Below are 72089 nucleotides of genomic sequence, written 5' to 3' on the forward strand. Positions count from 1 at the left end.
ATCGAGACTTTCCATACCTAGGACACTCCCGCAAATCCTGGTACTCGTTTCGATACAAAACACAATCATTTTGACATGCATGTATCTTCTCATATTCCATACCTAATGGACACAACAATTTGTTTGCCTCGTAGGTAGAGTTGGGCATTTCATTCCCTTCAGGTAGCAATTCTTGTAAAAAAGTGAACAACTCACTTAGACTTTTATCTGTCCAACTATGCTTCGATTTCATATTGAACAATGTGAGGATTCCAAAAAGTTTAGTGAAATTCTTACACACCGGATACATAGGTTTTTCCGCTAAAGTTGAAATACTATCATACATATGTGGATGATCGGTTCTTTCATCCTCCAAATTGTGCAACATCTCATCTACTCTATCATTTTCATCATCTACCATATCATTTTCATCATCTACCCTATCAACCTCATTATCACCATCTCCTTCAATCTCAACCTCAACCTTCATCAACATGCAAATCATCACACAAGCTAGTGGAGCTCATACCCACATCATAAAACTCTCCATGCCATGTCCACCTAGTATAGTTACTCTTAAACCCACGACGAATCAAATGATCTTTAATTTGATCCATATCACGATACCCCCTTGAGTTATTGCAATCACAACAAGGACACAAGACTAACTTTGACCCATTCTCCGATTGATGTTCTAACGCAACTCTGATAAAGTCATTAACCCCTTGTAGAAATGTCGCCGAAATTCGATTACCATACATCCAGTTTCGATCCATATTCATACACTAGAGATACCAAACAAGAATACAATCGATCACATCATTCAAAGTAGTTTATCAAATGCAGTCATGACCATTTAGGTCCTTATCACTCTAACCTAACCCATCCTTGAGTTTCTCATCTCACTAGTGAATGAACATTTGGTTTTCAATTCTAAGAAAAATCCGGCAGCACTTCCCTACAGTTCTCCAAGTACACGATGAAGATCGTAGTTAAACTATCAACATATGTACCCAGAGAACGCTTAGGGAAATGAGCCAGATCTTTCTTAGTTACAAAAACCAAACATTCATTCACATCCTAAGTGATATAAGAAACTCAAAGACAGTCCCAAACCGGGGACTATTCAAGACTTACTCCTAATGAGTAAGCCTCGAACGGGTATCTAGGCAAATGATGCACATTGCAATAAAAACAACACAAACCAATGCATTCCTTAGATTTCCCTCCCCACCCCATTAAGGTATTCATATAGGTTTGGTTATGATTTAACATATATTTTTCCAATCACATAATAACCAAACAGTTCACATATATACATTCCTAATCATATAACCAAACAATAATTATTAATTAAATTAACGTAAATCAGAAAATACATACGTCTGCTTTCAAGGAGCAGCGAAGACAAGCACTCTGACGTGAGGCTGGAGAAAAGTCAAACCGCAACTAATTTCATATAATGTAAATGAGTGGCAAGGTGAGAGAATGCATGATTATTAATGTAGATTATTACATAAAAATTTCAAAAACAACACAAAAAATACATACATTGACGGCGAGAATGTGGGAGAGCACCGGCGAGTCGACTCTCCCGGCGTGAATGAAAAGCACCGGCGACGTGAAGTGAGGGCCGACAAGAAACTTAGACCGAGATACGTGAAGGGAGACCAGTGGCAAGATTGAGAGAGAGAGAACCGGTGCAGCGAGTCGCACCGGCGGCGAGAATGTGAGCGAGGGTGCGCCGGCGAAGAGGGCACCGGCGAGAGTAAGGACCGAGAATGAGAGAGAGGGGGAGATAGAGAGAGAGAGAGAGAGAGAGAGAGAGAGAGAGAGAGAGAGAGAGAGAGAGAGAGAGAGAGAGTCGCACCAGAAGAGGAAGTCGCCGGCGAGATTGAGGGTGCGCCGACGAGATTGTGAGCGAGGGTGCGCCGGCGAGAGTGTGAGCGCCGGTTTGTTTGAGTGTGAACAAGGGTGTCGCAGGAGAGAGAGAGAGAGAGAGTAGAGCAACAGTTGTATTGAATTAGGGATCGAAAAAAAAATGCCGTTGGGAAATTTACAAAAAGGTGGGAAGTAATTTGCGTCGGACAGGTCAGAGGGTCCAACGCAAATTACCTTTGTGCGTCGCACCTATCCCCTAGTGCGATGCACATTGGCCTCACTTTCTCCCCACTACGACGCAGCAATATGCGTCGCACCATAGCAGCATGCGACGCAAAAAGGTAATATGCGTCGCAAATACTGAGGGTGCGACACATCTTGCTCGTATCCTGATATGGTGTTTGATGTTTTGCGTCGTACTCCGTTTGTCATGCGACGCAAATTGGTTTTTTGCGTCAGTTCTGTGTCAGTGCGACGCACATGAGGAGTCGCAAATCGTCGTTTTTCTACTAGTGAATATATTAAAATAATATTTAAAAAATATTATTTTAATCTATTGCTGTGGTTCCTTCTGAAAACCGCAGCAATAGGGTCATTAGGGTTTAATAAAATAGGCGTCGTTCGTCCTCATTCCTCACTTTGACTTCAATTTTCAAACACTTCCACCCTCTCTAAATCTCCTTCATCCTCCTCTCTCTCCTCACCATCTCTTCACCTAACAACAACCGGCGGTTCGTTCAAATGCACCAACACTCGTTCGTTCAAATCCACCAACACCAACACCAACACTCGTTCATTCAAATCCACCAACACTCGGCGCAACAAATCCACCGGCGGTTTCTTCGTTCGTTCATTCACCGTATCGTCGGATTTTCACTTCGAATCCGGTTCGTTCGTCGCCGGTAGTAGAATCGTTCCTTTTATCTTCGATTCCCCTCGTTGTCTTCTTCGTTTGGCGAGGATGAATCGTTTTCTTCGGTTAGCTTCAGATCTGGTGGTTGATGCAAAGGACTGACGAAGGAGATCTGTTCTTCGTTTTTTTAGTTTTTGTTTTTCCTTTTTTTTTTAGTTTCTGTTTTTTGCGAGGATAAATCTACACGCACTCTTTCTTCGCCGGAAATTATGACCTATTGTTCATATTTTTTTTTTGTTTTCTTCCTAACTTTGTTACGTTTTGTTTTTGGTTATCGTACTGATGTTTGTTAGATTGGTGATATTTGTTTTGGATTTTTATTATTTTTATTTTTAGAATAATATGGCTATGGATTTTGGTCTAGGAATGGCAGTTTTGGATTTTTATTTTTAGTTCAATTTGTGAGTTGTGACTATGGAGGTTCATGTTCTAATTTCTAAAGTTATTTTCAATTTCATGTGCAGACTTTTAATCTTTATGGTCATGATGTTGTAATTATTAGTTTTAAGAACTTGTTTTTGGATTGTTGCGGTATATCTTGATTTTTTGTAGCTTTTATTATTTTTTTACATTTTTACCTTTTAAATTGGATGATACAATGCCCAAAAAAAAAAAATTTTTTTTGCTTTTATGTAGACCTATTGCTGCGGTTTTGGGTAGGAACCGCAACAATATCTTTTATTTTTTTTTATAAAAAAATAGCATATTGCTGCGGTTTTGGGTAGGAACCGCAGCAATATAATTATTACCTATTGCTGCCCCTTAATTGTTGCGCCCCCAAAATCGCGGCAATTGGCCACTTTTTAACCGCAGCAAATAGCATTTATTCTACTAGTGTAAAAGGGCCTCGAACATGAAAGTGTATTATCCCCTTGGTAGAGGTTGGGAACCTTCAAGCCTACCACTTATGCTCGTACAAAGGGAATCATCCTCACTACTACCCTTCATCAAACAAACTACCTAACTATCGAGTAGATCATCTAAGTAACTCCTGATGGCCAGGGGTCGAGCAATGGTGACCGAGTGTGGGGGGGTCGCCCCATAAGAAAGCACAAAATATCGTCGTTCGAGCACGGTAGGGCATCGAGCACCTGAGATGGGTTAGGACAGTCGAATGTCGTGGACACCACAGGGACCCCGTTTATTAAAACCCCATCGAACAGTGATTCAAGTGGGGGAGGAGGGGTCCCCGAGCTAGATGGTGAGCCCCCGGTATCCATTAACATGGGGCTCCATCTAGAAGGGTCCATTTGATGATAAATAAAGAAGCGAAAAAAGGAGGTCGTCCCTTGATTAGATAGCTCTCCAGATTCTCCCCGATTCGAAGAATGGCTATCAACCTCCGCGGCTCTCGAAATAATGTACGTGAAGAAAAGGCAAGTCTCAAAAAAATCAGAATATGCAATGAGACAAAACGAAGTACTTTCTTCCCCTTAGATTGACTGCCTGAAAAGGACGGTCAAAAATCCGACGGGCTCAAAAGGCTCTCGAAAATCATTTAAACTGGGCCTCGCGGCAGGCCCAAATTCACCAGCTGTCTAGACTAGTCCCCCCAAGGTCCCTAAGTTTGACTGAATTCAGCTGAGCCCAGGAACGAGGCGCAGCAGCGCCACTGGAAAGACCGCCTTCGCCGGAGCGTGTTCCCTCTGCTCACCGGTCAACCCGCGTCGACCCATTAGACTGGTTGGGCTCGGCTAAAAACCAAAAACCTATAGCTAGGCACTTCACCCAGATCGAGTAAAGGATAACCCAGGGTCACTACCACCAATGAGGCCGATGCCCGTTAAGTGCTACGGCGTCACAACCCCTCGAGTCGCTTTTGTCTCTTTAGCCCCTGAGTAACCTCGAGTGAGGTCCCACTACAAAAAAATGCCCTATATTTGCTACGGATTTTTGCTACAGGTCTTATTTTTGTAGCAAACTTTGCTACGGAACATTAGTCAATAGCAGATTATGCTACCAATATACTTTATCCGTAGTTAAGTTTGCTGTAAATTAATGCAATTTTTAAAATGGCATTCAACTAAATTTTTTTGAGCATTTTACAACATTTTGTTTGGCGATCTAGACGAAAAAGTCTCGCACATCCAAAACATCTAACCTTAAAAAAGCGTAGTTTAATTTTATTTTTTTTGAAAAATTTAAAGCATCAATAGGCGACACATAAGTACTAACAAAATTTTTTTTTTAAGCAAATCCCTACCTTTTTCATAGAAAAGAGCAGTATTGCGTCTCTCATAACACAAAGAAAAAAGGCACCCCTCATTTCTCTCATTCTTTCGTCTCATCTTTCCCCTTCTTCTCTCATATCACCACAATTTCAGGCATTAGTTTCTCAAAAACATAGTTATAACAGAAATCTAAAGTAATTAACTAAACCTCACTTGCGAAAATCAGAAAAAGCGGCTATTGATTTGAGGTAATTTCGAGTTAGGGTTTCAAATTGTGGAAAATTGAAGAGACAAGTTTGATTCGTCTTCAACGAATCACATTGACGAAGGTATGTCTGCTGTCTAATTTTTCAAATTTGTGACTTAATTTCATTTTTACTGGAGATTTTAGTGGTATTTTAATTGTCAATTTCGCAAGATGAGTTGAGGTTTTTGGTCTTCCATGTCGCCGCTCTTATTTACGAAATTGATCCTGTTATATACGAAATTTATTTTCGGAGTTCATCTTTTGTGGAGTCAACAAGTTATTATGCTGTTATATACAAAATTGATGATAAAATTGTTGCTGTTATACACGAATTTTTGGAGTTGCTTTAGGCTCTGTTTGGGAATTCACTTCAGGTAGCTTAAATAACTAGGTGCTGAAATATAAAGGTAGATTAAATGAATAGAAGTGTTTGAGACAGAACTGAAATATAATTTCAGTCCCAGAAAAAAGCGCTGAAAGTGAAACACTACTCAATGTAGCGTCAGGATTTAAGGCCCTGAAATTCTTTCTCTTTTTCATTTTTTCTTTTTCTCTATATATATATACACACACAACACACACATTTGATGATCTAAGAACCATGAAATTCGACAAGCAAATTACGTATGGTATTAGCACCACAAACCACACCATTAAAGTTGTGAATCCGACAACTTGCAGATGGCGATGGCGAATAATTGAACAGAGGAGAGAGAATTTGGTGTTTGGGCTGCCATTTTTAAGGAATTTATTCTGGGGGTTTTAGTTTAGCATTGGGTTTAATAGTTTAATTTTCCATGATAAAATTGCTAACCTTCAAGCCGTCATACTTTAATATCCCTGTTTTTAAGAATGTTTATTTAGAAGTTAAATATAATTATTAATTTAATTATGTTTCGAAATTCTTATATTATTTGAGTTGTGGAATGTGATTTTTATTTATCGTCTACTTGTAATGTATTTATTTATTTAATTATATGAGATTATTTAATTATTATTATTTTGTATTTTGTGTTTGTGTAATTAGTTGAGCGGTATTTGGTCAAATAGGGAGTCATAATCGGTTTACCTTTAATTTCTTTTTTTGCCTTATGTCGGTTTGTTTGGATGAAACCAAAACCTCAACTCTTCCTTCACTATCCTCGTGTCTCTTAGAAAATTCCAAACCCCAATTGATGAAAACCCAGGAACCCCAGAGACCCCGTGAAACTCTCTCGCTCACCTTCGCTTGCTATTCGTTGGCGTTTCTTCCAGGCTTGCCGGAGTTTCCCCCACCCCCCTTGCTACTCGCCGGAGCCTCGTTGCCTGCCTCCGCTACAGCTCCCTGCTTTCTCTCTCTTCTTTCGTTTTTCCATGATAATATCTTCATGATGATCATGTCTTTAGAAAGAATAAAAGTTGTTTTTTTAAAGATACGGAAGAAAGATCAATTCCCATTCAAAGATTGATCGGTGAACATGTTTGGGAGCGCGTGTCATCGATTCCAAAAACGAGAGAAATAGGACATTGTTGAAGACACCAAGGATATGTAGGTGAGCACCATTGGACTAAGCAAAGCTGTTTTTGGCATCTTCCAGAATGGCGTAAACTCTTGATATGCCATAATTTAGTTGTCATGCACATTGAGAAGAATTTTTTTGACAACTTGTTTCACACAATTATGGATGTCAAGGGGAAAGCAAAAGATGATGCTAACGCGAGGAAAGATTTGAAACTTTATTTCAAGTGACGAAAATTAGAAGTTCAACCGGTAGTTGATAAAGGATCCGTGAAATCTATACTTTGTCCATAGGCCCCTCATGAAGCTTGCGGCTTATTACCCCCTTGGTAACGTAGAGCGAGGTCCATAGGCCCCTCGAGTTGCTTGGGGCTCATTAGCCCCTTGGCCACCTCGAGCGAGGTCCATAGGCCCATCGAGTTGCTTGGGGCTCATTACCCCCTTGATAACCTCGAGCGAGGTTCATCTTTCCCTCGAGTTGCTTGGGGCTCATTATTCCTGTGGCCACCTCGAGCGAGGTCCATAGGCCCCTCGAGTTTCTTGGGGATCATTGGCTCCTAGGTTACCTCAAGCGAAGTCCATAGGCCCCTCGAGTTGCTTAGGGCTCACTAGCCCCTTGGCCACCTCAAGCGAGGTCCATAGGCCCCTCGAGTTGCTTGGGGCTCATTATCCCTTAGGTAACCTCGAGCGAGGTCCCTAGGCCCCTCGACTTGCTTGGGGCTCACTATCCCTTAGGTAACCTCGAGCGCAATCCATAGACCCTTCGAGTTGCTTGGGGCCCATTGGCCCCTTGGTAACCTCGAGCGAGGTCCAAAAGCCCCTCGAGTTACATGGGTCCCATTTCCCTCTTGGCAACCTTAAGCGAAGTTCATAGGCCCCTCGAGTTACTTGGGGCTCATTAGCCCCTTGGCCACCTCGAGCAAGCTTCATAGGCCCCTCGAGGTGCTTGGGGCTCATTGGCCCTAGGTAGCCTCAAGCGAGGTTCATAGGCCCCTCGAGTTGTTTGCAGCTCATTCTCTCCTAATTAACCTCGAGAGAGGTCCATAGGCCCCTCGAGGCGCTTAGGGCTCATTGGCCCCTATGTTACCTCGAGTGAGGTCCATAAGCTCCTCGAGATTCCCTTGGTTACCTCGAGCGGGGGCCATAGGTCCCTCGAGTTGCCCAAGACTGAGCATTCCCTTGAGTTGCTTGGGGCCCCTCATCCCTCAAGTAACCTCAATAAAAATTTCAGCTTTCCCTAACTCATTCCGAACTCGATCGAGGTCCCATTCTCTCGAGGCCCGACGTCCCTCGAGATGAATAAGTCATCATACCCCTAAGGGGATTTTAGTCATTTCCGCAAAACTCACGGCATTAGGAGAGCCTTCTTCTATATATTTTGCATGGGGCCAATGTTTAGGCCCAATAAGTCCTCAATGGGTCCCACATGATCTCAGGCCCTAGGCCAGCTTGGCAAGCCCTCAGCGGGTCCCACCCGTTTCGAATCTCAATCGCGCTCGACTCTACTCAGTATCACCCGTATTCCTATATCTTTGCAACGTCAAAAGCTAGAATGCACAAAAATTAGTAAGTTTAATTTATCATACTAATACTTATACTCATTGGCATGTGCCAGATCTCCTTACATGAGAGCATTTTAGCTCCAATGATCCATATTTATGTCAGTACAAGACCACTTAAATAAAAGAATGTAAGCAAATAGTTGAATCTCCTGAATTGATGTTATATTATATGGAGTATTAATTAAATATGGTATCGAATCCTTCACCAATTACCAATCAAATAACCAATAATAATCTTTTTCCCTTCTTTCTTCCAACTTCCCACTTCCAAGTGATACAAATAGTGGGGGCAAATATTGAAAATAATATTCGAATCTTATGGACTTATATAGTAGTTCGTACTTTCTTAAGAACAAGCACAAACCATGGTTCGAATTGCGGAGGAAATACGACGTGGTGTAGAAAAGGAGAATGAAGGAAAAATGGTGTACATCTGCCTGGGTCGAGGAGGACCCGCCCGGGTCAGGCATCGAAGTTTGCTAGAATAAATATTCTTTAGGATACTACTGTAAATATTTGGATTGTAAATATTTTCGGAATGATCTTGTAAACATAATCTGGGACTATATATATACAAGAGTAATAAAAGAGACCTCCTCAAGGGAGATTATACAAATTCTCACATGGTATCACCGCCCAAATTTTTTTTTTTACGTTTTTCCGGGTCCTTTCTTTTCCCTGCCACATTTCACTTGTTCCATTAACTCCTTCCTTCTCCATCAATATGATTGTTTATGTCGATTTTGTACCAAGTACGCAAAAGGAAAAGGGAACCAACAACGAGATCTATATACTATAGCAATCAATATTAACGAATAAATGAAATACGTAAAGGAAATAAAGCAATAAAAAGGCAAACGAAGTGTTGACGCGGAAAACCCGAATGACGGGAAAAACCGCGAGTGATACTCTTGAGCACTAATCCACTAGTAGGCCAACGCCATCAATTACAATGGTAATGCCTTCTTCCCTTTGTAACAATGAATAATAATGAGAAAGGAGAAAAATGGTCTAGTGAATGAGAGCGTTTATGTGAGCTAGAGAGAGAATATTAGTTAATGGTCACTCCTCCCCCTAAAATAAACTACATCTCTCTTATTTATACTTGACCGAAAGAAAATCCCGATTGTTATTGTAGTGCTTCCTTCAAAATAGGGGCCAACTCTATCTCCTCAATTGCCTCCTTATTTCTCTCTTAATTTGTTAAAGATTGAGTCAACTCCTCCCACCATATGTTCTCTTGTGATAACTGATTCTTTGCACTTGAAATCCAACACGTAAATTCTAGGGCCCAACAATGACGAAAGATGGTGATCATCCAACGCCTACCCTTTCACAATCTCCTGACTTTCATCTTGCTTTAACAGTGACCAACATCAAGAATGTTGTTCCTCTTATGCTTGATATGGAGAAGATCCAATACTCTAATTAAGTCGAATTTTTCGAGAATCACTGTTGTGCTTATGATGTCCTGGATCATATTGATCCTGAAACTCCCCGTCCAAAGGAGGTCCCTAAGCATCTATGGAAACGCCTAGATGTTGTGGTTAAACAATGGATCTATGGGACAATTTTGCTCGATCTTGTTCAAAACATTTTATCCCGCGGCTCTACGGCTCAACAATCATGGAATAAACTCAAAAACATTTTTCAAAACAACAAACACGAACTGTGTAGTTGATAACCAATTCACACCTATTCATCTATCTCATTACCCCAATATCACTGCCTATTGCCAACAAATTAAAATTTTGGTTGTTTCGGGTAACCAATTCACATCTATTCATCTATCTCATTACCCCAATATCATAGAGAGGAGGGTGGGTTAGGGTTTGGAGTAGGGTTAGAATTAGGTGAGAAGTAGGGATTAGTGGTTAATGATGGCAATATTGTAAATAACATTCACGACAACTTAACGTCCGTTAGAAAAAGGGCATTTGGTGAACGTTTTCGGAAACTTAGGGGTATATGGTGCATTTTTGAAACTTTGAGGGTATATGGTGAATGTTTTAATTTGTTAGAGTACTTGGTGAAAAACCCAATAAAATTGACTAGATAATGTTCATGTTCGTTGGCTATACTAGGGCGAAGCCATGATTTAAAAGTTAAGGGGTAAACTGTCCAAGAATGTTAAAAGGCATATACATTCGAGTTTTTTTGTGGGGATATACCAGGGTAATAGGGCTTTTTGTGGGGATATACCTCACTTAATTTTTTTGTGGGGATATACCAACCTAAATTCATGTTTTGTTAAAAGATACCAAAAACACTATTTCCGACGAGAAAGTCAAATTTGCAACCTTTGACTTGGAAGAAACTCGCGATTGAGCCGCAAATTAATGGTGAGGAAGTTGGAGGAAAATGAATGTAATAGGAGCAATTGAATAGCACATACTATACAAAGAGTAATTAAGCAAATCAATGGCCGAAAATTTGACTTTCTCGCCAGAAATAGTGTTTTTGGTACCTTTTAACAAAATTTAAATTTAGGTTGGTATATCCCCACAAAAATAAAATTAGTGAGGTATATCCCCACAAAATGCTCTAGTACCCTGGTATATCCCCACAAAAAACACTATACATTCTCTACTACTAAAAAAAGTCGTCGAACATTTAATCAAGACCATCTTTACTTTTTAATCACAGTGCCCGCTGCAAATTTTCTAATATAGGAGGTAGCATATATATATCCAAAAAATACTTTAAAACTAATCCTTTCAATCGAATTATGCATGGGAGTATTAATTGCTTTATAGCATAATTAAAGAACAATCAAAAAATAACACTAATGCAAATAACGCAACATCATAAAATCATCATATATGAGTGATCAAACTGTTAATTACATATATAACCTTTTAACTCAATCTATATGTTTGCAAACACTTCATTGTAAATTACATTTGTCGTACTTGTACGCTCTCTGTGTTCTTTATCAAAAGGAAGGATCTTCTGACCTTTTTTACTCGTAACTCTAGAAACGACAACGTAAAATTGGTCATGGCTAAAAACAGGTCTCGAGAGATACATGCCTACATGAGACGAAGATTGTCCTTGACTTTTATTTATAGTCATAGCAAAATAATCCATTAAAGGAAATTGACGTCTCTGAAATCTTATAGGAAACTTGATGGAGTCCGACGGCATCAATGTCATTCTTGGGATAAAAACTTTTGCTCCCACATTACTTCCGGAAATAACAGTAGCTTTAGTAACACGATAACCTAAATGTATAAAATATTTTTTGTAATTTAGGACCCATGCATAATATACAAGAGTATTTATTGTTTTATAATATATTTGATGGAATCACATAATAACAATGACACAAATTACAAAAAATCATAAAATCATAATGTAAGAGTGGTGAGGAACACAAATTAGAAATATAAATGTCTAAATTAATTTATATGTTTGCAAACACTCCCTTGTAAATTAAACATTTGTTGTACTTGTATCCACATCGCGTTTTTGTTTATAAAACGGAAGGATCTTGAGACCTTTTTTGCTTGTAACTCTGAAAACAGCAACATATATTGTCCATGGCTGAAAACAGGTCTCGGAAGATACAAACTTACATGAGACAGAGATTGTCCTTGACTTTTATTTATAGTCATAGCAAGATAAACTATTAAAGAAAATTGTCGTCTCTAAAATCTAATAGTAAATTTGGTGGAGTCAAACGAGGTTAGTGTCTTTCTGGGGACAAATATTTTTTTCTCTAACATTACATTGCTTCTGCAAATAACAGTAGCTTTCGGAAGTACATATTTTTTTGTTCAACGAGTACAATATTTTGGCGATTACATTATCTTTCTTTATCTTAATCACATGAAACCCTCTTATATTTCTCTCTATCGCTCTCCTTTCCTTTATTCCCATGATGATTCATTTTTTTCGAACAAAGTACATATTTATTAATAACTTTTATCTTTACAATGTAATGAACTTTGTAAAAAAAAAAAAAAATTTTTTTAACATTTAGATTAGGTTTTTTTAAAAAATTCAGCAATTTGTTGCTAATGTATTTTCTTGTTAAGCCAATCACACATGTTATTTTGCTAAATCATACCCAATTCTAACACAAAATGGTAAGAATTACCCCCTTTATCTCTAAATGTTATCTTCACTGCTCACACCCATCATCTAATCCCTTGAATTTCCGCATCCATTAAAAAAGAAAAACATCCAACAAATTCTTAATCCCAATTATTGTTCCTCGAATTTATGTTAAAAAATACCAATTTTTGACAGTTTAGGTAAACCAAACAACCTTCTCTATCTTATTAGATGTTAGTGAATTTCGAAGTGCAATCCCCTAACTTTCATGTAGCTTTTCTTTATTTTATTTGGTATTCGAGATGGCAATGGAAGTGAAGGTGATTCGAGAGATGGACGGAAACAATTGAGACCAAGTTTGAAAAGATTTCTTGCTTGTCAATTCTTCATGTACAACACCAAAGATTTACAAGATTCGATTCATTTTGCCCTATATGTTTTGTTACCCAGGTTATTACTTCTGTAAAAATTTCATTATACTTTGTTTTCGATTGTTTTTTTTTACTATTTTTTTTGGCATTTGTTTATTTTTGCATCTGTTTTTTTTCAATCAAATTTCGATGATGAACCAATTCCTTAAAATATAAACATAGATGCTATTTGTCACCTGTATTTATATGGTGTTTTTTTTTCTTTTTTCTCCCTACTCTACTTCTTCTTCCTCTATGAACACTATCACCTAGCCACTGTTATCCCCATCCACCCTACCCACACCTTGCAGGCCCCACCCAATACCCCCCACCCCTAAAAAATGAGTAAATTTTTACTTTATTATTGCAATATTGTATATCATACTCCCTCCGTTTCCTAAAGATCTTCCCACTTACTGTTCCTACAGATACCAAGGAAAATAAAGTTGTGTGGGGCATGGTATGAGTAAAGTAGGAGAGAGAAAGGGGTTAAGATAAATAAACAAATAAAAAGGGGTTAAAGTAGGAGAGAGAAAGGGAGTAAAATTGAATTAATAATGTAATGGTGGACCATATGATAGTGACATGAGAGGGTAAATAGGGAAATTTGTTTTGCCAAATAAGGAATAAAGCAAAAGAGGGAAGATCTTTTGGAAACACCCTTAAACGGAAAGAGGGAAGATCTTTAGGAAACGGAGGGAGTATCATTTAAAACCATCAGCACCAATATCAACCAATTTCCTGAACATTATACTATGTTCTACGTACAACAAAAACTAAATAAAAAGGTGAATAGATGTATTGAGCATCAAAATTTCAATTATAAATAAATTTGTCTAGATAATAACATATATTTAACATTCATAAGTGAATCCTTGTATGAAGTGCATTTGACATTGTCAATGATTGATAGAGGTTAATCATGCCGTACCTATATATCGACTTCACCTTTTGATGTGTAAAATTTGTCATTAATATACCTTTTTCTATAGAAATTGGAATTTTCACATATACATATAAAATAATAAAGTGAGAAGGTGAAAATCTGAAACTGAAAAGGTGGGGAGAGAAACTAAAAAGTGAGATAAAGAAACTAAAAAATGGGTTAAAATACTAAAAACTGGATGAGATGGGTGGAAAAAGAGAAAGTAGTTGGGACATGTTACCAAGAATAGAAAATGCAACAATGTTAGATTAAAAATAAACATATGAAAAAGAAACATGTTACCAAGAATAGAAAGTGTGTAGAATAAAAAGAAATGGGGGAGTATTACTACAGTTTATACTATAATCTAAACATTTTTTATTTAAGAAAAATCAACATATCAGGTTTGGATTTATGATTGTTTAAACTTATATGATATGATTAATAGGATTGCGTAACTGTTTCAATAATCTAATCAATCGATTTCTTTGCATTTGGAAATAAACCTACCTTTTTAAAATTTATTAGTCATTATTAGACCTTAATCGAATTTATTTGAACAAATCTAGATTTATTATACCTTATTTTATGAGTATGTCGAACTTTTTTTTTTCTTCTTTTTGCTGAGGTAACTTTGTCTAAACTTACCCAGACTTATTAATTTCTATTAGAATTTATGTGAACTTATATGAATTTGACTGAATTTATTGAACTTTTTTTTTTTTTGTTTTTCAATAAAGACTGAAAAAATGTGAATATCATTCAATGCTTTTTGTACATAGGTACATGGTCAGTACTTGATTACCATCACACGTGGTGATTACTTAATCTCACATAGTCACATTTGATTATATTTCACCAAAAACATATTTTCTTTTATTTATTTTTTAAAAAACACTAATATTCCTTTTTATGACCTTGGTGTTCCAGTTTAACCCTCCACTTCTCCTTTTCAAAGACTCACATGATCACTAAAAAGAGGCCCCTTCATAAAATCCAAACTTTTCTGATGTTCTTTTTTGACTCGTGAAAACTACACGAAAAGTTATTTGTTTTATAAATTGACGATTTTAAGAAGTTTCTCCAAGAATCATGGTGGTGAGCCTCAATTGGTGATTTAAAATTTTATAATCATGTATTAAATTATTTTAAAACTTACTTATGACCCGTGTGTTTAATTGTTGGTGTAGTTAATATCATGGCGGATCACGTGACCCACCTTTATTAAAAAAAAAGTTGATTGAAATAGTCTTTACTCTGATCAGTCTACTACTTCCTTTAAAAAAAAAGGCCCAGATAAAATCATAATTCGCACCAACACTAATACTCAACCATATACCAACTTTCGCTCCCACTTATGGTAGTGTCATTCACCCTCCTTCTTGCCTTCTTGAATCATATTTAGCCACCCACTTGCCCTTGCCACTTAGCCATTGATTTTAATTTTCTCAATATATTTGAGCTTTAATACTATTTAAGATATGTTTAGTTACATCTAATGGTTTTTTTTCATGTTTGATGATATCTTTATGTAAAGTCATATATATCATTTAGATCGTAATCTATATTATACTACTAAAAGTTATACAAAAAATCTATTTTTTTTAGTTGTCCCTTCTATATTATGGCAAATAGACAATATCATTTACTTCTTAATAAATTATCGTTCTTATAAAGAAAAAAAAAAGATAAGATGGATATCTAATGGTTGTTTTTCATCCCCTTGAATTTGATACCTTTGTAGAGTTTATTCATGGAATGTAATTAGGAGACAATGAAGCAACATAACATGAAATAATAACACAAAAAATTTCTAAATTGGACCAATGAAGCAATAAAATATGAAGGATTCACCAAATACCGTATAGACTTACAGAGTTGTAATAGCTAAATCAATGCCTCTTTTAGTGTAATAGCTTGAATTTTAAGCAAGTTTGATCAAAGGCTAGTTATATTTTATTAGCTTGATAATGTGAAAATATTTATCTTTCTTACATGTTATGAGAAATATGATTCTCTTAAATATAGATATTACTAATACCATATTAGTTTGCAATCATAACCTTGTAATTATCTACTAAATGAGTTTTTTCTAAATTATCTTAATTGTGTTTCGGGTTTTAATGAGCCACTATTCAAGAATATATGCTTATTAGATCATATTATTTTATTACATAATTTCATTAATGCCCAAACCCATTCCTATTTTCCTTCACCAAATTTGACCATTTATTCTTTTGGACAGAGAAGCTGTCAAACAATGGTACTTCATGAGTTGTCGAAAGTTCTAAGTTTAAATCATCCATTATTTCCTAAATAAATTTAGCTATGTAACATTTACGTTAATTACCTGAATCGTCTATCGATAGTGGTTGATCCAAAAACTAACTTTACCCAAAGGTGGCTTAACATTAAACATTTATTATGACATAAATATTTTTAAAAAGAAATATTCAATATAGCTCATAAAAGTTTCATTTAACAATTGAGAATATTAGTTAGCAATTCGAAACCATATCAATATATATAACTCTAAGTCCCTAACCCTCCTAAAAAGTACATAATTGTATATATTATGCTATAAGCATACAATCCAACCTTAATATAAAGAAGTGCAAAATTTATATATTGAACCAATTATATTCTAAAAATACTAATATTACTCCTTCTATTGCATAGTAAAGTGTTCATTATAATTTTCTTTAAAGACAAACCTTATAGATCTTACAACACAACCAATAATATATGCAAAATGTATATTTATTAAAAAAAAGATTGTGTTGCAATTAATTCATTAAATGAATGAGCTTTAATTTCTAAGTTTTTGTTATAGTCTAAATATATTTAAATCCAAAAACCACGTGAATGAAATTGAAGTTTTATTATATTGTCAATTAAAATGGTATTACCTTAATAATCACCAAGTTTCAAATTGTTTTTATTATTATTTGAAGTAACGCATCACAACTTTGTTAGGATTGACAATATTCCTGGCGAGCCTTACATTATAGAAGTATATTATATTTTCCAATTCTTTTTCTATTGCAACAATTACTATATTAGGTAGTTTCACATATGTTGCAACATTTCCACTTTTGGTATAAAACACAACTCTAGTTGACATTATTACCCTTACTTTATCTTACTAAAACCATCACTAAATACTCACCAACGCAAAATATATTGTTAAGAATGATAATTTTTCTTTGTTACGTGTTTATTTCTCTCTAATACTCTTGAAATATACTTTCCCTTAAATGATGTTATATAGATATTCATAAAAGGGAATGAAATAATATGGGCATTAAATGTTCCTTTGTCTAACTATACTTTTACTTCTCAAAAAAATTACACTATATACAATATACTTTTTCATCTATTTTCTTTGTCCTATTATTAACTTTCACCCAATAATTTACATGGCAATTTTCATGTAGCAAGTTACACCCTTCCACTATAGTCACCAATTGTGCTATTAGCCCCATAAGTTTCAATTTGAGTTTGACCCCCAATGTTTTTTTTTCAATAACTTATACTCACCCCCATCATATTTTAAAAAGGCCTAAAGATAAAAAAAAAAAAAAGAACAAACATTTTGTTTTTTATCATATATTGTATTTCATTTATGATTTAACTATACTTTTACCCACAAAAGTAATGCATATTTACATTTCCATTTTAAAATTACGCATAGTTATCCCATTCAACTATACTTTTTTTTAGAAGATTACGAGATAATAATATTTTCTTGTAATGCATAATTGTAAGACGTTTGTCCATAATAAGGAATATAACTTGAAAAAGCTTTAATATGCCAACACCCTATAAAAAACAGTAATAAAATGTTATATGTACATAAGATTTTTTTTTTTTGAATTTGTATAAGTTCAAAATTATCATTATTTGCTTGTTCTTTTCAACTTATTTTGCTTATATAATCTTATTTGAACTTAACTGAATCTATCTAAGAACTTATCTGAACTTATTACATCTTGTTAATCCTTATTAGACCATATAAGAACTTATTTAAAATATATTTTGTAATTAATAACATATCAGTGCAATAACATATGAACCTATTAACATATATCTTAGACCCATGGTTTTTTTTTGCTAAGTAATTAAATTGTATTCCACCAAAAAAACAAACAGTTACAATCAAACTTATCTAGTGAAGGGCAAACCAACTAGGTTGGACTCCCCCTCCCAAGACAAGAGACCATTCACTGTACAATCAGATCCACCTCCTACACCTTACAGTGTACAAAACCATCTCTTATCATTCCTAGACAACTTCCTAGGTAACACAAGGAAAATTCTTCTTCTCACAGTTTCTTTTATCCACTTAACCAAATGTTGAATTGTAAGAACCTTCAAATTCCACTTACTATCATTTCTTGCCATCCAAATAGCATATACCACCCCTGCAATTGCTGCATTATAAGCTTCTCTCTGAAATTTGATTTTACCACTGTCAGCTGCCCTTCTGATGCTTCTGTTCAGATCCATGTCAACTGTGATGCAATCCATCCAATGATTAATATGTGCCAGGATTTGTTTACTGTAGTAGCAATGGAACAGCAAGTGCTCCTGTGTTTCAGGCTCTAGCCCACATAATAAACAATCTGTGTTGATGTTATGGTCATAAACTGCAATTCTAGTAGCAGTATGCAGCCTACCCTTCATAACTAGCCAGTTAATAAATCTGAACTTAGGTACACTCAACCTGTTCCAGACATATCTATCCCACCCAATATGGTCACCTTGTTCTGTTAATCTTTTTAACACCACCTGAGTACAGTATTGAGGTAAACTCTTAAACTCATTCCCACTGTACACCAACTTCAATTGATCTTTAACCCCACAAATGCGCTTCCAATACCAGCTGCAGCTGCTTTTAGGTGAGTAATCCCACCATTCTTCCTCCTTTATGTACATAGAGTGAACCCATCTCACCCAAACATTATCCTTCTTTGTTTCTATGGCCCACACTTGCTTCCCCAGGCTCACCAAATTCCATTTTTTCACATCTCTAAAACCCAGCCCTCCTATATTTTTACTTTTGCATAACTCATTCCAAGCAACATAACCACCTTTTGAGCAAAAGTAGTTACCTGACCAAAGGAAAGATCTACAAACCTTTTCAATGTCCTGCATTACTTTACTAGGCAAGATGAAGATTTGAGCCCAGTACCCATGTATGCTCATTAATACAGAATTAACAAGCTGCATCCTCCCTGAGTATGACAAATTTCTGGTACTCCAAATCCGGATTTTAGATGTCATCTTCTCCACCAAATTCTCACATTGAGCTGCTGAAATTTTTCTTGAAGATATAGGCACCCCCAAATATCTAAAAGGGAGAGATTCTCTTCTAATTCTAGAGACATTCTGTATTATGTTCACTTCCCCTTCATCCATACCACAACAATACATTGATGATTTGGCCCATGGTATGACATATGTTTGGTATTTAATCAAAGATGAAAGATCTTCTATTTATCATAGTAGCAATGATGACTCCCAAAATATATCAATAGTATCATGTGAACTGTAGCATTAACTGTGGGTGTGTAGCAAGACTTCGGAGGAGGAAATCATGCCCTTTTAAAGATACTATTTTTTTTAAAATAACATACCCATCTATCAACAACAACATCTACAAACTAAACAATGTATCTCCACTATTGTTCTTATACATGAAATATAATACCATTATTACCTTGTATGGAGAAAGAGGACATAAATCTAAAACTAAAACGTGGACATGAAACACTGCAATCAGAATTATGGGGGAAAATATAATATTTATCTTTCGAAGAATGCATGACATTTATATATAACTTTTATAGGGATACAAAATTACCTACACAATAGCATAATACCTATGTAAACTTGAATCACAGAAATGTCTTTAAGCTCTCTCTCTCAACCCCATATATATATATATATATATATAATATATATATATATAAATATAATATATATAATTATTAATATATATATAGCATATAAACTTGTAGCAGTAGATTAGTCAATCCCTAATTAAGAGTCGTTATAGTTAATAAATAATGTGACAATAATATTTATTTAATTCATATTATATGAAATATTAGTAATATATACTAACTGTATTGAATATAGTAATTACATAAGAACAATCAATTTTAATAAATATGAAAGAAAAAATAAAAGGGGAATTAAAAGATGAAAAAAAGAGAGTTGAAAAGGGCAAGAAATAAAAAGGAAAAAGATTATTAGAAAATAAAAAAAAAATGTGGAAACAAAAACTACAGTACTCCATAGTTAGCACTTAGCAGACAAAGAGAAAAAAGAGAGAAAAAAGAAAAAAAAAAAGAAAATTGTAAAATGAAGAAAAGAAACCCCCACCCAAATTCCCAAAACACATTAGATCTAATATTCTATGGTACAGTTCTCTTTCTTTGTCTTCGCTGCAACATTGCTTGGCTCACCACCGCAGCATCTAATCATCATCATCATCAGCGCCATCATCATCATCCATCATCGTCGATCATCATCCATCTTGACCATCTGATTATTTTCGAAATTAATTCCTTTTGCTGTTAAATTTTCTCTATTCCTCTATTTCACATAACTAAAACGTACCATAGAATTAACTTCAGCAAATCGCAGTCGTTCACCATCATTAATTTTATACATTGTGTTTGTGGATGTTGCACGACCATCCACTGGTTGTTTTCAACGCTTAGGTGAGTTGTCACTACTACTGTGTCTATGTTCCTATCTCAATCATATTTATTTTTTGGGTATTTTGTCTTGAGGTGAATCCATCTCAATATCGACTAAATTATGCAAACCATTCATGTTTATTTATAGTTGAAAAATTACTCATGACAAAATATTCGATTGATCAAGAACACATAATGTTAACATATATATGAGATTTACAAATCACAATCCGTGATTTATGGTATTCCTTGCCAAATCATATCGCAAAATCAATCTAAAATATTATTCAAAAAATTACCCGCCGTAATGTATGACATTTATTTTCAATTTGGGAAAACTTACCCTTGCAAAGGAAGTTAATGATCAATTAGCCCATACGTTTTTTAGATTAAAAAATTTAAATCACGCCATTTTAGTGTCAATTATATACAATTCATTATTAATTATTGATATTTATTTCCATATTGATATAATATTGACATATCTCAAAAGTGAATTTACTAACAAAAAATTAAAAGATGGCAAAATGTGAAATGTAACCTAAATTAAGTAACATATTCATGTGAAAAGATTTTTTTTTAAGAGGAATATAAGTTTTTTTTAAATCCAAAAAAAGTTAGATAGAAGATGACTTCGCGATTTAGGGTTTCTAGCTCTGACTCGCTAATATGGAAGGTTGAAGATGAAGAGAGGTTGAAGGTGATGGAAGGTTGACGATGAAGGGAGGTTGAAGGTTGAAGATGAAGGAAGATTATTTTGCAATAGTAGTTTGAACAAAAAAAATGATTTTGAAAAAGAATTAAAAGTTTATTAAATTTAATAAATTATATATTCGAAAAACATATTGAGATTATAATTATTCTTAAAATTATAAAAAAGAGGATTACTTTTATATATTTTGAATAAAAGAAAATATAAAATAAAATATTTTTTGTTGCTCACATTCATTCTTAAAGGTGATAAATATTTGGATGACCGTTGTAAAATTTTCCATTTTGATATGTATCAATGTATCATATTATCATTTAATGACGAGATTTTTCTCATTTATTCTTGCTAGATTATAATTTATGAATAATAAAAAAAAAATTATGATTAAATATTTTCTAGTTTTAGTTATATTTTTGCTCGTCTAATGAGGTTAATAAGCTTAAATGATAAAATAATTTGTTTAGAATATAATTTATATATTGTAGAAAGTTTATTATGCATATAGACAGTGCGTAAATATAGAATTTAAGCTATATCATAATAGCAAAGAACCATGGAAAACATTTTCCGAAAAATTATTCAATCCCTATTCCATAAAACATATTAATTTAATAATTCTATTGTCCTTAGAAGATTGAACTCCTAATGGATTACATCAAGCTCATTCTCCAAAAATTTCTTTTCAATTGATTCTCTCACATTTACAGAGAGAAGAATCGCTCAACTGAGCTTGCTTTAGTAGAACACCTTGTGTAGACCCACGAAGACATCAATCTTTTTATAGGCGCTAGTTTTTCTTTCTCGACAAATTATATTGCAATCTTGAGAGAAGACTATTTTAATTCTATTTGTTCATCTCTCCTTCCAAAAAAGTAAATAAATAAAATCAAATATGTAACTTTTATTAGGGTAAGCCAGTCAACATGCACTAAGGTCAGGAGGGGAATTAAGCATGCTTCTAAGGAGGGGTGATAGACCCTGAACAAGAGTTGGACATTTTTGCCCAATATCATGAGTTGCATCAAATCAAATTAGGAGTTGTTAAACAAAACCCACGTTTTATTAAATATCGCCCACTTTTATAAGCAAACTTCAAAAATTAACCTTAATTAATCGTGTGAAATTCAATAAAGTTGAGAATCGTTTGGAAAAAAAACTTTCTAACTGAATGGAACTGGTTCGGTTCGTTTGAATCATTTTTTAAAAAACGGTTCCACTATTTTTTAGATAGAATTAAGTGGACCGTTCAGAAAAAGAAATCAATCCTTTGTACGTTATTACCATCCTATTTAAAATGTGTGTGGTAAATGTGCATCATGGGATTAGTCAGATTTAGAGGTTAAGATAAGATACTGAATAAATGCACAAAACATATACAACACAAGCACAAATTTGTAATTAGCCCTAAACTTAGGGAACATAGGGAGTACTTAAGGTATGGGTAGTGACTTCCGCAACCAAGGGGCTTATAGAAGGTATGGGAATTTCCCTAACTCGAATGCATATGGTTATGGAAGCCAAAATTCATACCAACAAGGGCATTATGGTTACCAAAATCAAGTTTTGGTGACTATAATCCTCAAATGGGAGGCCAAGGTCAATTTCGGGGGAATTTCAACCCTAATCATGCTTATAACCAAGGGAATGTGGGGAGAAATGCTAGTCAATATAGTTCTTATGCTTCAAACAACCCCCCTCTCGGTTTTAACATGTAAAGACCTAATGTGAGTCAAGGGCCTTACAATGTGAATCAATATGGTCAATTTAGTTAATGTGGTCGAAATGTCAACCCCCCTTCCCAAGTCTCTTCAACTCCTACTTCGAACCCTAGGTTTGATTTGATTGATAGTCAAATGGCCCCAACACAAACTCAAATGGCCCAAAATCAAACTCAGATGAAGATGTTGGAAACCCAAATGGCACAAATTGCCGATGTTTTGAAAGGTCAATCTTTCCAACCCACCCTACCTGGCCAAGGTCTTGAGCCCTCTATGAAAGTCAATGCCATCACTACTAGGAGCAGTAAGACCATAACGGGGGATGATGTTGAGTCATATAGGGAGTCCGAGAGGCCTATTGAGGAAAGAGTTGAGAAATAAAAAAAGAAGGCATATGAGAAAGCAAAAGAGCAAGAGAGTGAGAAAGAGCAAGAAAAAGGGAGGTCTCATGAGGAAGACTTAGCTAAGAAAGTTGAGCTAGAGGATAGACTCCCTTCTCCCAAAGATTTGCAAGGCATAGGTTGGATGTTCAATTTGGCAAATTTTTAAAAATGCTTAAGCAATTGCACCTCTTAATTCCTTTCACCGATGTTATCAAGCAAATGCCCATTTATTCCAAGTTTTTGAAAGATGTTTTGAGTGGGAAGAGAGAGTGTGACTCCATTGAGATGGTGAGTTTACCTGGAGAATCGTAGTGCTTTGATCCAAAGGAACATGCCTACTAAGTTGAAAGACCCGGGTAGCTTCTCCATACCTTGTGCTGTCAAGAATATGCAAATAGCGAATGCACTTTGTGACCAAGGAGCTAGTGTTAATGTCATGCATTACTCGTTGTATAAGCGCCTAGACCTAGGCGAGTTAGCTCCCACCAATGTCACATTGCAATTAGCTAACAGGAGCTTGAAGTTTCACGTGGGGAAGGTCGAGGATGTCCCTTTGAGAGTAGGGAAGCACTTTTTCCTGGTTGATTTCATTGTTTTGGAGATGGAGGAGGATTTGCATGTTCCCATTATTTTGGGAAGACCTTTCTTGGCCACGTCTACGGCTCTCATTGATAGTGCAGAAGACCTTTCTTGGGAAGACCTTTCTTGGCCACGTCTACGGCTCTCATTGATAGTTCCCATTGACTCTATTGTGAATGAGATGCATGATTATTTGCTTGGCACTAATGATCCACTTAAGTGTGTGCTTTTGAACAATGAAAAGATAGGTACTCAAGCAAAAGAGATGAAGCAAATGGAGGCCATCCTCAATGATGGCATTCCTGAGAAAGAGGAGGTCCTTGAAGCAACTATCATGGAAAAGGAGGAGGCCTTAGAGAACATCAAGGGCAAGCCGCTTAAGGAAGCTCCTAAGGTGGAGATGAAACCTCTTCCTTCCACCTTGAGGTATGCATTTTTGGGACCAAACTCTACTTATCCCGTAATTATGAATGCATCTCTTGATGAGGAGCATGTCCTCAAGTTGCTTGATGTGTTGAGAAGGCATCAAAGCGCCATTGGCTACTCTATTGAGGATTTGAAAGGTATAAGCCCAACGCTTTGTATGCATCACATCCAACTTGAGGATGATGCAAAGCGTTCCGTTGAGAGGCAACGAAAATTTAACCCCTCAATGGGAGAGGTATTTAAGATAGTGATCCTTAAGCTTTTGGAGGCGGGGGTTATCGATTCCCTGGCTAATTCAAAATGGGTGGTCCCCGTCCATATGGTTCCAAAGAAAGGCGGCATGACCGTAGTAGAGAACGAGAGAGGTGAACTTACCTATACTCGTACTACTACGGAATGGAGAATGTTCATTGATTATCGTAAGCTCAATGCCGCTACAAAAAAAGATCACTTTCCGTTACCTTTCATTGACCAAATGTTAGAGCACCTTACCAAGCATCACTTCTTTTGTTTCTTGGATGGTTACTTGGGATTTTCCCGAATCCCCATTAACCCCGAGGACCAAGAGAAGACTACTTTCACTTGTCCATATGGCACCTATACCTATAAGAGGATGCCATTTGGTCTTTGTAATGCCCCTGGGACTTTTCAAAGATACATGATGAGCATCTTTGGGGACATGATCAAAGACTAAATGGAAGTGCTTATGGATGATTTCTCCGTAGGAGGGGAGTCATGTGACAAGTGTTTGCTCAATCTTGAGAAATGCTTGGAAAGGTGTGAGAAGACAAATTTGGTTTTGAATTGGGAGAAATGCCATTTCATGGTGAATTAGGGCATTGTGTTGGGCCATAAAATTTCCCACCATGGAATAGAGGTTAACAAAGCCAAGGTAGTGCCATTGGTGCCATGTTGGGACAACGTAAGGACAAAAAGCTTCATGTCATATATTATATGTCCAAAACTCTCAATGATGCTCAAAGAAATTACACAACGGTGAAGGAGTTCCTTGTCGTTGTTGTGGCATTTGATAAGTTTAGGCCATATCTTGTAGGGTCCAAAACGATTGTCTACACAGATTATGCGGCACTACGTTACCTCATGGCTAAGAAGGAGATCAAACATAGGCTCATAAGGTGGGTCCTCCTTCTTCAAGAGTTTGTTGTAGAGATAAGAGATAAGAGGGGGTCCGGCAATTTTATGGCAGACCACCTTTTTAGGCTCGAGAATAGTCATTGTGAGGCTAACGCGCTTCCAATTGAGGACTCTTTAAGGGATGACGCGCTGTATGTAGTGGATGGGAAGGACCTTCCTTGGTTTGCCGGCTTATTGAACTTCTTGGCATGTGGTCTCTCCTCTCCCCACTACACTAAGCAACAAAACAAATGGCTCAAAAGGGAAGAGTGGCATTATGTTTTGGATGAGCCCCATTTGCTCAAGCAAGGTTTAGATGGCCTTCTTAGGAAGTGTATTTCGGAAAGTGTATTGTAAATGTGTCACTCCGACCGAAGTGGAGGGTACATGGGCTCAAACAAGACGACTTCTAAGGTCCATTAATCCGGCCTTTGGTTGCCAACTCTTTTTATGGATTCTTGGGAATTTGTGAGAACTTGTGATCTTTATCACAGGGCGGGAAATACATCGTGAAGGGATGAAATGCGCCAACACCGAATTATGGAGCTTGAGGTGCTTGATGCTTGGGGCATTGACTTTATGGACCCTTTCCCTCCTGTCATGGCAACCAATATATCTTTGTTGTGGTTGATTATGTTCAAAGTGGGTTGAGGCCATTGCTTCCCCAACTAATGACCATAAGGTTGCCATGAGGATGTTTAAGAAGGTGATCTTCCCTATGTTTGGTGTACCTTGTGCTATTATAAGTGATGGGGTTTCACACTTTGCTCACAAAGCCTTTAAGGCTATGTTGAAAAAGCATGGTGTATGTGTATCATCATGTTGCTCTCCCATATCACCCGCAATCTAGTGGTCACGCCGAGGTATCCAATAGAGATCAAGGCAATCCCTGAGAAGAGTGTAAATAGGAATAGAAAGGATTGGTCCAATAAGCTAGATGATGCTCTTTGGGCTTATCGGACCGCTTTTAAGACACCAACAGGCACCACTACCTATAGACTTGTCTATGGCAAAGCTTGTCATTTTCCCTTTGAGCTTGAGCATCGTACTCAATGGGCCATTAAGATGATAAACTTTGACTTGGCAAGTGCGGGAGAGCAAAGAATGCATGAATTGCATGAGCTTGAGGAGCTCAGAATGGATGCCTATGATTGTGCTAGTGTCTATGATGTCAAATCCAAGGAGTACCATAATCAAAGGATTACCAAGAAAGAATTTTGAGAGGGTGATAAAGTGTTAATCTTAAACTATCAATTGAAGCTTTTCCCCATGAAGCTTAAGTCCAAGTGGACCAGACCTTTTGATGTGAAGGGAGTTTCTCCTTTGGGCTATGTTGAAGTTTGGAATAAGGAGAAAACTTCCTCTTTCAAGGTCAATGGACATAACATGAAGTTGTATTTTTATGGTCCTCTTCATCGCGTTTCCATTATTCTTCTATACCCTCTGCCTTAGGGGGGGGGGGGGCTTACGTCAAGCTACTGACGTTAAAGAAGCGCTTCCGGGAGGCAACCCGTGGTCTATCTTTTTTTTTCTTTCTTTTTTTTGACCTTTTTGTTTTCTTCATTTCTTTTTCTTGGGAATTGTGAAACTCCGGAGGAATTTTTCTTGTGGGAGGGGTGTAGCTTAGTTTTGTGTGAAATTGTGAGGTTTTTGAGTCAATTTCCGGGTTTAGTTTCTTTGATCGATTAGCTAATAATCAAGTCTAGTCTTCGCGCCCCACATTTTTGTTGATTAGAAGAGGTGGAAGTGTAAATAGGTGTGTTTAAGTTTATGTGTGTGAGTAAGAGGTAGACTTAGAAAAAAGTTTGCAAAATTTTTGAGGATTCTTTTATAGAGCGTATGCTCCTCTGTGTGAAGCGTACGCTCTATAAACTCATCAGTCGAGCATGGGTTACAGTAAGTTTGGAGCGTACGCTCCTTGTAGAGAAGTGTACGCTCTGGAAATTTGGTAAAAATGGAGAAAAATGTCGGGAATTTTGGAGCGTAAGCTTTCCCAAGAGAAGCGTACACTCTGCAAAGTTTGGGTGAAAAGGAAAATTGGGCAGAAATTTTGGAGCATACGCTTCCCCAAGAGGAGCGTACACTCTGCAAAATGGGAATTATCATAGCATGGTCAGGAAGTTTGGAGCGTACGCTTCCACATGAGGAGCGTACGCTCTAAAAAATTTTGATACATTGGGAATTTTGGCTGACTCCACGAAGCGTACGCTCCCAACTCCTGAAGCATACAACTTTACTCCTGTACCCCGGAAAAAAATCGAAATAATCAGATATCAGACTTAGAGCGTACGCTCTAAATTTTGGAGCATACGCTCCAAGTCTGAACCCCAAAAAAAATGATACTCGGGCCTTTTTTATCCCTTTTCTTTCTTTTTCTTCGTTTCTTCTTCTTCACACACACACTCTCACTTTCTCTTTCCTCTCAAACATCCATAGCCACTCTTCCTACTTCTTCTCCACTTTTGTCACCAAAGTTTCATACGAAATCTCTCAAAACTCTATCCTCATCTACATTCTTCACTCAAATTTTGATTTTTGGGGTTTATTGGTTGGGTTTTTGGGCGAATTTTCTCGTTGTTTTTCTTGGGCATTCTCTTGCAATTCGTCTTAGTTTTTGGTGATTTGGTAATATTCCTTCACTCAACTCTTGCTTATAATTGTTGTTTTGTTAGTTTTATTGCATAAACTGCTTGGTTGCTTATTTTTCATGGGAATTGTGTTTGAACTTGAGTATATGCTTTGGGTCGAATTTTTGTGTTGTTTTGTTCATAATGATGGTTTGTTGATGTTTTGTGTTGAGATTGTGAGCAAAGTTGTAATTTTTGCAGCACATTTATAGGATTTTTGTATATACTTGGGTTAGTGTTTGTGATGCTCAGTTTTTGTTATTTTTGTATAGAATTTTTGTAGATTGATTTTCTTAGGGTTTTTGTTTTTGATTTTTGCATAGAGTTTTTTGTTAATTTTTGTATATAGTATGAGTAGTTGAAATTTGATTTACTTGGGTTGAGTTTTTGTGGTAAGTTCATGAGATCTTGTAAATAATGTTTGCTCGTGAATTAGTCATTGCTTTGTGGAATTGCTTAGCATGTTATTTCAACCTTTGGTTTCAAGGCTTTTGTAAATGATTTTTGTTGGAACCTTTGGTGATTGGATTTTTGCATGCTAAAGTGTATTCACATTAGACTTAGGGAGTTTTTGATGAATAGAGGCTACTAAATTCTTGGAAACACCCTTGAACTATTGTACATATTTTTGGTTGAAACTTGTTTTCTTGAATTTAGTTGCCCTATTCATGTTATTTTGTTAGAATTTGTATATATCTTAGGGTTTAGTTTTCTTTTGTTCACTTGAGTTCGTGTAATAATTTTTCTTTTTTGTTGACATTTTGTAGGATTAATGTCCAAGAGGCAAAGAACTAGCGCCTTAAGCTCCGCTCAAGGAGCAAGAGTTGATGACCAAGAGATTACTCTGGTGACTTATGAGCCTCGACCTCAAACCATTCATCACCAAGCGGCTTTTGAGTCTATTTTGAGGAGGAAAATCATCCCAACCCTCTATTATGACAAGGACTTTTGTCGGTCCATAGAGATCAATGATTTGGTGGTGGGGTTCGCTAAGGAAACCGGCTTTAATGGCTTCCTCAACAAGACGGTGCCATGTTCTTGGGTATCTACCGACCCTAAGAACTACACCAAGCTGCGTCAAGGAGATGTCACATACAAAAAGCTCATCGCCGAAGTCATTACCACCTTAGAGATGAAGAAGATGGAAGGCCAAATGAACAAATACACCATCTCTTTCCGCATGTTCAACAAGCCTAAAAGCTTTTGAGAAGCTCAATGAATATTTTGGTTACAGCCCTGAGGCGGGAGATTTCAACTTCACCAGGCAAAATGTGCCTATCTTCTCAGAGCTTGAATTTTGGAAAGAGATCACATATGGGTCTCAGCCATGGACTTCCAACACCTCCAAGAGTTTCGAGATTTTGCATTCCGCCATCCGGTATTTCCACCAGATGCTCGTCTATTGTTTCTTCCCACGCAATGATGTGGGCAAGATAAGTATCATGGAGCTCTACTTGCTGTGGAAGGTGGTGAAAGGTCCCGACAAGGGTTTTTGATAAGGATGACAAGGAGTCCAAGCTCAACCTCGGCTTCCTCTTTATCTCCCGGATCCTTGCCATTAAGGATAAGTGTAACAACCCGCTCTTCCGAGCTGCTAGCGAAACACACTCAACATCCATAAACTAGAATCCAAATCTTAATCAATAAAATCACAGCGGAAAAATATCCTTAAATACACAAATAACTCGACTAATTTCCCAAATATTATATACAACGAAATATATATAACTATTCTCAAATCAACTATCTAGATACAAACTCAATCCTTCATCTAGGACGATATCATAATCTTGCTTCACTTCCATTATCGAGCTCTTGATACCAAACCTGTAAATTCAGAGAAGAAATACAAAACAAACAAAATTTCAAAATGAGTGGAAAACTCATAACCTTTACTACATCCTGTTATAAACATTTTATTTTAAATCACTTCGTTCCGTTACAACGCTGGCATAGCTCACTCTCTTAAACAAATCAGTGGCAAGTATAGACTTTGGACAAACACTGCCTCCAAGGTTCGTTATGGAGCCCAGCAATACTACCCCCAAGGTTCGTTATGGAGCATGGCTGACCGTATCTGGTCAAAAGAGTAACCATCCTCCACTCATACCTTGCCCACTTTCTATTTTCAGTTCATAAACTAAGCCAGCAAAACATTTGTGTATTCATATTCATCGGATAACATATCCATAATCAACACATTCATAACTACGGCCATATTACGAACTTAGTATCAAAAACACAACAAAGCTAGAAATCCACACACAGAAGGGCATGAGTAAATGATTTTACTGAACGTAAGAGTTACCTGAAATACAATCCATATTCCAACAATACAATTTCCTTCATAATCCTGAATGATACTTCACTCCAAAATCATCCTCAAGTAATCACCACGTAACAATAACAATAGTCAACAACTATTCTTAAACTAATCTCAACTACAAACTGAAACCATAACCAATTCTAATTAAGAAATTACCTCTACTTAACATTCAAAATACTTGGCCCTCAATTCAGAACCAACTATAAGTTCAATAACACTAGCTACACCATATAACTAGCAACAACCCAAAAATAACCACTACAACAGACAACAACCACCCAACATGACACAACAACACTACTACAACAACTCATCATCAACAACAACGCAACAACAACAATAATATCAACAACACAAACAACAACAATACCACCTCCACCACTAACAATAACACCAACACCAACAACACAACATTAAGCACAATAACAAAACAACAACAGCAACGATACAACAGCACAACCAACAGAAACCACCACAACAGCAACCACCATAAGTCCTATCAATTATACTATACTGCATAATCAAACTCCTAATCATAATCTAAATATAAATTAGTCTTGAATCACTAATCAAGAATTCTGAATTAAAAACAAGGAATTTCCCTCTGCTGTACTAGGAGCAACGAAGAACAGGGACACATGGGTTGAGGGAGGGGGGTTTCGAAGCTTCAACAGCGGATCTTTGCGAGGCTTGTTAAGCACCGGCGAGGTAGCAGTAGGTCACGGCGGCACCGACATCGCCACCACAGCAGTAGGCCACGAATAAACAGAAGAGAGGGAGAGAAACAGGGCAACAACGAATAGGAACAACAACACCACACACAAGAGAGAGATGAACAGGGCTGCGAAGTGCAGCGCGAGTCTCCGGCGAGTAAGGCTGACGTCATGACAACGCCTGGGAGATGTGGGTGTGAGAGAGAGAGGGATGAGGGTTTAACGCGAGTGAGGAAATGATTATGATTAGGAATGCCGACAAACAATTAGGAAGGGGGTTTATTACTTTCTTAAACCGACAACATTAATGGAAGGGAACCCGACTTTGATTTCCTAATCGGGTAAATACAAATCAACAAATTGCTCATTAAACGCGATATATAAAATAATATAATAATAAATTCAGAAAAATAAAATAAATAAATGAGAACGACAAATAAAATTCACTCTCCATAACTCAAATAAAATAAAAATTTTCGAAACACAATTAACTTCATAAATATATTTAACGTTTAAATAAACGCTCTTAAAATTAGGGCTATTACAATAAGCAACAACTTTCGGGCACTATACACATTGGAGGGATGATTTCATGGCTAGTGTACCGCATAACTTCCTCAAAGGGTATTTCCAAGGCGGAGTTTATAGGGCTCGAGCCAATGTCCAATGATGTTCGACTTAACTTTGACCGGCTTAGGAACGCTCACCACATCATGAGCCGGTTGTACTTGCCGGATCCTTTCATCAACCTGGACACCGAGAGCCGATGGCGAGCCCCCATGGCCCACTTCACTATTTGGACATGACTCGGGATGATGAGACCCTCCGTAATCAAATGATGGTCGAGCTTGGCATTGAGCCACGAGAAGAGGAAGGGGAGGACCAAGGTGAAGGTACTTCTCATACCTTTTTCTAGGCCTCTCTTCATGAGGCAATTTCTGATTTGCATGTCGAGGTCCAGGCTAGTCGTATGCTTGCCGATGAGAATCCCCCACTTCATCCTTACATGAGGAAAATATACGACTACCACGTGGACCAAAGCCATTTTATGCCCCCGATTAACTATCCTTATCTTTCATCTCAAGAGGCGCCCGTCCTCAATTGGGATGGAAGTGGGTATACTTACCCATATTGGAAGGGCCCTGGTTCTTTTCCCCGACCTCCATTCCCTTGTCCTCAATATGACTACACTCTCCCCGGTTATAGTGACCCTAGTGGTGATCCCAACTATTCCCCTCAGTCTACCCCTTACTCGAGTTTTCCTATGGGCTATCATGGTGGTTGGAGGCCTCAAGGCCCTCCAACTTTTTTTTGGAGATGAGGTGCCTATAGTGCATCCCTTGCTTATGATTGATTTAGGACGATGACGGCCCAATCCATTATTTCGAGTGATTGTTACCCCTCTTTGCCCCTTCCCCTCCCTTTGTTTGCATGCTTGTTTTATGCATCGAGGACAATGCTTACTTCGAGTTGGGGGGGGGGGTGTGCTTGAAATTTTTGAATCTAGGGGGAAAGAGTGTAGTGGGGGGAGGGTTGTGTAGCCATCCTCCTTGTGCTAGGTTTTAGTGGGTTTCTCTTTGATGGTTCCTGTTATTTTTCTTCTTCTTGATATTTATGGTGATGATTTTTCCTTGATTATGCTCACCTCTTGTTGGAGAAGTTTTGGTCTTTGGTTGTTTTGCCTCGTGGTTGTGAGCCGAGCTTAGCTTGAGGATTTTTGGTGGTACACTTCATGGCCCTATGGATTTGTTCCCAAACTCGGTGAAACCATTCCTCCTTCTCTTTCCTTATTTCGTATAGGTCATGTTTAGGCTTAGGCTTTAACAACTATGGTAGGACTAGCTGGTTGGGGTTGAGATATTCCCCCTTTTTGAGGATATATCCTTGACCTTTTGCCTTGGATTTGGTTTAGTATGTTGATGATTGTGCTTGCTTCGTGTATGCATGCTTGTTGTGTTGTTGCTAGATGTGGCCTATTTTGACCTTTGGTATATGATTTGAGTTGATCCTTTGGTGAGCATTTTAATGTGTTGGTGTGGTAGTTGTAGAGATGGCATTCCCGTAGCCGGATAAGGGTGATGCCCCAGAGCCTCGTTTTGTTAGTATAAGTATACTTGGCAATGGTGCACCTGGACAATCAGGTTTCCCACCAAGTTGCTTATGATAACATACAAGTAATTAGGCTTGTATTAAAGCCAATTTGTATATATGTGAATATGTTTTTTAGGCTAGCCTTGTGTTTGTTTTGTGTGGTTTATTTAGTTTTCTTTTTCTTTTTCTTTTCTAAAAACAAACCAAAAAGATTTTTGTTTTTTATTTGATTTTCTTTTTTCTTTTACCTTGGCAAGGATTTTGATAAAAAAAAAAAGGAGAAGGCATAAAAGGAGAGTCAAAAGCTTGTTCCAATAAGTGTTGGCTTACGAGAATAATTTGGATGCCTTAGTTACCTGAGTGTTAGGATTTCAAGGTTCACAATGCCTAGTTTGGGTCTCATACATCTTGTCATGTCAAGTTTCTATCCATTTTATGTTTCTTGAAGCTTTTCTCTCATGGGACCGGTGGTAAGAGGGTGTAGCCTATTTAGCGGAATCAATTTCATTTTTGTGCTTACTTGACACTTATTTTTGCTTAATTAGGAGAGTTGACTTTAGGCGAGGACATTTGTCTTATCTAGACCGAAACTGAATCACCTTAGGGAATGATTAGGGCATTCATTTGGTTTAGGCAAGTTTTACTAGCCTCTACCGTTTGATCACAAATTATTTTCTAGTTTTCATGTGCCTTTTGCAACCATGTTTAGCTTCCCTTTTCTTCTTAACCTCATTGGTTGCTTTGCTCCTACATGTTATAACCTTAGCGATGTGGTGTGCATGCATGGCTAAGAGTGCTTGATTGCGATTATTTGGTGAAGAGGTTGATTTTTGTGGGAGTTGTTCACTAAATTTGCTTTGAGTTGAGATTTTGCCTAGTCAAAATGAAAGCAAAGTTGCAAAAAGTGGTATGTGAGAGCAAAATAAAAAAAAAAGATAAAAAAAGAAGCACACGTGCAACTGAAAGTCAAATCAAATTGAAAGGAATGTGCTTGGAGTTTTGGAATTTTGATCATAATAGGTGATGGTTGGAAGATGATTGGATGATGGACGTTGTTGTAGCCTCAAAATCAACAGCTATGAAAGTGACACGTGGCCTCATCGCCACTTTACAAGTGGCACGTACTTGTACTGGTAAGGTACATGGGTCAAAAGTTTAGATGGGCTAAAGTACACTTTTCTCAGGAAAAAAGTGTACTAACAAGCTTCATTATGGCCCAAACTTGTACTTAGGCCCAGTAAAGGCAAAGCCTATTTCTGTAAAAAGGTGAGGTGTACTGACCAATCAGCACCTGCCACGTGTCACAGCATTATTGCTTAGCCAATCAGATGCTCCCAAATTAGGGTGACATCAAGGTACATCAGTCATTTCAAACAGTATAAATAGTCCTTGAAAACAGAGGAAAGATACTTTTTCAGAGCATAGTACTGTTATTCTGCCATAAATTCTCTCTCTCTACTTTCTCTCTCTAAAATTCTCTCATATCCTTAATATCTGACTTAAGCTTCGGAGGGGAAATACCACCCAAACCTCCAGGGATGGTCCCTTTCTTGCAGGTTTCAAGGCAGACCTCAGGTTCGGAGTACGAGCTCAGGCGTTGTTGCACAAGTCTCAAAATTGAGAACCTACTGTTGGGAGTTGTAGTATTGATTTACTAGTTTTGCACTATGTAACATTTGGCGCCGTTTGTGGGAAGACGCAACAATGACTGATTGTCACTCATCCAATGGGTGACGAGAGGCCGCCCCGACGACGAGACAAGCCTTCAGCTGTCGTTCGTCCCTCGGGAGGAAGTAGGGGCCCTATCATCCAGGAGAATCCTGACCGTCCAGTAACAGCTGGTCATTTGGAAAATGTTTTGAATGACTTCCAGGCCAGGATGGCCGCTGTCATGGAGGAGCAAATTAAGAAAAATATGTTGTTTTTTCAGTTTAATCCAGCGCAGGATGCTGTGTTGCCGTTAGGGGGCAGTTAGAAGGTCGTCCAGGGATAAGCCGGCCTCCTCGGCAAGAGAAGACTAAGCCACTGTCTAAAGGAAAGCAGCCAACCACAATTGAAGCTAGAAGGAAGATGGATTGGAAGTTAGTAGTTCGGCCGAGAGATAACATTCCTCCTAGTGGCCACAAGATGGAGACGGATGCTAGGGAGTATTTGGAGGCCAAGAGGGCAGCCGCTCTCCAGCGCTCGGCCTCAGGGTCTACTCCCTATATGAAGGATCCTCCATTAAGAGTTCCATCCAGAACAGAAGGAAGAAGTCAAAGACCTTCGGCTCTGCAGTGTATAGGCGTCAGGCCTTAGCCAACACCTCTTCAAACCCAGTGCTGAAGGAATATCGTCGGGAGCACATACCCACTGAGGGACATGTTGGGGCACTCAAGATTAACTGGCCGACTCCTTTCTCAGCCAAAATCATGGAGTCCCCTCCATTCCCAAAGGTTAAGCTTCCGACAATAGATCTCTTTTGACTGCACTACATATTCAGATGATCACTTGTCCGCATACAAACATCAGATGTATGTTCAGGGAGTTGATTTTGCTACATGGTGCAAGAACTTTCCACCCACGTTAAAAGGGGCAGCCTAACTCGATGAATAATTTTACTGAGCTAAGTATCTTGTTTACCAGTCATTTTGTCGTAGATCGACAAGAGCAGAAGACCAGCATGCATCTAGGAAAGGTCATCCAAGGACCTAAGGAAGCTCTAAGAAGTTATGTGAAGAGATTTAATCTGGAAGCATTTCAGATCCAGGATCTGAATGCAGGAGTAGCGTTTGACGCTTTCATCCGGGGTTCAAGACCTGGATGTTTTAAGTTTGATTTGGTGAAAAAGTAGATATCCACCTTGACTGAGGCTCTGCAGGAGGCCGAAGCCTTTATTCATGCTATAGAGGTTTGTGCTGAAGCAAACAGCCAGAGGCAAAGAAAGTTGAAGAAAACATCCAGCCGAAAAAGAACATCCCCAAGAAAGCTGAAACTTAGGCGGTGACCTCAATGACAACTTCGTCTAGAAGAAGTAAGAGATCTGAACTGGCATCATTAGCTGAGCCTATAGAATTCAGTAAAGATCAGTACTCCATCCTCATGGAGATCAAAGATCAATATGAGCTTAAGGCACCAGCAGAAATGAAGACGTCTTACAGGCATCGAGATAAAAGCAAGTACTGTCATTTCCACAAAGATTGTGGTCATGACACGAATGAGTGTAAGCATCTGAAACGAGTTTTGGAGGATTTAGCTCGCAAGGGTAAAATAAACTCTTATTTACCTCAGGCAAGTAGAAAATTCTAGAAAAAAGACAATCGTCAAGGAAGAAGAAAAGATGATGAAAGCACTGACGAAGATGTAGTGCTAGTGATTTATGGAGGATTTGCAGCATGAGGTCCTACAAATCGCGGCCATAAGAATTATCTGCGGGAACTCAGCCAGATAATGCTCACCAACCAGGCAGAGTCTGATCCATTCCTCAAAATTGTGGTCAGCGAGCAGGATTGTGGGAAGATAAGAACACCTCATGATGACCCGCTAGTGGTAGAGATGAAGATGGCGAATCTCGGGGTAAGACGGATCCTAATTAATACAGGGAGTTCTACCGATATCATCAGTGCAGATTGTCTGTCAAGCTTGAAGTTTGATGAAGGAAATTCGGTACCCGTCAATCATCCTATTATTGGATTCAGTGGAGGAGTCATCCATCCCCTGGGAACAATCACTCTACCCGTCTAGGTAAAAGATAAAGAGGTCGCCCGAACGCTCTTTGTGAAATTCTTAGTGGTACGAGATTTGACAGCCTATAATGTCATCCTCGGACGACCCACCTTGAACCACGTCAAGGCTGTCATTGTGACTCATTTGATGGTTATGAAATTCGAATGTGATGGAGGAAAGATTGGATCCCTGTATGGCGATTAGCAAGCAGCAAGAGAATTGTAAGTGCAAGAGACACGCAAGAGGGGGGTGAATTGAGTGTTTGTCCGAATGTTGCAACTTTTTCGATTATTGTAAGAACAATAAAGAAACAGTTCTCTAGCAGCGGAAATAAAAGCAATGAATAAACAACACAAGGATTTAACGAGGTTCAACTTCAAATAAATCTACGTCCTCCACTCACTCACTCTTTTATTAATCAACTCAGAATAACAAAAATATTACACTCAATCACTTATGCACCTATGCACAAGATGATTCCCCAACATCCACCTATGGAAGTTCGACTCAACCACCCACTATGATGGTTCAAATGAAATTGATCCCTGATCAACTTCCCCAGCAACCTGAACTCACAGGATGCTCAAATACAACAAGTTTTTCTCTCACGAGCAAAACAACCTAATATGTTTAGAATGAGAGTAGTTTTAGATCTATGTGGTATTAGGGTTTATGCTAGGTTTGAATACTTAAGAGAGAATACTTTTGCTGAGAGATTACTCAAAAATTATCGTGCAAAAGCTTAAGGTTTGAATGCTAGCATAACTTCTTAAATAAGCCTTTGGTAAGTAAGTGTTACATGATATTATGAGAGTATACTTTCCTCGGAAGTATGGAAATTATTCCAAGGAAAATATACTCAGTATAATATCATATGACACACTTACCATACTTAAGAAATCTTGCTCGCATAACAAACCATGCATCCGTGTACTGGTAAGGTACATGGGTCAAAAGTTTAGATGGGCTAAAGTACACTTTTCTGAGGAAATAAGTGTACTAACAAGCTTCATTATGGCACAAACTTGTACTTAGGCCCAGTAAAGGCAAAGCCTATTTCGGTAAAAAGGTGAGGTGTACTGACCAATCAGCACTTACCACGTGTCACATCATTATTTCTTAGCCAATCAGATGCTCCCAAATTAGGGTGACATCAAGGTACAACAGTTATTTCAAACAGTATAAATAGTCCTTGAAATCAGGGGAAAGGTACATTTTTCAGAGCATAGTAATGTTATTATGCCATAAATTATCTCTCTCTCTCTCTACTTTCTCTCTCTAAAAGTTCCTTCATATCCCTGATATCTGACTTAAGCTTCGGAGGGGGAAATACCACCCAAATCTCCAGGGTGGGTCCATTTCTTGCAGGTTTCAAGGTAGACCTCAGGTTCGGAGTACGAGCTCAGGCGTTGTTGCACAAGTCTCCAAATTGAGAACCTACTATTGGGAGTTGTAGTATTGATTACTAGTTTTGCACTGCATAACAGACGTGATTTTTGATGTTGTTTTAGAATGGTGATGTGGTTCGGCCATCATTTAGATTTGAGCACCACAATTTCTTTCACATTTCTTCAAACCTTCACCCTAGCCTAACCTTTATACCCCAAAGTCACATGACCCTAGGGGATTGAGTCTATGTCGATGAGGGGGCCTACATCGTGGTCTTCTGTCACTCATACCTTTAGCACGCATGAAAGGTCATTGTAAGCACACTTTTGTGTGTGTTTGTGTGGGGGTATATATATATATATATATATATATATATATATATATATATATATATATATATATATATATATATAAGTGAATTCATATGAGAATGTATACTTACATGAGAAATCAAAATCAATTTTACGCTCTATAACTCTTGTGAATAATTGATGCAACTCCAATGAAAAAGTGATGTAACTCAAAAAATAGATATTAGAAGAAGAAAACTAAAACAAATAAAACAGTTTTGGGTTCAAACTTTTTTTAGGGGGTATAACTCTAATGAACAAGTGTTGTAACTCTAATCCAATCGTGTGGTTTAGATTCATTCTCATTTCTCATGTAACGAGCATTCTCATGTGATCTGAAAACCACTCCTAATGCTAATAACTGAAAGCTGCAACATAAAATGAGCAAAAACAGAAAATGGATCCCACCCCTATATATGTATATGTATATGTATATATATATGGATATGCATATGCATATGCATATGTATATGTATGTGTGGTGGGCGTGTGTGTATGTGTGTGTTTTACATAGTACCCAAATTATTTCAATAAAATGAATCAACTCGATTTAAAAACTACGCCATGTAGAAAACTTATCACGTGCTACATAATAATCAGATTATGATATTATCCGTTTGGACACTATTGTCTATTGAAAACAATTGATAACATTGAAAGATAGAACGCAAGGTAGTACTTTTTCTACTCAATTCCCACCCGAAGCGACAGAAACGTAGTAAGCAATTGAAAATAATCCATGAACGAAACACAGTATGCCACCAATTGATAGCATGTGATGGTGAGTGAAGCCACATGATGCTCTCGATTTCTGATTCGCCAGCGTCCCAATTACCAGCATCGACAATCCAACTACAAATATAAGCCTGTATATTTCATGACCATTGATTAATGTAGCGTTATATAGATAATGTTCTGAAATAATTTACACTCATATATATGTAAAACATAAACTTCTCATAAGTATAAGAAATAAGAGGCTAAACTTGAGTTTATCAAATAATCAAGGTTGACCTGTTTGGTTAGAGCTTTCTCTCTACTCTTGTGACAATGGTACGATTTTTGCCACTTGCAATACATGATCTCCAATTCCCCACCTCCCCACTTGTACAAAGGATATTTATCTTAATCTTACCGTAAAAAAAAAAAAAAAAAAAAAAAAAAAAAAATCATCATGAGATAATTGGTTCCGAACAATTATCAATATTAATCTAAATTTTGGAATTATTTTATTTATTTATGAATGACTTGAAATATGGAGATACTCTTCCTATACTGATCCCTAGTAACATAGTACAACTTTATATACTTCTATATCGTCTCTTAACTTTCCATATATTAGGTTGTCATAACTAATGAGAAGGTGTTACATGGATATTGATCAAATTTCATGTCGGATTGATATGGAGAATTTATTGCCAAACTTAGGATTATTCATTAACTAATCAAATTAGAGACTAATACGGGAATATGGTGATAATTTTTCTCTCAAATAGGAAGGTCATCATTTCTTTAATGTATTTAGTCTCCTTTAACGCCCTATTGTCAAGTGATCCACTAACCATGTGAAAAAGTTGTCCCAAGAGCAATACAACTCTTTATAAACTTCATTTAGACAAGCCTATGCAAGAGAATAATTTGACTACATATAAGGTTGAAGGGGTTCGTGCCTTAAACCAATTGGTAATAGGTGGAGTAATCTATCAATATGTTAGTCATTCTCTTCTATTACTTCTATGAGGGACAATTAGTCCCAACTCACAAGTGCATTATACACTTAACACCCCACTTACATGTGAAGCACCTATAATCTTGCAATGAGGTACATCATAACATCGCCATGCGCCCTCTCTTACTTCTATCATGAGGTCAATTGGGCCTCTACTTGGGGCAAACATAATTATGTTCGACTTACGTATATACTCAGATCTTTACCACCTACCATCTTGCAGTTCTTAAAGTTATTTCCCCCCTCCATTTTGGAACACGTAATGAGTAGGATCATTTGCTGTGATACCATCATAAACATTATTAGGCCTAACATAGGCCCTATCAAAGGAGAGTTTGACTGTATTTAGGTTGCTAGAATTATCCAACCTAAAACCAATTGGTAGTAATTGGAGTAACAATAATTTCTCTCTATTTTTCGTGGAACAACTAGTTCCAATTTATATACCGGTTATACCCTTAACAAATCTTACCAGAGATTTGAACTAAGACCTCATATACAAGATGTGGGGGTTGATACTTTTAAGCTACAGAACAATTGGTCGTTATGTCATAACATAAGCATTAAGTTCACACTTAGAATTATGTTGTACATGCGTGATGCTTTTGACAATGATCTTAATAAGAGAAACAAAAAACTAAGAGTTGACCATAAATCTCTAAATATTCAAATAGCAAAAGTAAGAAAATTTTGATAGTTTGAAATTTTTGAACGAAACTAATTCTACGATGCATTTACATAACCGCTTGATCGACAATATTAAAGTTTTAACCCCAATTGCCACTCTCTATCATTTTTCTCCCTAAAAAACCTAGTACTTCTTCAGCTACTTCGAGATTGCCACAATCCTTTCCAATTGTGTAAGCCCGGTTTTCACTTTTATTCACAATTTTTTCTAGTTTCTGTTAATAATATCATCCTTTCTCTTTATTGAAGAGTTTTGTAACCCAAGTATAAGTTTTTGTCTACAATATTGGGTGCTTTAAATTTAATTTGTTAGTCTTCCCTTATGGGAGTTTAAAGTTTGGTTTATATGGTTTGTTGTAAGGATGCATTTTACTATACAAATGTGTAATCATTATTAGATTTTCATTTACTATTTAATGGTCTTATAAAGAGATTTCTTCTCAAAACTATGTCAAAATGATAGACGCTCTAATAGAAGGGTGCATGATTTGGTCAACAAACAAGGGATAAGATGTATTATGAGATATATTTCATTATTAACAAATTTTATTGTACAAACAATTTATTTTATCATGTTAGTATGTGTCTTGTTTTTCCTTGTTATCGATGTTAGATACTATATAACTTTCAATCATTAAGATTTGTTATGAACTCTTGAAATCAAGCTCTTTCTTCTTTCCTTAATAAGTTATTGGAGAGACGTACGCTAGTGATTCCTTGATCCTCGCTCCGAACCTGAAGCAAAAGAAACCAACCCCGGAGTTCTGGGTGTGGTTCCGCCTCCGAAGTTTAAGTCAGTTTACGTAAGGAATGAAGTTTAGTGATAGGGAGAGAAAGAGTGTATAATTCAACAGACTGATGACACAAAATTCAATATGATCTAGCTTTTACGTGATTTTGAAGGGACTATCTATAGTCTTTGGGATCTCAAAGCTGCCATAATATGACACCCTAGAATGGGAGCATTTGATTGGCCGAGCAATCAGAATTAGCCACATGGCAGACAAATATTGAATGTATTAATTTAGTCAATCATATATAGCCGTTTTTTGGGATTTGGGCTTGATGGTCCTTTCTTTCTTGAATTGGGCTTAAAGTGTCAGGAGGAATAATCCCTTTCAAAAGGTCATATTTCTCTCTATATTTAATGACACGTGGAGGCATTTGATTGGTCCACATATACTATTATCAACCCTTCACTTACGTTACAACATTTGCCCTTGAAACGGGAGTAATCTTTTAGCAAAACTAACTAATCTTCTTCTATCGGTAGAATCAGTGACGCGTTTAGCCCCTAGGATGACACGTGTCTCTTCAGTTTTTACTAACTTGGAGTTTTTGACCCCCTTTATATACTTCGCTTTGTGCTTTATGAAATCCTTTTAACGCTTGTGTTTTTTAGAGAGAGAAATTTTAGAGCTTTTCTGACTTTTCTAGAGAGAGAGAGCACTCGTCCAGATATATGTTATTCTTGCGTCGATGCGTCAGCCTTCAAAGCACATGTCGTGTTCATCAGATATCTCCTTTTTCCTCCTTCCTATTCTATATTCTTTTTTTTCTTGTCAACACAATAAGAATGAATTCTTCCTCCTCTTCAAATAAACCCGATCGTCTAAGAGTTTGTCTTGACCCTAAAACCATAATATTTCTTCTTTGGCGTATTCTAGAGTTAGGCATATTCTGCCCGGTTTTTCATATCCGTGTTTTTATGGGTTTGGCCAACAAAGTCTTTACTTGTGCACGGTAATTTGGCTTGCGTAAGAAAACGACCCGTTTAAGACGATGAATCATTCTTCCTACTCCCAGCTCTTAGATGGAAGAATTTATTGGTCGTGTTTTGAAGAGGGAAATAATAGGGAAGATAGAGGCCTTTTCTGAAAGTGCTCGGCTAGAGGCTGTGTTTTCTCTTCCTTAAAAAACCATTGAGGAAAATTTTGTATAGACCTAAACGGAGGCAAGTCCGTATGGGAGAGAAGTCAAAATTAGAGAGGTTCCTAACAATAGTGATGAGAGAGATTCATATCATTCAAGGGATATGATAGTCGTTCTACTCCCTCATCTAAAATTAGAAGACGTCTAGGTCCTCTTTTTGACCCAGGTTTTATAATAGCTAACAGGAAGTGGTTGGAAAAAATAGGCCCAAACCCTAACCATTTATCCTCGACCATGCCCATGCCCGGTAAATTCGTTTAGGATTCCTGATGGAAGGGCCACTATCTTGAGTGCGCATAAGTTTGCAGTGTACAAGCTAGCTTAGGACGCTGTACTGAGGCTTCCTCTACATGATTTATTGAAGAAGTGCTAAGGCACTATAACCTCGGCCGCAATCAATTGGTTCCCAATGCATGGCACAACATCCTGACATATATAGCCATGTGTGAATTGTGTATGGCCCTTTCCTTACCCGCCTTTACACATTTGCCGTCTTTGTCTAATGTCCCCAAACTGTTGAAGGCGCTTGGTTTAGCATTTGCAGCCGTGCTGGTTTATCATCGCTTGGGATAAACCCTCCAAAATGCACGACAAAAGTTAATATTATATTTCTCCAAGCTCCTAGCAAAGAGGTAGCCCAGAGGCTTCATTACAATAGCAGGGCAGTAACCAATCTTGAACGAGGGGGTCCTATTTTTGACCTGGAGGATAGACACGTTGACGAGGTAGTCGAAGACTTTGGGATAATAGAGTACACCAAGCCTAATCTTCCACTTTGAAAGGACCAACCAATTGGATTCCTTTCAAAGAAATTTATTGATGATGAGTTCTTGGTAGGCACTGGTTTGCAGTTGGACATATATAGAAGTAATTCAATAAGTTTTTCTCCATTTTATTTCGGTCATCCATTAATTTGTGTTACTAAACTTCTATATTATTCTTTTGTAGAAGTAACCAGGCCACTCCTCCGTAAATCTTGGAAAGGCAAGATAGACTTGTCTCATCTTAGCTGAAGCCATTGGAAGGAATACTCAAAGACTGGGCCTGAAAAGCTCTCTGAGACTTTGGTAAGACATTATCTTCGGACGAGTATAAATAAATAATTTTTTTTTTGTTATGGAAGAAGGATATTCGCAGAAGGAAAGAGACATAAACTGATTGGTCTTCCATGAATGTCCTTGGCCCATTTAGTTAAATGGCTCTCTTGGACGAGGTCCATTTATAGAAGGAAGGTGACTCGACTTAGCCGGCCTACCTCACAAATTTTATTTATCTAGAACAAAGAACCAAATGCTGGACGAAGGGTATTCATTGAAGGAACGCGACAAGATTTGGACCAACCTCCTTTAGCATATGGTCTTCATCCAAGAAGGAAGTTCTGGACGGACCTAATATTAGACGAAGTGTATTCTGAAGAGTGGGGCCCTAGTTTGGACGACTTTCTTTAGCAAAAAGATTGTGTCCATGAATTTTAGGGACTTTGGTCTTTGGTCGTTTATCTTGGGCGTTGATTTATCTAACTTATCTTATTTTTCGGACAAGAATGCTCTAACCTCCAAAACATTGGCAAGGAAGTAAGCTTCGTCTAAAAACCAGTCGGCAACTACCGCTAGGGATGTACCTTCAACAAACAAACCAAAGGGCTTTCTCCCTAAGAAGAAGTCAGAACGGACGAGCTCGTCCGTTCTCTTGAAAGATACTCCTGTCACTCAAAAGATGGGAGAAAAAAATAATGTGGTGGTTGACGTCTATTCCACCATTTTTGCTCGTTTAGAAGAAGAATAACATCGCTTTCCCTCCCTTCCTGTGAATCAGTCAAACGCGGCTGATCAGAACGAAAATTAGCTGGAAGCGGCAGTGACGACAGAGATTCAACCGAAGGCGGCTGATAGAGAATTGTCGGCCTATAGTGTCCCTGCTTATAGATCTACACCTCGGTCGTGTGGTGAGTTATACTACTCAAACATAGCTCGGACGCTGGGAGTTGGTGGACGTCCAATGAGTACGTCCAACAGACTTGCAGTTGTTTTTATCATTAAAAGAACATACTCTTCTCCATTTTCAGATAAGGGCAAAGGGCTCATAGTAGAGCGAGCTGCTCTTGTTTGAAACCAATTATAGTCAAGAGAAAGAATAGAAAGCCTTATCCACCTATCGGCCTTAGCAAGCAAGCTTGATTTACAAATCAAATAGGTAGTTTACTTGCTTACTCAAGAGAGTTAGGATTGAACTACTACCGTCATCTTTTTCTTTCTCCTGGACTGTATTGTATAGGAATTGCTATAAGGCCTCCACTAAACATACCCCTTGGGGTAGAGTAAAAGCCCTGTAGAATATCATTCTAAAGTCTTGAAGAAGTTTGAATCGATCTATCTTCTGGTCTGCAAAGGCTGATTAGTAGCCCTTCACTCGACTAATGAGTCTTCACCAACCTTCACCAAAATATCAAGGGTTGAGAGAGACAAGCTTAAACAAGAGCATTTCAAAACTTAACCTGAGTTTTATATCAAAGGCTTAAGCGGAGCTTTGTGTGGACATGTTGGATACATGTCTTAGCCGGCTGCTGAGGTATATATTATTTATTTATTTGCCTTGTTGTCCTGGTTGTATAATTGTAAATTTTCTATTGACATTGACACCGTTGACATAATACACCCTTTTTTCTCTACAGCTCTTTGTTCGCGGTGTCATGACCGAAGACTGGGTTAGAGATCTGATGAAGGAGAATAACCAACTGGTCCACCAAGCGACCTTTGTCGAGGATAAGGACTTCAATGACTGCGAGACTCTCAAGACCTATTAGAGTGGTCTGGCGACCATGGAGTCCACTAACAAACAGTACCTCATAAATATCAATGAGTTCATGAACAAGAGGGATGGTTCGAAGTTGGCCCTTGACACAATGTCGGACGACACAGAAGAAGGGAGGAATGCAGCTCTCTTGGCCGCAGCCGAGCTCATAAAGGATAACCTCAAACTTCATGAGGATAGCTCTCAGCTGGAAGATTAAGTGGCCAAATCCTTTAAGGATGCCAAGGAACCCTTCCTCGACGTCATTGAGATAACCAAAGGGTGGGCTGTCAAAGCCTTCAATATGATGCCTAACCACAAGAGGTAGTTTGTTATGAGCGTCCACAGTAATTTCAAATGGATTTCCCATAGGGCCCAGATAGTTGGCGAGACCCCTGCGAGCTTTTCATAGTCTTAAGAGGAGGAGGAGGAGGGCAGCGAGGAGGTCTATGAAGGCCAGGTGACGACAAAGATGCAACCCAAGTTAATTAGGATGAATAACCTTTAGGCTCTTATTGTCGTTGTATTTTGGTTGATTTGCCACCCTTGTAACCATCTTTAGCCAACAATTGTTGTCTTGATCTCTTTTTATAACAATTATGCTTGGTTTTTAGCTTGGTTGATTTGCCACCCTTGTAACCATCTTTAACCTTTTTTGCAAATTATACTCTGGTATCTTGAGACTCAGACGTGTCCAAAGTCTTGTCATTTGTAATTATATTAGCATAAATTAGCTAAGTGCAATTAGACTCGTCCAATGCACATGTTGGGACTTAGCTCTCTGTAATTTTTTTATTTTGGACCTAACGTATCCAATTACACTCTTCCGATAATGCTCGTCCCATAAATTAGCATTATTGGACGTTTGTGATTTGGGCCTGACTTAACCAAGTCCATTTTCACTCGTCCAACAACGCTCGTCCTATAACTTAGAGTTATAGCATATTTGTGATTTGTGCCCAACTTAGCTAAGTCTAATTACACATGTCCAATAACACTCAACCTAGTACTCCCAACTCTGGATCACTTCCTCCCCCCTCCTTCTTGGGACGAAGCTCGTCCAATCTTTTCAAACGAGGTGCGTTCCAAGAAGGAGCCAACCAGCCTAGGTCGATCTTTTATGAAACTTAGTTGGACGCGCACAATTGGTTTTTAATGGCAGATTCATCTTACATCCATTGCTTTTCACGCTCATGCGGTTTGAAAATTGTCGCTTCTTAGGGCTTCCCATCTTATGGTCGACTTCTTTTTGGAAGCAGTGTTCGTCTTGTAATAATGGTTCACAACTAGGGATCAGTACTACTTGGTCGACCTTACTTTGAAAATAGTATACCTTTAGTAAGGTTTATCATCTTCTGGCTGGCTTCCATTAGGAAGCAGTATTCGTCTTGTAATAATGGTTACCTTACTAGGGATCGTACTTCTTGGCTGAACTTACTTTGAAAAGAATATACCTTTACTAAGGTTTATCATCTTCGAGTCGTTCTTCCTTAGGAAGCAGTGTTCGTTTGAAAAAGGATTTTCCTATACTAGAATTAGTCATTCTTTAAACAAGTTATATTAACTTATATCCTCTCGAAGGTATTAGGTTTTTCAATTTTTATCTGAGTTACTGCCACCTTAAGACTAATTGTTCACCTCTGGTGAAATGCCCTGAAGTGAATAACTTAATAAATTGGAGAGATAATCATAAATATAGAGAGGAAGTAGAAATTGTATTATGTGAATTTTTCTTGGTAATGTTCTAAGGTACATGCATAAATTCATAATTCTCTTAAACTACATAAGTTAAAATTGCACCCGACTAATACTTCTTCAGGGTGTCCGAGTTCAAAGTTTGTTGTCTGCAGTGTCCATCAAGTTATTGAAGATGGAATGTTCCACCATTTACTTCTTCCACAACCAGGTAAGGCCCTTCCCAGTTTGCCGTTAGTTTGCCTAATTCCTTAGCCCGTCCTACTGCTTCCATCTTCCCCAGGAACAAATCTCTAACTTTCAACGGTCGTCTGGTGACTATTTTGTTAAATTCACGAGCAACTCAAAGCTTGTACAATTGCATTCTCATTAATTCCTTGCATTTCACCTTTCGTAGTTGGTCTATATCAGTGATTAGGAGGGCCTAGTTGGCATCTTTTGAGTAATCATTACTCTTTGGGTATGCTCTTCAATCTCAATGGGCAACACAACCTCAGTGCCATTGACTAGAATAAAGGGTGTTTCGACCATGGAGTTCTTAGTTATAGTTCTGATTAACCATAAAATCAATTTCAATTCTTTAACCTCCCTTATCATTCTCTAACTTCTTTTGATTTCATTTGCCAAGATCATGTTGAAAGACTCTACTTTCCCATTAGCTTTGGGTGGGTTCCAACAGCAAAATGAGCCTTAATTTCTGTTCCAATCTTTCAGTTTTGGTGTTTCAAAATGCGGACCATTGTCAAATACGATTGATTGCGGCATGCTTATCCAGGTTATGATGTTTTCCAATGAAATTCTTTACATCATTGGTAGTTTTTGATGGACTTCACACATACCTCAACATATCTAAACACTTATATTTGGACATTAAAACTTCTAACAAGCTCTCTTGAGCACATTCTTGATGTAGAGCCCTAAATATATCATGTCTTCTTCAATATTCTAACCTCTAATCTTTGATTTTTATATTTCTACATATTAAATTATTTCTTCATATGTACACACTCAAATGTTTATTTTCGCTGACTAAGATATAAATGAATGTTCTCATGCCAATAAGATGATTTAGACAATTATTTAGGATTGGTTGAATAATAAATACTTTCTTCTTTCTTTTTCTATTCCAACGATTATCATTTTAGATAGTTTCGCATCTATTGCAACAATTTCACTTTTGGAGGAATATAAAACAAGTTTAGTTGACATTAGTAATACCCTAACTTTATACTATTATAACACTCAATAATTATTCACCAACCCACCTTTTATTGTTAAAGGGGTGCTTTTTACTTTAGTAAAATAAAATTTCTCTTTTCTACCCTAGTAAATTGAAGGGTACCTTTACGCTTAATTACCCACCTTTTTTATGCCATAAAAATTATGCCCAAACCTACTGTTGCAATAGAAAAAGAATAGAGGTGGTATGTCACTAAAAATTTAGTATTTTGTGTCTTTAATGATCCGACCTAGACTACTCTTCTTAGGGTGTTGGAATCAGTTACTTGGTCGTGTAAAACTAGACATGAATCGTGTATTTGATTCCTAATGATATTTGTACCCTTACCCTTGAAATCAATATTTGGTTCATTGTCTAATGATGAAGTAATGATGGATAAATTTACATTGGATAAGTCCCTCAAATGTCCATATGATTTTCAAGATATCCAATTACGCTTTTTAGTCTTTTTTAAAGACTTGTTGGTTACTTGTTTTTAAAACATTTTGAAAACAAAAATCTTTACAACGAGATAATCAAATCCGTACTCATTCCACATATAGCAATAAAAAATATGTCTACAAACAGGTTTGATAAGTTGACAAGTTGAAAATTTCAACCTGACCTAATCTGTTATTATTGGGTTGCATTCTAATTGGGTTTGTGGGTTGGGTCGATTTTTGCCTACTCTACTAGTCAATTAATATATAAAATCAAATACAACTTTGCTCGCAAGCGTGTTGCTCATGGAGATTCACGAAGTGGGAGAGTAGTAAGCCCTTCCATCTTCTATAGAGAGGTTGTGGATTCAATTCTCATCTAAGAAGGCTTTGGAATAGATTGTACTTACGTGTCTTGTAAAAGGCATTTAATGTAATTTATCTTGTTAGTTCCATTGATTATTTTAAGACATTGCCCGTCATCCAACCTATCAGATTTTGATTAGCAAATTAATCTATTACTTTTTATGTCCTAACTTATATGTGGTATCATACGCACAAAATAAAACGTGGAATAAAAGATATACTGGCAGTACTACGAATATGGCATAAAACACTCGATAACAAAGGAGATAAGAGTACTGTTTAACAATCGAAAATATAAAAATTATAAAAATTATAAAAAGTTAAAAACTGAAAATATAGATTGAAAAAAATTTATTAACACTGGGCATAAGAACATTTATTACTCAAATATACCAATAAAACATATATGAAACTTTCCCAAAAAAAATCATCTATACTTAGAAACCTGAATGTTAGATACTCAAATTTCATATAGGTAGGCGTGGTGACCTCACACAATTTCCAGTGATGCACATAAATAACGTGAAAAATATACGCGTAAAGGGGTATATGTTTGCATAAATACTAGTGAGAGAGAATGCAAATTAAAGAACACCTACTAGTTTCAGATTACAATCATTACTCTTGATCCTATAACAATACTCATTTATGTAATACTCTATCTATTTTCCTCAATTCTTCCATCTGTTCTTTATCCGGTTTTTAAAAGGCACATTTAACCAGTAGTATTTTTAATTATGTACTATTAAATAATTTAGACTTTTATATCGTAAAAAGACAAATCAAAAGAAATCTAAGGTTTCACATGATATCTATTTTTGTCGGATATAAATTTATAAAAAAAATGGTTAAATTTTAGAAGTTTGACCGCTTGAATAGTTATAAATAGGATAAATCTTTTTAAAAAAATTGATGAAATTTATTTTTAAGCTTGCTACTGTAGTGATTTATTCTGTTGAAGTTTATCCATCGAAGATTCAAACAATTAAAAAACAAAAAAAGAAGAGACAGTCACCAGGAGAAGATGAGGCATGCTATAGTTAGTTGGCGATTGGAGGAAGATTTTTGGAGATCTTCTTGGTTGCAAATACACATGCAACCACCGAGCAAGTTGGATATAACATGGGCAAGTGCCATTAGCCCTGCTGCAGCTAATCCTAGTTTGAAGGCTTGTTCACTGGGACTCCTACACTCAAATATCCACATCTTCAAGTGTTTCACCTGTTATACAGATCAATGCAACTGTAATCATTTCGCTTATTGATATAACGCGCACAAATGGTATATGCTGCATATAAGATGTTAGAAGTAGAAATATTTGGCAAAAACTAAGTATTAGCAACATCAATTCTCAGTGAATATAATGCCTGATTCGGATGCTTAACTCATGAGCTTTTATTTAAAGAAATATATGTTAGCTTATCATTAGTCTTTATTACAGCATATATGAAAACTGAAAAACAAAAGCAAAATCTCCTTCAAACACAAAACATTGCGGCTGTCAGAGAATTAAGCAGGCACCTTATTTTGAGCAATTTCCGCTTCAATACCGCAAAGTCCTGCTGCAATGTCTAAAGAAATAACCAAAAGGCACACAAAAAACCCTGCTATTTTCGACATTGTTTGAAATCAAGCAATTTTGAGAAGATGGAGCTTCTGGACTGCAGGAGAGTGAAATAATGGGACTGGAGAATCAATTAAAGACAATACGTCTAATTTTCAGATGGAACTAACTGTTAAATAATAAGCTAAACTTTGATGAAAATGCTTCTTTTGTTCACACCACGTAAAAGTTGAGCCACTCAAAGTTTAGCTTTATCTTTTGTAGCGCTTATTTAAATGTGTAATTGGTTTAGACTCGGATTCCGTAGATGGGTATAAGTAACGGGAAAGCAGGTTGCTAAACAGCACAGAACTGCGTGCCTGGAGCTGTTTTGTAGATTCCATTTTTCCATGGTAGAAAAGTAACTTTGATGGGTCCTTACACCTGCGGCCTTTTGACTTTAATGACCATGTTCCCAAAAATCATATGAGAGATCATTACGAGGAGAAGATATGTTTGCTTACATGTGAATAGCCTTATATGTAGAGATGAGAATGGGTAGGTTCTAGGATTCAGATCCAAATTCGTTTTTTAGGTAAGGATTCATATCGCACTGGCATCTAGACATGGTCCAAAATGGATCATTGCCTATAGTCTTCAAACTATCCTAATTTTCACAATAATTAAAGATTTTAAACAGTAAACTTATATAATATTACCCAAAAAATACTTTTAATTTTTGAAAAATAACCATTACAACTACTTAGAACTATTCAATTATCAAACTATAGATTAGTTATCAACCCAATTTTCGAAATTAATTATCTAGTGAATTCGCACAAAAATCACATGTTAATTACAACAATAATCTGTAGCAAAAATCCGTTTTAGATGTAATAACTATTATTATAATATTATCAAAATATAATAATATTATAAAAACAGGTAAATGGATCTGGATCCGGGTAATAATTTAGGACTCGGTCCTAATCCGTTTTTTTAAGGAGGATCCAGATCCGTCAAAAATGGATCTAGATCCACGGATCCGGATAAGGTCCATTACCCATTACCATCTCTATTTATATACACGCTATTGGTGTCGAGTCATTATCAAAATTGCAATTTTATTCTTGTTTAACTTTTGTTTTTTAGATCTATAGATTCGTGGGTTATGTAATTTTCTCCTTGTCACGTCCATATGACTAATGGCACTAGAAGCCATGTTGTCCAAAAACCCAATCATTTCAAAAAAACTCAGACCAAAAAACAAACCCACCCCAACTTTCAAAACGAGACACATTGAATGCATTTATGTTGATAGTTTCTCTTCAACATCTCCTTTCTCTCTCTAAGGAAAACGCACCGTAATTCACCAAATTTTCAACTGAAAAAATTCAAAAAATGAGGGCAAACGAGCAAAATTCATATGGAAAATCAGTTACATCAACTTAGATTTTGCAAAAATTATGATTTCGAAGCTTAATTTGTTGAATTTGTGGTTCGTGAAATGGTAAGTTTCTATTAATTTGTTGAATTTTTCATCAGCTCTTAAACAACCTTTGTTCATGGATACAATACCTACATTGCATATTGATCTAGATTCCTCAAACTTTCAACAAACAGATTTAAAAATAACTTTCAAATATAAGAATTATGACAAGACGCCGGCAAAAATCGACCATTGTTGAAGATATTTTGAACTCGTCTACTAATCGACTTGACCAAGAATATAAATTTGAAATGCATCAGTTTATTGTTAGAGAATTTGACTTTCTTAGCATGTGTAATTATGATGTATTCACTGGTGGAAAATCCTCAAATAACACAATAAAACTAATATGATTTTCACTAAACCGGATAAGTTAGAGTCAACTAATCCTGTTGGCTCCCTTAATCGGATCAGATCAGCTGACATTTAAACTTGCCCAAATTGCATCCCATTCTCTCCTCTTACCTCAACTGTTTGATGGCTTAATAGTCAGATGAGTTGTTATGGCCCAACTTGTAAAGCATCCCACTTCAGCCCATTTTCTCATTCTCTCCCAACCTCACGTGTCTTCTATCTCTTTCCTCTCTTATTTTCATCCCAATCCCTAACCTTCTTTTCCTCTTATCCCCTCTTCTCCTCTCATATGCCACCATCTTCAGCATATTCATCAATCACTAGTGGAAAAAAACGGAAGGACTACCCTGCAAAGGCTGCATTTTTTGAAAAACGCAACCCTTCATAGTGAAGGGCTGCGGTTAGCCCAAAAACCACAGCCCTTCACTTACGAAGGGTTGCGGTCAATGCAAAAATCGCAACCCTTTTAGTGAAGGGCTGCGGTTTTTGAAAAACTGCAGCCTTATAAGTAATAAAGGGTTGGGTTTTCTAAAAAACGCAGCCCTTTATGGGCTTTTTTCAAAAACAATTTTGAAAGGAATTAATCGCAGGCTTAACATATTAAGGGGGCTCATTCTCTCTCCTCTCTGACATCCTTCCTTATCCCTTCTCTCACACGCTCCTTCCTCCTCCCTCCTTCCACAACAACAAATATTCGTTCTCTCTCACCCTCCGACGGCAGCGAATATTCGTTCCTTCTCCTCTCAATGAGGGTTCGTCGTTCATTGACTTGCGCCGCCTTGTCACGCCGCGCGTTTCCTCGTTGTTTGTCCTTTTCTCTGGCAGTCGAACTCCGACCATCTTTTCGTCGTCGTCGAACTCCGCTTAAGAACCGGCAGCAACAACTGATGAATTTTTGTATTTCAAACTTATAATTTCTTGATCTTTGTTTTCATTAATGTTCATGTAATTTCAGATCTATAATTTTTCTCTTTTGTATTTTCATTCGTTTTTTTTTTCATTTTTGTTCATTTTCGTTCATTTTTGTTCATTTTTTTTCATTTTCGTTTCCTTTTTTTTATTTCCATTCATTTTTTTTATTTCGTTCATTTTTTTTCATTTTCGTTTTGATATTGGGACTTTCGGTTGGGAGGGTTTGCGTTTCAATGGCTCAGATTTATGATTTTCATGTATGGATTAAAGTTAATGATGCTATTTAGCATAAGCTTTTCAGAGTGCGGCAATGTGTGTTCCAAAATTGTGTTCTATATACTTCAAGACCTTTTCTGTTTAGTATAAGCCTTACAATTCTGTTTAGTAAAATATGCAAAAACAAAAACAAAAACAAAATTTGGGTCAAAAGGGGTGCGGTTATGGTCAAAACCGCAATCTTTTGTACAAAGAAGGGTTGCGTTTAAAAACGCAACCCTTTATACAAAGAAGGGTCGCGTTTAAAAACGCGGCCCTTAGGGCTGACCGCATCCCTTCCGTTTTTTTCCACTAGTGAATTTTCTCCTCTCCCATCTTCATCATCTCCAACCAAACTCTCCTAATTCCCTCCAACCCACGCCATAAATAATCGTCAACCAACCACCCTCCCTGACCCTCTCTCAGTCTCCTCCTCCTCTCGCCATGCAACCACCCACCCTCCTCAACCCTCCCTCTAAACATAAATCATTGTGTTGCAACACCACTAGCACTACAACCCATCGATGATGTCAATAAAGGAAGACACAACATTCACCAATAACAATAATGAGGAAAAAGGAATAAACGATCACCGGTGTTGATCTGTTTCCCTCTCACTTGTACTCTCGTCTATCTTCACCATCCGTATCGCAAGTAAAAATTAGATTTAGGGGTTAGAGATCTATGTTTTTTATATATTTTTTCCTCTAATTTTCGTTCTTATTTATTTTCATTTCATTTTCGTAATTAATTCTAAAGTTCTTATTTTATCTTGTAATTTAAATTGCATTATTTTACATTTCTTTTCATTTTCGTAATCAGATCCAGGGGTCCTTATTTATCTTGTAATTAATATTTTTTTATTTTTATTTTTGTAATTACATCTAGTGTTCTTATATATCTTGTAATTTATATTATAATTAGTTTTTGGTTGTTGGAAATGCATGCTAGATTTTTTTTTCTAATTTAATATTGAGCTAAACTGAGTTGGTTTGGCAAGAAAACCGTATCAATTAATGATGTGAACTGATCTTGTTTTCTTGCAAAATCGAATCAGTTATTGATCAACTAATCTAATTTTTGACCGAATCAGTTGATCACTCCTAGCTAGTATGTGTCAATTTGTTCCGGTAAAAAACCTGGTCTGTAATCCCTTTTTTGATTGGATCCTTTGATGTTTTTCCCCTAATGATTAGGTCATGCAGTTGATGTTTATGTAATTGATGTATTAGGTTTTGAATGTTTGAAATGCATTTGTGGTTGTTGTTTTGTTTGTGTTCATTGGAATATTTTTATGTGATGTTTAGGTCATACAATTGATCTAATTTGATGGATATTGGCGCAATTTTCCCTTGGTAGTTTAAGAACATTTAGTTTCTATTTATTCCGTTTTGTGACAACACCTCCATAATTAACCAGTTTTAGCCATTTAGTGATTAGTATCATTTATGACACATACCTTAAACATTCTAAAACACAATAAGAAAAGGCAAATAAGAAGAAACAAAGTAGAAACTAGGATATAATAATCCACCAAATGTTTAAAACTCTTAGCCATAACATCCACCAATATGGTCATTGTACGGGTATTTTATCATGTTTAGGTTGGGTAAATTTGTATGTCAGGATGTAGTTATCTTAACTTCATGTTAGACTTGAGTGTTACATGATATATATTAAATGTATCATGTTTTGCTGAAATATTATCCACGCATGTTTAAGATAAGGTTATTTCATATCTTCTTATTATATGTAGTATGTGGTTTTGATGTGGATGCAAAGGCACTTGTGATCCAAGAGCCTATCAAGTTGGTTATAGAGCACATGGGATTCAAGCTCAAGACAAATAATCAAGCATTGGCATGTGTTTTGACTGGCTCGTGGAAGAAGAGGAATGAAAGGGAGGAACAGCTTGAAAAAGGAGTCCTAGTTCTGTTAGGACTTGGTTACTACATAGAATCCTAGTTCAGTTAGGATTTACTATGTATTTTAATGCATTATACTTAGTTTACTTCGGTTGATAGGATTTATACTTTAGATAGGATTCTAGTTATCATAAACATCTAATAAGCGTGTGATGCTAAGTAGTTTATTCTTATCTTGTTTGTTTAACACTTATGTTGTTTGTTACTTTATTTTCCTAGTTCTAGGAGAAGTCTTGTGATTATATAAGGCATTTTTTAAGAAATTAATAAAGTTAGTTGTTTTTGTTTAGATTTAATCTTGATTATTGTTTTGCTTGTGAGCTAAACTAACTGAACCATTAAATACTTTTTCATGAGTGATAAGTGTTTAGTGCTAAGCATCTTAATCTTAGGAGTGATTTTAAGAGTGTTTATATAGGAGTAGTTGATGCAAGTTTACTAGCTCTTGCACATAAGAATGTTTCATTAGACCTGTTGAACCCTAGTTTTGATAATGACAAAGAAACAAAGGAACAAACTAAGTAGTGAACTAATGAGTTATTTAAGTGTATGGTGTTTAAGGTATCAATGAAAGGAACTGGGAGAATACGAAGTCAAGGAAGAAGTCAAGAGAGGATTTCAAAGGCTAAGTAAAGAAGTTTCTATGTTGATACTGGAGCAAGCATTGGATCAAGAAGAATAGAAGCTAGGCGTTTTATTTTCTAGTTCCAATGTAAAGGAACAAAGAAAGAATGATAAGGAACTGTGGCAGTCTATTTGAGAATGAGAGTTTGTTCCTTTGTAAGGAACAAACTAAGTGGCACTAAACGAATATGTTAAAGGAACTTCGTTAATAAAAGGAACTAGACTTAGGCGTGCAAATATTATAACGGTTAAAAAGATATTTGAGTAAGTCATGCCTAAATTATAGGAAATTAGTTATATCTAATTTCAAATGATTCTGACTCAGAAGAAGAAGAAGCAGCCCTCATGGTTCGAAAATTTCGAAAGATGTATAGGAACATGAAGAATGGAAACTTCAAAGGTAAAACTAAGAAATTTTCTAACAAAGCTGCTTGTCATAAATGTGGAAGTACAAATCACTTCATCAAGGAATGTCCTCTTTGGGAAAATGACAAAACCAAAGAAAGGAACAAGGAACGCTTTGCTGAAAGGAACAAAGAATCAAAAGCACCTTTCTCTAAGGCAAATGTGCGCAAAGCTATGATAGCTGCTTGGGGAGATTCAGAGACGGAAGAAGAAGAGGAACAACCAACTGAAGAAACAGCAAACCTTTGCCTCATGGCAAACACTGACGAAAAAGAAGATGAAGAAAAAGTTGAGGTAAGTCAACATGGACTTGAGTCAGAACTAGATGGTAAAACTAGGTCTGAAATATATGATCTTCTTTATGATGCAATTCTTGAATGTAGAGATGAACGTGAAAAACGTGAACAAACGGAACAAGCCTTAAAAGTCTGCAAGGAACACATAGAATGGCTTAAGAAAATGAGAACAGATGTTGAAACAAGATTCTTTGATTTTTTTGATAAAAACTAAAAATCAAAGAATATTATGAAAGTTTGAAAAATGAAAATTATCTAATTAATTTAGAGATTTCACACTTGAAGGAATTTGTCCCTGTTCTGAGTTCCTTTGATATAAGATCAACCCCTTTGAAAGGATACAGATCTGAGATTGAAAAAATGAATAAAGAGAAAATTATTTTAAAGGAACAGATCTGTAATCTTAAAAAGGAACTGGTTGTCGCAAGGAACAGAGGCAAAATCATGAAAGTTCCTAAGTGGATTGAGAAACCACAGACCAAGAGGAAGGAAGGTCTTGGTTTTGAAAACTACAAGAAAAGGAACAAGACAAAGAAATATGTTGATCTACCTAGTGAAAGTTTTGTATGTATTGTGGCAAGGTAGGTCATTACATAAATCAATGTCAATTAAAATCTGAAATGATTGGAAAAAACGTGACAATAAGTAAAAAAAAAAAGGGTTGTCAAAACAAATCCTAGTCAAGAACAGGAACCCACGAAAGATGGGGTTCCTACAACTAACACCTAGTTGATTTTTGCAGGTTGGAGTGAGGGGGAACAACACATGGTATCTCGATAGTGGTTGTTCCAAGCACATGACAGGAGACAAAACGAAGTTTCTCTCACTCACAACCTATGAAGGTGGAAGTGTAACATTTGGTAAATAATAAAAGGTAACATAGTTGCTATGGGTAAGGTCGGTAAGTCACCATTACACTCCATTGAAAATGTATTTTTAGTTGAAGGTCTAAAACATAATCATTAAGCATTTCTCAATTCTGTGACAAAGGAAATACTGTAAAATTTGATAAAGAAAAATGCTTGATCATCAACATTAAAACTAAGAAGGTTATTCTGGAAGGAACAAGGAAAGGGAACACATACATTGTGGATCTAGACCTTGTTCCTCAAATCAATTTAACTTGTCTTAGTGTTATTGAAGATGATTCACTACTTGGCACAAGCGTCTAGGACATGCTAGCTTTTCATTACTTGAGAAACTTAGATCAAAAGATCTGTTTTAGGATTACCATCCATAAAATTTAAATTGATCAAGTTTGTGATGCATGTGCACGAGGTAAGCAAGTAAGATCCTCTTTCAAATCTAAAACGATTGTAAGTACCACTAAACCATTAGAATTAATTCATATGGACTTATGTGGACCCATGAGAATTCAAAGCAGAAGTGGAAAGAGGTATGTACTTGTAATTAGTGATGACTACTCTAGGTACACTTGGGTTATTTTTCTCACTAGTAAAGATGAAACTTATGATGAGTTCCTCAAAGAGTTCAAAACTTAAGTGGACATAAAATAATGCACATTAGATCAGATCATGGCAAGGAATTCGAAAATTATAAATTTGATGACTTAAGCAGAGATAATGGCCTAGATCATAATTTTTCTGCCCCTAGAACACCACAACAAAATGGTGTTGTAGAAAGGAAAAATAGAACTTTGGAGGAAATGTCTAGAACCATGTAATTGCTAGTGAACTTCCAAGGAACTTTTGGGCTGAAGCTGTTAATACTGCTTGTCACATAATTAAATCGTGCCATGATGAGACCTATCATTAATAAAACTCCTTATGAACTTTATTTTGGAAAGAAACCAAATATCACATATTTAGAACATTTGGGTGCAAATGTTATGTGCATAATAATGGAAAAGATAATCTTGGAAAATTTGATGCAAGGAGTGATGAAGCAACATTTTTAGGATACTTCCTCACATAGTAAAGCTTATAGAGTATATAACAAAAGAACTATGTGTGTTGAAGAAAGCATTCATGTAATCTTTGATGAATCTGACAAATATAATCCAAGATACAGGTTGATGACTATGAGATAGGGTTAGCACAACCTAGTACAAGGAACGCAGATTCACAAGAAGAAGAAGAAGTGAAAGAGGAAAGGAACGAGGAATTTGAAAAAATGACATCAATGATGTTCCTGTTCCTCAACAGGAGAAGATGCTCCTGTTCCTCTAAATAAAGGAACTGAGTCCACTGAGGCTAACAGAGGAACAACTGAGCAGAGTTCCTCATCTACTCAAGGAAATCATGAGGAACAACATGTTCCTATAAGAGAGTTTCAACCAAAACCTTGGAGATTCCAAAAATCACATCCTATGGAACTCATAATCAGCGACATATCCAAAGGTACGCAAACTAGATCTCAGTTAAGGAACTTTTGTGCATTTCATGCGTTCCTATCAATGATGGAACCAAGAAATCATGAAGAAGCCTTAACTGATTCTGATTGGATTACTGCAATGCAAGCTGAGTTAAATGAGTTTGAAATAAACAAGGTGATATGATTCCGCGACGGGAATATGCTTAGCTTCGAATAACCTTCACTCAGTTAATCTCCACTAAGGATTCTAATTCACTTTTATGGCTTCACTCACCTTAAACTTGAATTAGGAAAGGATTTGAGATTGGTTTATTAGCTTCACTCACTAACTCACGCAAATCTCGCTTAGTTTTAGGTTTCACTCGCCTAAATCTAAGGTTCTTGTATTTAGATTCACTCTCTAAAAACAATAAAATCTTGGAATTAAGTACGTCCAAAATCAATCATAAACTTACGTTTAATCTTTAAACAAAAAAACAACACTTCTTTATTATGATGGTCGAAACTTATATTTATAGTACAAGTTTCCTAAACCTATTAAAACTAGTAAAGCTTAAAAGATAATAACACCTAACAAACTTATCTATCTTTATCTTAAGGATAAAGATAAATAACAAACTAATACTTATCTATAACACACGCCTATCATAGTAATTAGCAAAATAAGAATCTTAATTAGACTCTGATAAGGAATTAGACTCCTAAGTATCATAGGATTCCTTTATCACTTAAACACTTAATTAAATAAAACCCTAATTTACATATAATTCTAACAGAACTAGAACTCTACATAATTACTACCTCCATTTCATATCATTTTCGAACATGATGCTCCTCATACGCATCATACTCTCCTTCTTGAAAAAACTTGTCCTCAAGTTTTGATGTCCATGGAATCATCCATGCACGATAACCATGATCCATAAGACGAAGTACATGTATGAGAAAAACAATGGAACCCTTGTAGTTCGTGGATGTGCATGACAATGTAGACCTTTTTATAGCAAAAATCATTAGAATATGCGACAAAATGTTGCACCCAACACTGCTTCATGGCTTTAAACGCACATGTAACATCCAAGATTTGAACTTTGATGGTTGCACACGCCAAAGATTCCATTTTGATACAATTCAAAGAATTTTTTTCTCTCTTTTCTTCCTCCTCAACAACAAGAAGTTGTTGTTTTTCTTCATGGCGTTTTTCTTTATATTGTTGCATCAAATATTTAACCCTTTCACCGGCTTCTTTCATACGTACAAAAGCTTGCTCGAGGCTCAATATTAAATCAAATTCATCCATATGAACCAAACAACAATAACCGACTGAAATTTTTCAGTAAACTAACCCTAAAATTTCACTCAGAGTTGAGATCTAAAACATAAGTAAAATACCTCGAAATCTCATGAAATTTTTTCACAACATACCCCTACATGTCCTGAACACTCGACCCAAATTTCATCAAAAACTAATAATCCAATCGAATGCAGTTTTTATTTTACTCACAGTATGTAATCTGTCCGAAAAACAGAAATTTGCGTCCAATGTTTTCGTTTACTGCGACTTCGTTACTGCTCGGAACGGGCTGAAATTTTGACACGATGTAGCCTTGTATGTTAGCTTTCCACAGAACCAAAAATCGCACAATTTGGACACCGTACGCGCCTTCACGCGCCGCCGCAACGCACCTTGCTCTGATACCACTTGATATGATTCCGCGACGGGAATCTGCTTAGCTTCGAATAACCTTCACTCAGTTAATCTCCACTAAGGATTCTAATTCACTTTTATGGCTTCACTCACCTTAAACTTGAATTAGTAAAGGATTTGAGATTGGTTTATTAGCTTCACTCACTAACTCACGCAAATCTCGCTTAGTTTTAGGTTTCACTCGCCTAAATCTAAGGTTCTTGTATTTAGATTCACTCTCTAAAAACAATAAAATCTTGGAATTAAGTACGTCCAAAATCAATCATAAACTTACGTTTAATCTTTAAACAAAAAAACAACACTTCTTTATTATGATGGTCGAAACTTATATTTATAGTACAAGTTTCCTAAACCTATTAAAACTAGTAAAGCTTAAAAGATAATAACACCTAACAAACTTATCTATCTTTATCTTAAGGATAAAGATAAATAACAAACTAATACTTATCTATAACACACGCCTATCATAGATAATTAGCAAAATAAGAATCTTAATTAGACTCTGATAAGGAATTAGACTCCTAAGTATCATAGGATTCCTTTATCACTTAAACACTTAATTAAATAAAACCCTAATTTACATAGAATTCTAACAGAACTAGAACTCTACATAATTACTACCTCCATTTCATATCATTTTCGAACATGATGCTCCTCATACGCATCACAACTCATGGCATCTAGTACCCTCATCTAAACAACAAAAGGTAATTGGCTTAAAATGGGTGTTTAGAAACAAACTAGATGAATATGGAACCATTATAAGAAACAAAGCTAGACTTGTAGTAAAAGGTTATAATCAACAAGAAGGAATAGATTATGAAGAAACATTTGCTCCTGTAGCTAGATTAGAAGCCATTAGAATTTTAATTGCATTTGCTGCTTACATGGGATTTAAACTATATCAAATGGATGTAAAGTGTGCATTTTTAAATGGCTATCTAAACGAAGATGTATATGCTGAACAACCCCCTGGTTTGAAAATAATAATCTCCAAATCATGTCTACAAGCTTGATAAAGCTCTTTATGGGTTAAAACAAGCACCTAGATCATAGTATGAGAGATTATCAAAGTTCCTTTTAGAAAACAATTTTAAAAGAGGAAAGGTTGATAAAACCTTGTTCCTAAAATCTAAAGGAACTGATATTTTGCTTGTTCAAATATATGTTCTGATGACATCATATTCGGAGCTACTAATGAAACATTGTGCAAAGAATTCTCAAGTCTCATGAGCAAATGAATTTGAAATGAGTATGATGGGTGAGTGAAATTTCTTTCTTGGACTACAAATCAAACAAACTGAAAAGGGTATAATTGTTCACAACAAAAATACATAAAGGAACTATTAAAGAAATATGGCCTCGAAAATTCAAAGATAAATCACACTCCTATGGGAACTTCAACTAGATTAGATGAAGACTCAATAGGAACAAGTGTTGATCAAACAAAATATAGAGGAATGATTGGCTCACTTCATCTTCCAAGAAACGGGTCGAGCGAAGTGAATCTAGGTATGTTTTGGGTTTTTGCGTCGATTTAGAATGGGCTAATAAAGTAGAATTTCAAGAATTAACCTCCATTCTAAAGGAACAAGGCATGGAATTCTTGTTTGAATTCGCCTTTAACAATGCTCTTGTTCCTCTAGCTATGGATGAATTCTGTGCAAATTTTGTTAATACTAATGGAACTTGCACAACTGAGGTTAGAGGAAAGAAAATAAGGTTTAATCAAGCCACTTTGGGCAAAGTATGGGAAGTTCCTTGCAAAGGAACTGATTTGTACTTTAAACGGAAAGGAATGTTTCCTTTCCGAATTTTCCTCAAAGACAAAATCTTAGAATATTTTGGAGGAACTGCTGGCCAAAACAAACTTAACCATAACCTACTCTCTCCCCTTCACAAAGTGCTATTTAATTTAGTTTGGAGAGCACTATTCCTCGAACTGAAAAGAGGAATGAAGTGGATCTCCTGGATATGTGTTACATGTTTTGCTTGGACCACCATATACAAATCAATTTCCCTTCCCTCTTCATTCAACATTTAACCCACTGTATTGAGAACAATTGTGTCATTGGGTACGGTGCTTTGATAACATCTTTACTTCATCACTTTGAAGTAAGACTTACGGGTTGACCACATAGGGTCAAACAAGGGAACATCTTGAATGAGAAGACCCTAAATGGACTTGGTTGTCTGTCCAAGAAGGTGTTCTCACTCAAGGAGAATGGCTTCCAAGTTCCTCAGGAAAAAGAAAACTGCCCAAACTGACTTAGAAGAAGATAATGAGTAATTTGGATGAATCCTGTTCCTAAACCGGAGGAACCGAAACCTAAGAGGCGCAAACACATTGCCATAAGCCTAAACCCTTTGTTCCTAGAGAGTGAGGAAGAGCACTCGTAGAAAAATTGCTCAGTTCTGTTCCTTCCAACAGGACTCCCATTAGTCCTTTCGGATAATGAGGAACAGTAACCCTCAACTCTCAAGGAACCTACTCCCCCACCATCTCCCAAACTCTCTGTTCCTTTCACAAATTACCCTCCATTTCACCCTCCTCCTTCTCTGTTCCTTCCAGTTTTGAGCAGTTGAAGGATGAAATAAAAGGACCAAATCCTTTTGCTTCCACCTCCACAACTCTTCCACCCACACCACCATTCCTTCCTCCCATTTATCACTCTTCACCTTCTGTTTCCATTCCTGGAACAGATGAGCCTTCCACTCAACCCCCTCCAGTTCCTTCACAAAATCCACCATCTGCCTCAAGTTCCAAGGGTAAGGAACAGGAACTCCGGATGACTAACTGGGTTAATGAGTTTGCCTTCCTGCACAACATATGATAAAATTTTAATAATCATCTTCATTGGACTTTGGATGCCAAAACTGATACTATGAAGTCTTATGAAGAACTTGAGTGATACGTGGTTGCGCACAAAAGAAGATGGACTCTATGGCTCGTGCTCTTGGAGGAGTGAAGGAACAGGTTGGACTAATCATGGGGTGGTGATGAAAAAATTAGAGGATGTGGTTGAAGAAGAAGTTGTAGAGGAACACCATTCCCCTTCCCTTTCTTAGTTCTTTTTTTGTTGTTTTGTTGTTCCTGTTTCTTTAATCAAGGAACACACTTTTGTTTTATCCTTTTTCTTTTCTTTCTTTGTTTTGTTATGGAACAAGTGCTATATAATCAATGACTTTTGCTATATGTCTATGTTTCTAAATGATTTTCATAATTTCTTCCTTGGAATGGCTAGTATTATGTGATTGATGTTTGAGCAAGTTTACTCTTTGATTTTCTAACTTAACCACCAATGGTGCTTGTATATTGGTCTTAAGGTGTTAAATCAATTCATCAATACTGCAGAGTCTATTCTTTTTGAGGATGACAAAGGGGGAAAAGATTTAAGGAACAAACTGTACATAAACTTGAAAAATGAAATGAAAAATAAAAAAAAATTAAAAAATGGATAAGGTAAATGAAAAATCAAAAATAGGTTAAGGTAAATGAAAAATCAAAATTCACACTTACATAATTGTGTTTTATTTTTCATTTTCTTCTTTATGTTTTATATCATTCACTTATATTATTTGTTATTTTCCTTAGTTTGTACCTTTGTTGTCATCATCAAAAAGGGGGAAATTGTTGAACCCTAGTTTTAATAATGAAAAGAAACAAAGGAACAAACTAAGTAGTGAACTAATGATTATTTAAGTGTATGGTGTTTAAGGTATCAATGAAAGGAACTGGGAGAATACGAAGTCAAGAAGAAGTCAAGAGAGGATTTCAAAGGCTAAGTAAAGAAGTTTCTATGTTGATACTGGAGCAAGCATTGGATCAAGAGAATAGAAGCTAGGCGTTTTATTTTCTAGTTCCAATGTAAAGGAACAAAGAAAGAATGGTAAGGAACTGTGGCAGTTATTTGAGAATGAGAGTTTGTTCCTTTGTAAGGAACAAACTAAGTGGCACTTAAACAATATGTTAAAGGAACTTGTAATAAAAGGAACTAGACTTAGGCGTGCAATATTATAACGGTTAAAAAGATATTGAGTAAGTCATGCCTAAATTATAGGAAATTAGTTATATCTAATTTCAAATGATAAAATCAGTTTTAAAAAGAAAATCTGTTTAAGAAAAGATTTTATTTTTGGAAAATAAGAAAATAAATATCCGGTTGTTGAAAGATTTTTTTAAAAGATATTATTTTCTTAAAGATTAAAAATTCAGTTTTAAAGATAAAAAGTTTTATAAAAACTGATTTTCGGATATAAGCTCAAGGAACTCCTATTACTTAGGAGTAATGGCTGAAAATATCCACGTTCATTTAAGTTCATGGGATCATGGGACATGATGTGAAAACGTGTTCCTTAGGGGAAGGAACATCATGGGTTAATGGACTAAACATGTACTCTATTTAATCCCACGTTCTTCATGATTAACTCTATAAATATAGAAGTCTAGATAAGTTCCAAATGTGTCTGACTAAGTAATTAAGTGAGTTTAACTAATTAAGTGTCAGTGCCTTCATTCTCTCATAATAGCCATTTGTTCTTTGCCTTCTTACTCTAATTCCACTAAGCTTATTTCGATCAATTGTATTTTGGTTTTTGGGGTAAGGGAACTTTGAGTGAAGTTCTGTAAGAGAGAGGCTTTGAGTGAAGCTTGTATGTGTGAGAAAACTTCGAGTGAAGTTGAGAGGAACTGTGTTAAGGGAACAGTGGCTCAGGAACTTGAGTTTAGGAACTCAAGGTGTGGCTCGAGTTAGAATTAGGTTGTAACAAAGTTGTTTGGCCTAATTAGTGAAAGTGTTGAGTTTAAAATCCCTAGTGGTCGAGGTTGTTTCTTCTTGTTGGGCCCAAGAAGTTTTTCCTCGTAAAAATCCCTTGTGTTCCTCTAGCTTGTTTATTCGTTTAAGTTTTAATTTCCGCAAAAAGTTACGTTTATTTCTACACCTACAATTCACCCCCCCCCTCTTGTAGTGTTCCTAGGGAAATAACAAGACCTTGGCTCAATTGATGTACATGGAGGACTCTTCATGGGGATGACTACTAAGGTGGTAGCATGCTTGCTAACCAACGTAGGTAGTATAGAGTAGGCGTGTGTTATGAACATGTCTATGAGGGTTATAGTTCTGTTAGAACTCATATCTTTATTGCTTTCCTAGTTTTGTTTGTAGTAGGAATCATGGTTTTGCCTACGTTCTTAAAACGATGGATTTTACATGATTCAAGGAGTCTAGAGAGTCTAGGACTTAGGGATTTGTCCTAAGCCTGTTTGGATTAGTATATGTGTTTCCTATTAGGATTAGCATGATAGAATTAGTATAAATACAACCTATGTAGTTCGAATTTTAATATAGGGATTTAAATAAAATTCGTGAGTTTTAAATTTGAGTGTTCACACAATTCTCTTGATTGTTGATGGCTTTGCCTTTATACATTCAAAACCCTTAGATTTATTCCTTGTGGTGGCTTTGCCTTTATCATTGAATAATCTAGGAACTATCGTGTTCTTTGTTTCTTTAACTTGTTCGAACAATCTTGATTTAATTACACAAACTTCCGCACTTGTTATTTGATCTTAGAAGATTAAATACATCATCTTGTATCAAGACCTTTGGTGACATCCATTGAAGGGATTCGAGCATTCATCCAAGTTCATACTATTGCTCGAAAAAAATTTCCTCTAAGGGGGAGTAGTTTGATCTTCAAGAAACACTTAAAGATCAAATCTTTTTTGCAAGATTCTTGAATTTTCACAAAGTTTCATTAAAAGTCGTCATTATTAGTTGTCAAGTGGTGAAAGAAAATCATCCAAGATCCACAAAAACATCCAAGAACTCGATCAAACACACATTGCTCTTCATTACTTGGAGCCCAAGTTTTTGCTCGTCCAAGCCTAATTCTGATTGGCTGCAGCATGGACAACGATGAAGGTGGAAGAGAGGGTGGACAAGGGAGAGTCCCTAGAGGGATAACCTTTGAGCAAGCCCAAAACTTGCGTAGGGATAGGCAGCTTGAAGACCTAACCACACGCATGGATGAATTGATGAGCATGATGCAACATGGCATGCGTGACAATTGGCATACTAACTCTCCTAGTCCTGTTAGGACTGCACGTACTAGCAACCATGAATCTAGTTCTGATGAGGAGGCTAACCATCCAAGGCATAGACAACCACCAAGGGAGGATGATCTAGTTCTGATGAGGAGGCTAACCATCCAAGGCACACCCCCCTGTACTGCCTCCCCCCCCCCCACACTGCACACACCCCTCCCCTCACTGCACACACTCCCCCTGCACTACCTCCACACCCCTGCACTGCCTCCCCCCTTGCACAGTCCCCCACCCCCTTGCATAGTCCCCTACCCCCCCCTCAAAACTATAAATAGGCCATGAACGAGTTTCATCTACCTAGGTCGGTTTATTCCATCATGTGTCCAACTTTAAGTGACACTAATGGTGATACATGTACTAATAATAACTTTATATGACATTACATGCGGCTAAAAGCGACAAATTAAAGAATTTTAGCTTGAAAAGCCGAAATCGACCTAAAATGACATCCACTTACCCAAAGTGGGTTTCAATACAGGTGAAGCTAGTTTGGTTGATTGCAATAGATATATAGATACTAATAATAACTTTACATGACATTACATGCGGCTAAAAGCGATAAATTAAAGTGTTTTAGCTTGAAAAGCCGAAATCGGCCCAAAATGACATCCACTTACCCAAAATGGCTTTCAATACATGTGAAGCTAGTTTAGTTGATTGCAATACATATATAGATAATAATACGAAATATACATGACATTACATGTGGCTAAAAGCGGTAAACTAAAGAATTTTAGCTTGAAAAGCCGAATTGGCCCAAATTGACATCCAATTACCCATAGTGGGTTTCAATACATGTGAAGCTAGATTCGTTGATTGCAAAACGTATATAGATACTATTAAGAACTATATATGACATTACATGCGGCTAAAAGCGATAAATTAAAGGGTTTTAGCTTGAAAAGCTGAAATTGGCCCAAAATGCCATCCACTTACCCAAAGTGGGTTTCAATACATGTGAAGCTAATTTAGTTGATTGCAATAGATATATAGATACTAATAATAACTTTACATGACATTACATGCGGCTAAAAGCGATAAATTAAAGTGTTTTAGCTTGAAAAGCCGAAATCGGCCCAAAATGACATCCACTTACCCAAAGTGGGTTTCAATACATGTGAAGCTAGTTTTGTTGATTGCAATACATATATAGATACTAATAAGAACTATATATGACATTACATGCGGCTAAAAGCGATAATTTAAAGAATTTTAGCTTGAAAAGCTGAAATCGGCCCAAAATGGCATCCACTTACCGAAAGTGGGTTTCAATACATTTGAAGCTAGTTTAGTTGATTACAATACATATATAGATACTAATAAGAACTATACGTGACATTTTATGCGGCTAAAAGCGATAATGAAATAATTTTAGCTTGAAAAGCCGAAATCGGCCCAAAATGACATCCACTTACCCAAAGTGGGTTTCAATACATGTGAAGCTAGTTTAGTTGATTGCAATACATATATAGATACTAATAAGAACTATACATGACATTACATGTGGCTAAAAGCGATAAATTAAAGAATTTTAGCTTGAAAAGCCAAAATTGGCCCCACTTACTCATAGTGGGTTTCAATGCATGTGAAGTTAGTTTAGTTGATTGCAATACATATATAGATACTAATAAGAACTAAACATGACATTCCATGAAACTAAAAGTGACAAATTAATTCAAGTGACCTTGAAAAGCTAAAATCCGAAATTTGAAATTGAGATGTCGAGCCTTTTGCCACCTTCCTATGAAGTTTCAACCACTATTCCTTCCCCATGATCTGCACACATGTAATTTGTCGCTAACTCCACATCAGTGACATCGGCGTTGCAAATGGTGAATGGCGGGGTGTCTTCAAAAGCATCATACTCCTCCTCATCCTCAACATCACCAACTCCAAGTATACTTCTTTTTCCCGAGACAACAATTGACCACTTGTTATCAGAAGGCTCAGTTACATAGAATACTTGCTTAACTTGTGATGCAAGCACGAATGGCTCTTCACTTTCACGCAACTGACCCAGGTCTACAAGAATAAATCCACAAGGATAATCTCTTCTTATGTAGTGCCATTTATAATCAACCCACTTGCATCGGAATAAGCAGACCGTGAAACCCGAGTAGTCACGCTCCCAAATATCTTGAACCCACCCATAGTATATCAATGTAGCATCAATAGGAGACTTGTCTTTGGCACTTCCATACTGTGTAGATGATGCCTCTACTGAAACGCCACTATTATGCAAAGATCTCGATTTTTCATCTTGGCGATCTGTCCAAACCGTATATCCATTAACATCATAACCCTCATCGGAGTGCACAGCTTCTCGAGGACCAAATGCTAGCCACTTAAGAGTTTATGAAACAGTGGAATCTACTTTACGCATTAACCAGTTATGAAACCAATCAATAAACGTCTTATTATGCAATTGCATCAATGCTCTAGCCCCTTTTCCTGGATTCTGGTCACGCAACTCCTCCATATGCTCATCCAAGTAGGGATGGACCTGTACCATATGCTGCATTACAAATAAGTGTGCTTGTATCCACATTTTAATAGGCGGTATAATCATTTTGGAGCCAAGTGTACCTTTACCCTCGAGTCTGCCCTCGTGTCAAGATGTAGGAAGTCTAATAGGATCAACATTACTTATGAACTCAGCCACAAAATTACCGACCTCTTCACTCACAATCCCCTGAATAATACTTCCTTGTGGTTGCGCTGGATTCCTTACTTTATCTTTCAAAGAGCCCATATGTCTCTCAAATGGATAGCACCACCTCAAAATCATCGGACCACATAGCTTAATCTCTCGAACTAGATGTACAACCAAATGGACAATGTTGAAGTACATCTCAAACTTGCACAAAGTCTCTATCACGCCAGCCTAGAGAGCATCAAGCTTCGACGGTTGTAACGTGTTACTACATATAGTATTGAAAAAAAAACACAACTCTGTTATAGTATGTCTCACGTGTTTCGGCAATATCCCTCGAATTGCAATCGGTAAGAATACTTGTATCATTACATAACAATCGTGAGACTTCATACTTGATAGCTTCAGCTCACCGTCTAAGGTAACAAATTTTTTGATGTTCGATGAGTACCCTGATGGAGCCTTAAGGTTGTATAGAGACTCGCAAAAAATTTGTTTCTCAGCTCTAAATAGAGTGTAGCAAGCCAGAGGCAAATAGTTCCTATCATCAGCCGACCCTTCTTGAATTTCCTTTTTTTTCCCTTTCCTTTTCCTTCTCCAAGCACTTTCTCCTTTTTCTTTCTTTTCTTAGTGTCCCTCTTTTGAGCCCGTAGCTCTGGTCGAAGCCCCTCACTTTCCAGGTACAATTGTACTCCTTTGCTATCCTTTGTCTTATGTTGAACATTCATAAGTGTCCCCAGAATTGCATCACATACATTTTTCTCTGTGTGCATGACGTCGAGACAATGTCTAACCTCCATATCCTTCTAATATGGAAGTTTCTACATAATAGACTCCTTTTCCAAAGTCCCTTACCGCTATCACCCACTCATTTGCCGAATATCGTTTCAATACCCTTGACCTGACCAAAAACTCAATACCAGTCAATGGCCTACAAGCAACCCCTTCCTCAACTGTTCCATATAATGCCATCTTCTTTTTACGATAAGGATGGTCACGTCGAAGGAACCTTTGGGGTCTGTATGTAAACTTCTTTATGATAAGTAGAAATGTATTTAGATTCTGTTTCGTCAATGCAAATCGGGCATGCTTTCTTGCCTTTGTTCTTGTACCCGAATAAATTCCGATAAGTAGGAAAGTCATTAAGAGTGTATGAAAGCATGCCATGCAATGTGAAAACCTCATCAGTGTGTGCATCATACACATAAACTCCTTCATCCCACATTTTTCTCAAATCAACAACAAGTGGTTGGAGGTAGACATCTCGTTTCCAGGCTGTTTCGGCCCTGAAATAAGAATCGACAACATGATGTACTTGCGTTTCATGCACAACCAAGGAGGCAAGTTGTATATAACTAGAAGAACTGGCCATGTACTATGTTGAGAACTACGTGATGCGTGACTAAAGTTCATTTGGTGAAGAGTCCTAGTTCTGTTAGGACATCTATGTAGTATCCTAGTTCTATTAGGAAACTATGTAATTTAATTATTTTTAATTGCTTTAAGTCAAGTGTTTTAGTGATAAAGGAATCCTATTATACTTAGGAGTCTAATTCCTTTGTCACTGAGTCTAATTAGGAGTCTTATTTTTATATTTATATTAAAATAGGTGTGTGAATTAGATAGATTAGTTAGTTTGTTATTTATCTTTATCCTTTAAGATAAAGATAGATAAGTTAGTTAGTTATTTATCTTTATCCTTTAAGCTTTACTAGTTTTAATAGGTTTAGGAATCTGGTACTATATAAGAAGAATTTCGACGATCCTAATAAGATAGTTAATATTTTTGAGTTAATTCTTGTGAGTTAAAGATTTAGGAGAGAATCCAAAACCCATTTGAACTTTGAGACGAAATGCGCCTAATAAGTTCTCCATATCCTGGTTACTATATACTAACTGTTTCATTAAAGATTCAATCAAGAAACCATAAAGAACCATTCTTTAAATCAAGATTCATTAAAGAAACATTAAAGATCCAATGTTTCATATAGAAAAGCCACTAAACTTCATCAAAGAGCCCAAATTTAGTGGTTCTTGGTTCAAGAAACACATCACTAAGATTGCCAAATGGGTTCATCCCATCCGTACATAGGCCAAGCCTCAACTTTCTATCCTCGGC

The 72089-nt window shown here is 36.7% G+C and overlaps 2 protein-coding genes across 2 annotated transcripts; one reads left to right on the plus strand and one right to left on the minus strand.

Moving 5' to 3' along the window:
* The first annotated feature begins 26126 nt into the window (after window positions 1-26126).
* On the plus strand, window positions 26127-26528 carry LOC125493222 (uncharacterized). The gene has a single exon (XM_048636361.1). The coding sequence runs from the start codon at window positions 26127-26129 to the stop codon at window positions 26526-26528; it is 402 nt and encodes a 133-aa protein (XP_048492318.1).
* Window positions 26529-39057: 12529 nt separating this feature from the next.
* LOC104903332 (hypothetical protein) lies at window positions 39058-51299 on the minus strand. Its single transcript, XM_010691347.4, has 3 exons — window positions 50888-51299; window positions 50382-50587; window positions 39058-39374 (listed from the first exon to the last, which is right to left on the minus strand). Exons 1-3 carry the CDS (start codon window positions 50984-50986, stop codon window positions 39197-39199), a joined length of 483 nt encoding a protein of 160 aa, XP_010689649.2. The 5' UTR covers window positions 50987-51299; the 3' UTR covers window positions 39058-39196.
* Between the last annotated feature and the right edge of the window lie 20790 nt (window positions 51300-72089).

Source organism: Beta vulgaris, chromosome 9, assembly GCF_026745355.1.
Source record: "Beta vulgaris subsp. vulgaris cultivar EL10 chromosome 9, EL10.2, whole genome shotgun sequence".
NCBI classification, from domain to species: Eukaryota; Viridiplantae; Streptophyta; class Magnoliopsida; order Caryophyllales; family Amaranthaceae; genus Beta; species Beta vulgaris.

What these genes read in the sequence shown, in the direction of transcription:
- LOC125493222 (XM_048636361.1), top strand. Translation starts at nt 26,127, where the DNA reads ATGTTGCTCTCCCATATCACCCGCAATCTAGTGGTCACGCCGAGGTAT.
- LOC104903332 (XM_010691347.4), bottom strand. Translation starts at nt 50,986, where the DNA reads ATGTCGAAAATAGCAGGGTTTTTTGTGTGCCTTTTGGTTATTTCTTTA. An exon ending in CGGAAATTGCTCAAAATAAG is followed by an intron (nt 50,588 to 50,887) that starts GTGCCTGCTTAA and finishes TCTGTATAACAG; the next exon opens with GTGAAACACTTGAAGATGTG. An exon ending in GCATGCCTCATCTTCTCCTG is followed by an intron (nt 39,375 to 50,381) that starts GTGACTGTCTCT and finishes TGAAATATACAG; the next exon opens with GCTTATATTTGTAGTTGGAT.